The sequence below is a fragment of the Platichthys flesus genome, chromosome 8 (genome assembly GCF_949316205.1).
Source record: "Platichthys flesus chromosome 8, fPlaFle2.1, whole genome shotgun sequence".
In the NCBI taxonomy this organism is placed as follows: domain Eukaryota; kingdom Metazoa; phylum Chordata; class Actinopteri; order Pleuronectiformes; family Pleuronectidae; genus Platichthys; species Platichthys flesus.
In genome coordinates this window covers 24,093,051-24,165,139 of record NC_084952.1, presented here as the reverse complement: position 1 = coordinate 24,165,139, position 72,089 = coordinate 24,093,051, and the positions used below count along the sequence as shown (strand labels likewise).

General features: G+C 42.4%; 1 protein-coding gene and 1 pseudogene across 1 annotated transcript; one reads left to right on the top strand and one right to left on the bottom strand.

The window, feature by feature from the left end:
• Positions 1 to 36,014: 36,014 nt before the first annotated feature.
• Positions 36,015 to 48,112, top strand: hspa9 (heat shock protein 9). The gene is made up of 16 exons (XM_062393361.1): positions 36,015 to 36,322; positions 37,112 to 37,170; positions 37,421 to 37,508; positions 40,909 to 41,090; positions 41,282 to 41,406; positions 41,502 to 41,575; positions 42,250 to 42,356; positions 42,500 to 42,662; positions 42,753 to 42,845; positions 44,339 to 44,548; positions 44,752 to 44,979; positions 45,107 to 45,329; positions 45,499 to 45,593; positions 45,694 to 45,786; positions 45,978 to 46,118; positions 46,726 to 48,112. The coding sequence occupies exons 1-16, from the start codon at positions 36,242 to 36,244 to the stop codon at positions 46,804 to 46,806; spliced, it is 2,043 nt and encodes a 680-aa protein (XP_062249345.1). The 5' UTR covers positions 36,015 to 36,241; the 3' UTR covers positions 46,807 to 48,112.
• A 13,963-nt stretch (positions 48,113 to 62,075) lies between these two features.
• On the bottom strand, positions 62,076 to 63,043 carry LOC133958580 (dolichol-phosphate mannosyltransferase subunit 1-like; annotated as a pseudogene).
• Between the last annotated feature and the right edge of the window lie 9,046 nt (positions 63,044 to 72,089).

Genomic DNA, 72,089 nt, shown 5'->3' with positions numbered 1-72,089 from the left:
ATGAAACATCCAATCAGTGTCAGGCTTTGGGTCGGGTATCTCAACAGGCAGACTTACCTACTTGGAGGTCTGTAATCAGCCATATTAAAATAATGGGATTAAACAGTGGAGAATGCATAAACTCTACTATAACAGATCCAGTCAAAGGTCTTTATCTGCTTGTTTCTCTTTGCTCATAGGGAACTCAGAGGTTCATGGTTTTAGTCAAGTCTGCTTTCGTCGTTTCGTGCCCTCTAAACCATGACAGTGTGACCTCAGTTATTCTACTTAGCAGTTCACTTAGCTCTTTTTATTCGATTGTGTTCCCTTTGCATAGTGTTACTTTTGTGTTGAACATACCAGAACATTTTCCTCCTTTTGAGAACACTCATTAGGAGGAGGATGAAGAACCACTCTCTGTTTCCCTCGACGTCACCTTTTCATCGGCGTCTTGTAACAATCTGTGCAGTCTGTTTCTGTTTGTATTCACTTCCTGTTTTATTTGACAAGACTGAAGTACTTTTCATTCCAGGGAAAGACTCTCCCACCCAAGACCTGACGATTAACTTTGACAACTCCATGTTAACCCCCACTCAGACCACCAGGAACCTGGGCGTGACACTCAATAGCCAACTCTCCCTTTCTGCCAACATTACTGCAACAACACGGTCCTGTAGATTCATGCTGTACAACATCAGGAGAATACGTCCACTTCTCACTCAGAAGGCGGTGCAGGTTCTTGTCCAGGCTCCGGTCATCTCACGCCTAGACTACTGTAACTCCCTCCTGGCAGGTCTACCTGCTACTCACTGCCATCCGACCTTTGCAGCTCATCCATCTCGACTGTTTTTTAACCAACCTAAATTCACTCACACTACTCCGCTCCTCCGCTCCCTTCACCGGCTACCAGTGGTTGCCTGCATCCGGTTCAAAACACTAGTACTTGCCTACCATGCTATGAATGGATCAGGTCCAGTCTACATCCAGGACATGGTCAAACGTTACACCTCAGTCCGATCACTCCGCTCTGCTTCTGCTAATCGGCTCGTTGCTCCCTCACTGCAAGCGAAACACTCTGTTTAATGTCCTGGCTCCTAAATGGTGGAATGAGCTCCCAATTGACATCCGGACATCAGACCTCTTCCGACTTTACCTTGAATAAAAAAAAACAACAACTTTTTGAAACTAACACTTTAGTAGCACTTAAATGGCACTTACTTATAGCACTAGTTTTGCTTTATTTTAAAAGGAACTGTACTTTCTTGATTCTTGTTGTTCTTGGTTTGTAACCTCGGGGTTGAATGCACTTATTGTAACTCGCTTTGGATAAAAGCCTCAACTAAATGAAATGTAATGCAATATTTTGTTGTCTGGCTTCTTGGTTCTTGTGTCTAGTTCTACTTCCTGTTGGTTTCCCACACAGCTGTACCTGACTTTGGATGTTGTGCCTTTTCCCTGAATGGACTTTTAACCTCTGGACTTTGAAAGTTAAGTTTTATTTTATACTTTATGTGCTGTCTCCCGTGCTTCTTTCTGCAACTGAGTCCCTGCCTAGTACAGGATTGTCACACGTCTAGGATAAGGGCTAGCATGCATCTTGAAGAGTGGATCCATTCTGCTTCACCTTGGACCCTAAGAGCTGTTCTGGTTGTTACAGCACCTTTTCATCTTTATGAGATAGAGACACTTTTCCAGATTTGATTGATCTCCTACATGAAAGGGTGGAAGTAGTTAATTTGAAGATTTTGGCAGTCTGCTTGATATCTCTAAATTAAACAAGATCCTGTTTAATTTAGTTAGTTTTAAAAGTTTTTCACATATACCCATCAGTCAAAAGCAGTGTTTTTTTATAGGGTGTAAAAGATGCACAAGAGACAATCTGTGTGGCTACTATCAAACTAGTGCTCATCAGCATTTTGGTCAGTGTTTAGTTAATGTGACTTACATAATTCACCCTTGTTCTTAGTGTGGTTCTATCGATGTTGTTTCATGCAGTTATTTAATTAATGTGTAAGGCATAAGTATGACTGTGTCGGGATCGTGGTCCCTTTTAAATGCCCAAGACTTGCTGGGTAATGGGAAATCGCATTTTGTTTCAGTGTTTTGATATGTACAAATAAACGGGCACAGACTTGTGTGCCCAACTTGAGGAATTGCCTTTTGTGTTTAAATGCAATTTCCACAAGTGTTTCTTTATTGTGGATTTCATTCTCTCAACCTGACCTGAGCTATTTAAAGGTAAGGACTTCCGCTTCAATGACTTAACATTATTTGTTTAATTATGTCTCCTAGTTGAGAAAGTTTTAACCTACTTAAAATCTGGTCTACAATTACTAGCAAGTATTTGTAGCTCAAACAACCTTGCATATTTACAAAATCTATTTCCATACATAAAAGGACCCGATTAATGTAACAATTACTGATGCTACTCTGTTAGCGTTTGTAAGTTGTTCCAGCTTTAGGTCACCTTGATGCTTCAAGTCTACATTAAAACCTTTTGCAAAAGACTCAGGTAGTGCCTGAGTTCTCCTTTCACCAGCTTCCAGAAAACTTCCATAGCATGCACTGTATGAATGTGTGTGTGAATTGGAGTAAAATCACAGTGAAGAGCTTTGAGTGGTCATCGTGAGTAGAAAAGGGTTGTGGAATGTGTGACCAAAACATGCCCTTGTGGTGAATTTACAACCCTTAAAGTCAGTGGATGATTTGGTTTCATGCTAGTGTTGTGATGTTTGCAGCTGCTGTGCTTTCCCACAGATCTCAAATAAAGCTTACCATGCCTCATGACTCAATGAATGGACTGCACCTATGAATTAGTCATTCTGTGCTGCTTGGAGTCATAATGTGTCTGTAATACAGCTCTTATGTGACACAGTGGGCTGAGCAGTCTGGAATTAGACTATCTAGGCAGCAAGGACTGTGGTGACAGAATAGACAGGAGTGATTTTAAGATACCAAGCTCTCGCAAAATATATTTACTAAGGATAAATGTGCACGTAAACCTTTTCGTCAGTGATAAAAAGATAATTTTTCTCACTGCTCCGAGTTCACAAGGTAAAAGGTAAGTTAATACATTACATTTTTAGCTGTGCAAGGTTGTATGCCTTATTCAACTTCAACATTAAGCCTACTGTGCACCAGGTGCACAACTTCATATGTTGTAACCACAAGCTCATGAGTTCCCTTTGAAGGAAGCATCTTTCCTGCACAAAAATAATCAAGCTAAACTGAGATATCAGACATCTTCTAGTATGAAGTTTGAAGGAAAGATTTGCTTATTTAATGTCTTCACAGACCCTTTTCCATTGGTCAAAAACCTGGTAACACCTGCTTACATCTGGCTTTTGTCAAAAAGTCCTGTTGCGCTTCCAACAAATCAGAACCATTTCCAAAATCAAACCCATATTTTCACACCCAGACAAGTCAAAGTAATTCACAAACAAGTGTTCTTGCTTTTGGAATCGGGGGCCCCTCTGCTTTGGAACTCCTACTAGAGGAGATAAGGCGGTCAGATTTAGTGGCTTCTTTTTAAATCACTAACATTTTTATAGACTTGATTTAATGGGATTGTTGTTGTGTTTTTACTGTTTTATTGTTTTCTTCTCACCTTTTATTTTACTTTATTTTATTTTTGTCATCTTACTGCTTTTATGTGTTCAAGTTTTCATGTGACATACCTCTATATGTATTCATTTAATTTGAACACTTCCTTTTTTCCTTGTCACATTGCATCCTTCTTATTGTTATTTCTCTTGTATTTACTTTCTCAATTTGCTTTAAAAGTACTTTGTAAACTCTGTTTTTAAAAACTGCTTTATAAATAAAGTGTATTATTATTATTACCATGGAAATGTATTCAATTGGTTTCACTCCCGGCTCAAATTACTCTGCAGTAGACACAGGTTTTTATTGGCTTGATACTGTAACAAAACACATGTGCAAACAATAAATTAAGTCAGAATATCTGAAATACAAATAAATAGATGGATAAATTCTGGTTAAATATACTCTCTGATTTAATTGGGTCAGGCCCCAATGAATGGGGCTGCAGTTGAATCCGGCTCTGTAGAGTTGTAGTTAAACATTTTAAAACAGGCTCAATGGCATCAGTGGGAACTAAATATTTATTAGAAAGATGCTATTCACTCTCTAAATTAGAAAGTAAACAGATATTTTTTGCTGGAGCTTTTCAAATCTTAATCTGTACTGGTGACAGGGCCAAGCAGACTGATTGTGTTTGCTCCTCATCCATAGAGCCATGGGTTGTTCATTTTGCTCTTGCAGTCGCGGAGCTGTTACTGATTGAATTTTGGTATATTTTTTCAGGCGTAAACTCTAAACAACAGCCCAGGGCTTTGTAGATTAAGGTTGTGGATCACGAACTGCTGAACGCAGTAAGGCTAACGCACAACTGAAACAATATATCTTTACAGGCCTACGTGTGCAAATAATGAGCACTATATCATCGTATTTAAAATATGTATTCTATTTACACTGAGTCATGGACAGTCAGTGGCATATTTAGGCAGATTTAGTAGAGCATGAAGGTCCAGGTCAATGATACATTTCCACACACAGTTTTGGTTATGGTTCCATATTAAACTGTCAAAATGATCTCTGTTGCAGATTTAATTACACACCAGGACGACTGCAGGTTTCACACTTTGTCTGCAGTCATTACAGATGTCTTTAGGCAACTGCTTTGTACAAAACAGTGTTACATTTTATGCAACTAGTCTGTATAGAAATCCTGATAATCTTCATGCAAATTATGCTTATGTTAAATATTGACATTTGTGAGTCCTCCTCAAACAGTTCTATAATATAATGTCAATTTGTTATTCCTTTTATTAACAGTCTATGCTGCAGAGTGAAGTTAGAAAACTTGGTATTCATCCTACCCGGTTTATATGCAATGCCGCCATTGAGCATGCATGATTAATCAGATCGGTTCAGAGGTCTGTTAAACAACCGACACAATCAGACAAGTTACTTAATAAAGAAACATAACTTAATAAATGCTCTTGAATTCAGTTCTATAAAGCATTGCAGCACTTCATTGCTCTTGGTCTTTCGCAGCCCCGCCCCCACCAACTGCAATGTGCTGTTTGCTTGTTGTTTTCACAAACATGCCGAGATGTGTTTGACATAGGCAGAGATTTCTGGAATTAGTAGATAGATTGTTTTTAAAATGGTAACGATATCTCACTGCCCTGTATACTACCCTCACTCAGTCCTGCATACCACATGTATAGTAGTTATCACTTTTTAAATCCTGTATAGACACAGTGGATTCAGTGCAAAGTCAAAAGAAGAGTCTCACTTCTCACAAGAGAAGTACTCATTGTATTTTCTATGAATCTGGGAAACTTATACAAATTTCTTTCTACCAGATGAAACAAGAACATTCAACAGGCAGAACAAAGAACTTCAAAACTCTTCACACATTCAGCACTGCTAAACTGTTGACCTCATTGACCAACATGACTGCATACATTTCTTACTGGGAATTTGTCTATCGTCATTCGTTGGTGACCTTGTGCCAGAAGAGGAATAGAACTGAGTTTGAATCCAACAGGGTTTTTCTAATTGCAAAGAAAAATATGGAAGCTAAATGTCAAAGAATTTTCTATCCTAGTCACAAATTCAGCAGATTGATTCATTTCTTATTTCTTAACCTCATAGAAGTGGAACGTTTTTAGGACCAGGCACAGGATCAGATATTTCTCCTGGGACAAGAACTTAATGGAGATACCTGCAGGTTTGGTATTTTATTTGTAATCAAGTTTAGCGTGTAGAGAATTATAATATTAGCATGATTAGTAACACGTCATTGCAGGCACTATTAGGCTGGTATTATTCTATCGGTTAAGTTATGTTAGATATAATCAGTATCATAAACCTGTGTGACCTTCTTCTGGTTATGTGCAATCAAAGCAATCAAATCAAACAGTGCTTTACCTGTTAAAGGACTTCTGGTGCTGTTTCTTACTTTCAGAGGTAAATAATGTTACAATGTTGTATTCCCGTATTAAACGTGGTCAGAGTTTCTACAAATATATAACCACGCCCACCAAGTGGAGGTACACACCTCTAAAGGGTGGGGTGGCTGTGGTAGAGTGGTCCTCCTCCAACCTGAAGGTCGGCAGTTCGATCCCCAGTCTGACCCATCTGCATGTCGAAGTGTCCTTGGGCAAGATTCTGAACCCTGAATGGCCCCCCATAGAATAACAAAGTGCTGCGAATAGATGCACTGTATGAATGTGTGTGTGTGAATGGCTGTGTGATGGAAATTCATCTTGAGATTTGAAATAATGAAATTCTCAGACCGGAGTTGCTTTGAGTCTTTATAATAATAAGCTCTGCAGAGTTTACAAGAACGGGTGCTCAAAGTGGAATCACCACAACACAACTGGCTGCAGGTTCACATAAGCCAGAACTTATACAAAGATGCGTTACATGAGAGATGAGATAAAAGAAAGAAGACATGAAAGAAATGAGATCATCAGCTATGTCTTATCTGCTGTGTCCGTCCGTCCCTGGTACCAATTAAGAGAAAAACATCACCAAATGAGGGTTCCATTCTGTCAGGTAGACAATATCACAGCAGTATTGGGGATTTCCAATACCTTGGACACTGGTCAGTGAAATGTCCCATTACAGGTGAATGTTAAACTGTACTGTAAAGAGCTTTGAGTAGTCATCAAAGACTAGAAAAGCGCTATATAAATACAAAACCATTTAAAGGTTAAATCAGCTTGACTCTTTCAATTCATCAATTACAAACCGCTAAAATTAGCATAATAGGTCTCCTGTAACTGAACTATGTAAAATGTATTCTTTTTCCCCTCACTTATAACTAGTCAGTTAAAGATTTGGGAATTGTTTATATAATCAGGGTGTGACCAAATAGTTTGAAACCAAATCTGTTAAGTGTTTATCCATCTACGTACATTTACTGTCATCATCAAGTCAATCACAAACCTAGTCCTTCTGAGAAAAAGTTAATAATAAAAACTGGATAAATAGGATTTAAACTTGTAGACCAGTGTGCATGTGAGGTGATTTATTTATCTTACAAAAATAAAAAATAAATAGAAAGGGACTGTGTGACGTCTGTTAGCACACAGCGCTGAAGAGAAATTGCTCCGACAACTGAATTATGACCAATGAATTGAACAGCGTTTTCCTGAGCTGCCACCCACTGAAGCCAAACATTCAGCAATTGGACTTCTTCTATTTAGGACAGTGGTCAGGAGTTTTAATTGAACACTTGGCAGAGGCACAGTTTTCCAAGAGATGCAAATATGAAAAAAACTTTCTCGAGAGCAAACTCTTAGACCAGACAAACGTGCAAGCATATTGACTCCTGATAAGGCCACATGCAGAGAAGGAAACAGTTTAGTTTACCTGCTATAATAGAGTACAGCCACCAGTGTATTCAATTATGAATTGTCAAGACGCTGTTGTTGTAGTGTGTGTGTGTAGGTGTATGTGTGCGCATGCTTGCGTACACATGCGTGCGTGTGTCCACATGCACTTATATCTGTGTTAGGAACAGAACTCTTTGAGCTTACAAAGTGAGAACATGTTGGCTGCTCCTCACTGCCATCATAAGTGCTGTTTCAGGGTTAGGACTTGGTATTAGGGTCATGGTCTAACCTAGATGTAGATTAGGATTTGGGTCAGGTACTTAGGTGATTGTAGAGGGGAATTCCGTAATTTTTCCAACTGGATTCAATGTTTATAAATGTGGGTGTGTAATGAGTGATAACTTTTGGAGTTGGTCTACTAGCCTGCGGCATGGCTTCAGTTGCCACAATGTAATCTTAACTGTGACAGTTTTTCTTTTCACCAATAAAAACCTGAAACTAAAATGTAAAAAGTATATAGAAGTGTTTTCAAACCTGTTCCATAGTTCAGATTTCATATTTCTGCAAAATTTAGTTTCCCTGAAACATTGTTTTTTGTTAAATGCATTTTGTGAAATGTTGTTTTGTGCAATGTTTTTGTGTTTTGTGAAATGTTTTTGTGTTGTGTTACGGGCAATGTTTTGTTGTAAAATACATTCTGGAAAATATAGTTTTTTGTGGTCCAAAATGCCAGTGGCACCTCTGCTCTTAATTCAAACTAAAATGGTACATGTCTCTCTGTTGCACACCGGCTTCCACTGGCTCCCTCCATGGCTGCCAGAAACAAATTCAAATCCCAAATGGCTCCAAATCAGTTTGATTCCCCATCCATAATACAACGAAAAACATATTACGTGACCACTACTGCACAATTGGCTCGCATGTGCCAGGAAGACATGTGCGACACTCTGGAAAAGCTAATTCCGCAGATCGCTGTTGCATCAATTTAAAATGCAGAATTTAACTGCACTATAACTGTTAGCAAAGACAACAGGTCAGCAACACCTGACAATTATGTTATTGATAATCCATGTTCTACACTGGCAGCCAAAGCTAATGCTCATTGTTTTGTTCTAGAAAGAGCTCATGTGATAGAAGCTAGGCTACATTGTGACCGGAAAGACAAAAAAGACCCAATCAGCAAGCAGTTGCGAGGGGGTCTACGTAATTTTTCCAAACATTTTCTGCCTGTCCAGGCTTAAAAGCTGAGCCGAAATTTTAGCAAACAAAAATCAGGCTAGCAATTTATCTAAACTTGTCCATTTTAGCGGCTCATAAACTCAAAACTAACTGGTCTACATTTTTATCATGATTTAGTCTTGACCAACATATGTTTTCAGTGTGGGGCAAAAGTTTCTGTGGAAAGGACTTAAGTTACATTGAAATTACAGATGTAAACATTTTGACTGATGTGTCACTATTATACATTAATTTTGGTTGATAAACAGTTGTTAATATATTAACGTTAGTTGATATTGTTTGTCACTATAATAACGTTGGTTAGATGCTGATGACGTGGTGAGTGGTGTTCCTATTCCTAGGAATGTGCAAGGCTTAGCAACTGTGGAATAACAGTGAATTAATAAAGGAGCAGACAAAGTATTTTATCATTCACAGTAAGACTACCATATAAGTGAATATGCAGTATCAAGGAACTTGTAGAAATCCTACAGAAATCTAAAATGCACCAGAACAGGTCATTGTCAAGGTCATTGTAAGAGTAATTTGGCATTTTTCCATTGCCGTGTTTTACCTCAAACAACTGAGTCTCTGCCAGGAATCATCTCTGGGGAAATGGTGGAATAAAGAAAATATTTTTGCAACTTTCGTGGTACCATCCTCAAAGACAAGAAACATTTCAGCACTCAAAAGAGGAGGATAGTGAAGAACCCTTGTAAATTCTTTTCATGTTTATCTTTGAGTTATAAAAAAATGTATTGATCGTGACCTGTCAGAAATCTTCCGGCAAAGCACCAGCCCAGCCTCTCCCATGAATGTCACCTTCGACGGGTTGACTGGGGAGCTGCTCTGGTGCTACCACAGAATCACTGCACACTTTTTTTGAGCTGTAAAATAAATGAAGTCAAACATATCAATTGTGGTTTTAATATGGAAGTTATTACCAAATTATAAAAAAAATCTATATTTATGAGTTGAACTTGGCTAAATGCGCCACCTAGTCAATCAGACATCTCTGTGTCATGAGGTATATATATATACCTCATGACGAAACTGAAGTCCTAGACCACCAAATCATCTACAATTCAGAGAAGTTTCCCATCCTGCTCCTCCAGGTCATCAGACATGATGATCAACAATGGCTGTCTCTCACACACACACACCGGTTGAATCGTTTGCTAAGACCGCTACCTGCGCCTGGATTGGTCAGGACCACTGTGGTCTTGGCCATCGTGAAACTCCAGCAGCAAGAACTCTCTAATTTATGCAACATTTCTGTTGAGATTCAATGAAACTCACAGGCGTTGATTGTCCGAGGCAGTGATGGGCCAGTTACTTTACTTATTCCATTTTCGTTCCTTATGGGGAGGAATTCGTTTTTCGTAACATTTGGCATCTTAACATGGACTTAACCCATTAAAACCATATTTAATCCTTATTCTCCCAGCTCTTTTCTTGTCAAGTAAAAAATCTTCCTACAGTGACCATGTTTCTCCTACTAGGTGATGGCCGCCTAAAGGCAAATTTCAAAAAACTGCAATGAGAACCTACCCTGGTTATTTCCGTTGAAATGTTTAATCTCTAGCAACGCATCATCACTAACATGTCTGTCTGAGAATGTCTTTGGCCAGAAAATACCTAGGATATGTTCTCTAAGGCCGTCATCATCTTTTTTCTGTCTCTCCAATCAAGTTGTTGGCATGAAGATCACCACACCCATTTCAGCTTTTCTCAGCAAGGTCAAAATCAATGACAACCTAAAGACAACTGAGCCAATAAGAGTGTGTCTATATCTATATCTATATATTTTTGTCAGTCCCAGTTATTTAGCAATACAAATGTGGAGGAAATTGACACAACTATACAGATGGATGTAAATCAACATCCAATATACAGTTGCTGCTGTTGTTAAAAGAGTAGTTGAATGAACATGATTATTCAACATAATTTGTATTATTAAACATGTGCAGTGATGATGTGTTGATGTACAGGAGTCAATCATAATGGAGAGGTTTAATTATTTTTCAGTTGGTTTCGCTCCTCTAGTGTGTTATTTTTGGTGTAGGTAAAAGTTAAAAAGCCCTTCAAAGGTCTGCAAAGTAAAAAGCCTAATGTCTGCTACTGCCCCCCTAATTAACACCAGCAACACCTTGTCAGTAGTCTATATTATGAACCTGAAAATGACCATGATAGTAATGATAGTCTTTAATATCTTTGTTTTCCAAGCTTTTCACAGGACTTCAAACATCACGCTCAGCTTTGGACATCCAAAGGACCCAACAGATTCCCCTGTGGCAATACAATAAAATGCATTGTACTGTGTCAAGTCTGAGGAAGTCGATGTCTGTACTGTACTGAACTTAACAGCGACAACACTAAAGCTGATGACAATACAGCCTGGTAGTTAACAAAGACTCCTGAGCTTTTGGTCATAGCTTGTTTCCAAGGCCTTTCTCTCATATAATGGGGAAGCCATGCCACTCACCAGCACACAGTAAAGAGGACTGTGAAGCTTTGCTCCCTGCTATTAGCTCCAACTATTGCTGTATCCAATTTCACCTGCTCTGTTTCCCTGTTGCCCCCCCCCCCCCCCCCATACAGAAGAGTGGGAGGATTGAGGCAAAATAAAAAGGAACAACATGAAAACCCATTTGCAGAGGATCGTGGAAAGTGAAAAAAAGGTGAAAACATCATCTCTCTTGTATTTTCTAAAGCTAGAATTGTGGAAAGAGAACAACAGCACAGTAACAAACTTGTAAGAAGTTGTCTGTAGGAAGCTCTTTAGAAAGCCTGCTCTTTCTCGCTGTGTCTGCTTTCAATGAACACATTGTGAAAAATCTCTCTCTCCCCCGCTCTCTCTCTGTAAGCCACCCTGAAACATTTGCAGAATCAGGATTAAAGGATCCCTGTCGGCTCTACAGATCAACAAACAATACTGGACCATGGAAAAAAAGCCACATTAGGCTAACACACTAAGATGCTGTGGAAGACTGAAGTACCACACTTTTCTTCATATAAAAGTAATTTTATAATGGCTATTTACTTTCATTGAAACCGTTAGCATTCCATGAGACGACAATGAGGTGAAAAGTAAGGTAAGGATTGTGGAGTGGACATAAATGTGGTTGTGTTGGATAAGTGATCTACATCCAGTCTCATAGTGGAGATAGAGTGGATGTGTGTCAGCCTTGACCGTAGCCTAATCTCCACACAAAGGAACGAAAAACCCTTTATGTGTTCTTGTAGTGTGCAAAAGCAGAAAGAATAATAGTATTTGGGATTGCACATCTGTTTTCAAAATTATGTAACATCTCAAGTGGAGAACAATTTTGCTCTAATTATTTGGAGAGGGTTGTTATTCCAGATACGACATTGCAATATGAGAAGGGCTGTATGTCAAAAGCATCAGTCATCATTAAAGCAGGGTTTTGTAATCCAGGGAAAGCTAGCAAGAACATGCAACACTTTGAAAATACAGATACCTCCAACCCCCTCACATCACACGACTCGTTAAATCTCTACCCCATAACACATGAACGTGCACTGACTGACAACTGCTAGCAGCTGACTTTTTCGTGACTCCTTCACTTACTTCTGAGCATTGTCTCTGCTTCATGGCATATATCCAAGACTCATGTGCACTGAGTGCACAGGCTGGGTGCGCACAGGCAGCCATGTCCCTAACCCTAACCCCCTTAGTGACTCACAGGTCACTTCATTCAGTCCAACTGAAATGATTGATCTTGTTTATTACAAACCTGTGAGGACACTGGCTTTTTTCTTTTATTGATGGCTATCAGGACCTGTCGGATTTCCACAAATAAGATCAATCATGTTTCAGAAACAACTTACCAACCTTAACTTTGCGGTGGGATCTGTGCCTGCTATTTGGTTTGCTGGACTTATAGTACCGCAAGTGAACACAAACAATCCTGCGCCAGAAAAGGAAATTACTTCCTGATGGCAATCCCCTTTAAAAAAAAAAGTTTTTTCATAAATAACCTTATACACGCATTAATATTGGTGTAAATGGTAGTAGTGAAGATGTGTTGACCCTGCCCTGCCTTACATGTGTGACGCCTTTCTTCCACTCTTTATAATTATGTTCATATCAGCTCTTCAAACAACCACAGGAGCATAAGCGAAAGCTTCAGACAATTATTCCGGGCAGAAAACAAAGAGTAGCCTCCAGTGCATCCGTCCCCCAGCTCAAGAGCCATCTCTCATCTGAGCCTGCCTCACAGAGCCCATGATATGAGCGCTGAGGCATGCAAAGTCTGGACACTCTGAGACCTGTCAAGCATGAAACTGGATTATTAGCATCTTGTGTACACACTAGCTTGTTGGCCATATCAGCACTGAAGCAAAGAGGTTAACAACTCAGCCGGGGAGACAGGCTGAGAGCCAATGAAGCATCAACAACTCCCCCATTCACCGTGTCCATGTATCTGTCTACATATCCAACCATCTGTTTGCTCACTGCTCCATGTCACCGCTCAACATCCTCTATCTGCTCATTGTCATCAGCATCTCTGCATTCTTTCACTGGGCTTGGTGATTTTTGAATCAAGGCTTCCACCGTTTCCTTTCAGTTCATCCAATCATATTGTGTCCTGACTGGAGAAGGTACAGAGCAATGGAGCCTCAGTTATTCAAATAAGATTTCCAAATAACTCATTAGATATATAGATGATCATCACAGGGCCACAACCCATCACTGTTTCCACAGAAAATCAAGATGTTGACAAACCCTGTATATAATCATACAATCATTCACAGTCATTGATGCTCTCAGGGCTGTAATGAACAATTATTTGAATCAAAAATTAATCTCCTCTTTCTGTTTTTTTTTTTCCAAACCCAGATCCTTTACCTATGCAAAAATCGTGGTGAGAGGTAACAAACTTTCATTGGCAGTGTCCCACAATTCACACAGTCAGGACAAAAGTCACTTTAACAGAGCTTCAGAATCCTCTGAGAAGAGGAGAACCTGTTGTAATGATCAGATCAAAAGCAGAGGACGGTGCTCACTAACACTGTTGTGTTAAAATACATGTTCTTTATTACAGTAGATATGTGATATAGTTTTTTTATGAAAACAATAACAAGTTGAAGCACATTGCAGCATTTCTTAGTAATTTCTTTGAAATGAAGCACAATCTCTGCAATATTGAATTATGTTATCCATTTTGTCCTAATGGAATCTAGGTTTAATTAAATAAACATGCTCTGAATAAATAAATGAAAGCTGTGTCAAGCACGATAGTGATCCATATTGTAAAACAACTGTTTGTTACTGTGTTTTTTTTTTTTTTATCAGGGTCTAATGTGTATGAGTGACAACATTTTTCTTGTTGGAAGACAAATGTTGTCAGTGTTCTGGTGCCAGAGTTGATCCTGAAATATGGATGAAGTCTTTTTGGTTGTATACATCATGCATTATGTATGTGAGATGAACTGAGCTGCACGTCTGTTTAGACAGCTGTGTGAAGAGTTTGAAAATATATGGGAACATGAATCTATCTACACAGTCAAAAAGCAACTTACAAATCATTAAATTTAAGGGTGTAGCCCAATTCTAGCCTGGATTAGAGTGAGGTCAGGTTTAGGTTAAAGTCCAGGTTAGGCAAGTATTGGGATGTGTCACATTATACACACTGTGTGTTTAACACACATTTCATTTTAGAAAAACCACAAGGTCGATAAAACCTGGTTACAACTGTCTAGATATTCCTGGTATTTTTGGAGCTTTCACGTCTTTCCCTGTATCTTGCTTTGTGTGCCATCTGTTAAAGGCTTGTCAAATGTTCCTGAAACCCTTTTGATATTTATTAACAGATAATATATTTGAAAAGAAAAGATGGTGTCTGTGGCCCCAAAAGTACTGTAATAAACAAAAGCAATAATTAAATTTGGGCCGAGGGTTGATTGGCTGGTGTACCTGTCTGTTACTATTCGACCTGCCCGTGCTCTCACTGTGCATGACGGAGTCTTCAGCGAGCTTCTAGCAGGTGTCAGGCATTGCACATTCATATTTTTTGTTAGCCTAGTTTTGACAAGAGGGCTGATGGGACAGAGTGGGATGTTTCGGTTGAATTTTTTCAATGTGTAGCATGTCCTTGCTAGCTTTTCCAGGATTACCAACCCTAGCTTTAAGTGTACGCTATCTGGTCCTTCTTATACAATTGGAATAGTCCAGGCTGTTTAAGCTGACAAAGCTTAAGGTGAAACTGCAGATAGTCTTCTTTAATTTAAGTAGTAGTTTAGTAGTAGGTAGTCTTCTTCTTTGTTTAATGGAGGTTTTAACAACAGCTGAAAATGTCAGAAGTGATGTCCCAGAAAAGTAGAAGACCAAGAACATTAACCTGACAATTCATAATGATCTGTAATGTATCTAAGAAAAAAATAACACGATGGCTTAATTCAATTTAAAGTACCCCACCATCTCCATTATTCAGCGGAGAAACTTGGCCGAATTTCCACCCAACACTAAAGGCCAATGTATGCTTCACCGTTGTGACGGACACGGACAGATAGGACTTCTTTGACGTGAAACGCCCTCTCCGGGCCTCTCCGGGGCGCCTCGGAGAGCTTTTCGTGCAGCTCTGATTTTCTAACTAATGGTCGGCATGGCGGAGATCCCACGGGTAGCCCTTGGCTGTGATTGGTCCGCTAACGCCAGCATTTCGGGACGACATCATTTCCGGACCTCAAACTTCCTGTTTCATTCCCTAAATTCCAATAAACCTAAATCACAACTACGACTCTATGATTAATGTGACAAGTGTGTTAAGCCAGCGGCGTTGTCCGGCTGACGGTGGCTGCTTAGAGCACTTACGGCATGTGTGTACGGTCACATATGGTTATAACGAATTTTCATAACGGGGCTAGCGGGCTAACCACCATGCTATCTGCGGTGGGAACAGCGCAAAAACCCGCTGACTTTAATCCCACGGCTTTCATGACACTGTTTCTCAAACACCGTCAGGTAAGAAGCAAACACTTGGTAGTAGTTAGTATCGGGTGTCCGTGCTGACTGTGTGTGGAAGCTGGGGGGGAAGCTAGCTGCCTCCGTGTAGCTTCAAGCTGTTGCAGCTGTTGAATTAGCAACGCAGTTTGGAAACAAGACCGGGGTACCGCTGCGCTAAGACACGATAACATAAGCATTATGACCCGCTGGGTGTCACTTTATTTCAGCAAAAATTGTCACGTCATCAACAGCCTTTTTCTAGTTGTCATCGTTCAATGTGTGTGAGGAGCCGGGGGGACGTAAATAAACCAGCGTGGACTTCTTCTATATACCTCATGAGGTAGGCTTCTCTAAGCTCGACTTCCATTGCGCCAACTACTGTTCTGGTGGTGAATTGTATTCGGAACAAAAAGGCTCGTAGAACTATAAATCAAAAAGTGTCCGTCCGCTCCGTCCGTCCGTCTGTCCGCAACGGACTCTGAGAAGCATACAGAGGCCTTTACTAGGGATGAGCGAGTACAGCATTATCTGTATCTGTATCCGTATCTGTTAACCATATGAATTATCTGTATCCGTATCCGTACTCGGAGTGGGCACTGGCCTACCAGTTTACAGTGGGCACCAGTTAACCAGTGGCAAACTGGTTAGAGCCAACTGACGGTTTAAAAAAAAAAAAAAAAAAATTCCAACGACCGGCAGGGAGAGAGAGAGAGAGAGAGAGAGTAGCCAGACGCTAGAGAGTAGTCAGACACTCAATGCGTGAAGTAAAAAAAAAAAAAAAATCTCCGACAGGCAGAGACGCAACGCGAGTTGCTTTCTACCAGCACCACGTCTGAACGAACCCACGTTTAACAGACCTCTACTGGTTAATAAGTAAGTACAAACTGAAATAAAAACAAACTTAAAGACCCGCGAACCTGAGTGACTGAGAGACAGAGAGCTGTTCTGTGAGTGAGTGAGCAGAGCGGTGTGTGAAGGGGAGGAGCGCTGTGACGCTGTGTGAGGATTTTCATTCAGTCCGAGCACAGATATTGACTCGTATTACTCGTATAATACTCGTGCTCGGCAAAAGTGCTTTATCCGTACCGGATACTCGTTTCAGCCGAGTATCCGGCTCATCTCTAGCCTTTACCCTGGCTGTCCAAGGTGCAATTATAGTCCAGCCTCAATAGGACACATGTTTTGGTCGTGCCTACTCTTTAAATAGCTTCTGGTGACAGATATTTGACAGATTCTCGTATACCTGCAAAACGGCCATAACCCCTGACTTTCATATAGCTATCTTTGGTATATTACCCCCTAATTGCCAGATTACACTTCTGAAGGTGAATTCTATAGCTATTGCCATGCTGAGTGACCACAGTTTTCTTTTAACTTGAATCACAAAAAGTCCCATCATGCATGGAGCCTGCGAGCTAGTTCAGTGAGCCAACTCGGGCTGCGCTGCTCCAATCATGTGATATATATCATGGGACATACCTCACTCTCGACAACCATCTATAATACACACCCACCTTATCAGGTGGTCTATTTAAGCGGAAAGAAATTTCCCATCATCTTCTATTATTAAAATAGTAAGTAAGGTGTAATATGTTCCTGTCCATCTTTCCTTTACTCTGAAAGCCTTGGAAGGGTAGGTGGGTGGGGGGGTTGTATTTCCAAATTTTTGTGAAAGCTGAACTTTTGTAGGCTTGTTATTTGTGTATATGTATGTTTATGCATGTATTTCATGTGAAATGAAAAAATCTTCCAAAAAAAAATCAATCAATTATTGACAAAATAGAATCGAGTAGTGTAGCAACCAGCCCAAGTCTGAACTCATTTTAAAAGTTCAGGAATTTGACAGCATCATTAAGTTTCCAAAAATGTTCTATCTCTTATTCATTTGTGTAACTCCACGTTTTACCTCGTTTTGACAAGACCGACCTCACACTAATTCTCATTTATTCTCCCTGTCATGTTTTTCACTTCTCTCATGTTTTTCTGTCTTAAATGTGACAATTTTCTCTTTATTCTTCTCTCTGGGACCAATGACAAAGCAGCTCATCTAATCTTACTGCCAATGAAATTTCTACTTGGCTCCATGGAGCTTCACTGCCCCCTGCAGATAAATTATCAGACTGCCCTGCACTGCTTGCACAGCTTTCTGCTTGACACAGGAGGGGAGGCAGTACTTCTCCCAGCATCCTCTTGAATTCATGAGCCTCTTCTCTGTTTGCTTCTCTGCCTCCCACCGGCTTTAAAACTGTTTGCAGTTAAATTGTTTCAAACCTGAAATGCTTCACTGGATTTGAAAAGGCTATGTTTTAACAAAAGTACAGACATTAACCCAAAATAAACCAAAATTGCTGTTCAGTAACATGCGTTGATAAGAAAACAATAGTAATTCTGCATTGAGGTTTAATGAAAATTGAATTGAATTTGAATGGCATTTGATATCAGAGGAAAGTTGGGCATTCACTACTACTACATTTAACTTGTCAACTATTCTTACCCTGTTAAAAGTTAAAGGGCTTAGTCGTGTTTAGGGTTAAGGAAAGAGGATGTCACACCTTGTTAAAGCCCTAGTAAAACTTTAGTTTGAGTGACTTTCATATAGCACAATAAACTGTCCCAACAACACTATTCAGATTATTAACATGTGTACCCAATGGTTAGTGTAAAGAGAAATGTGTATGGTGGTAAGCGTTATTCTATATTACGTATGTATTGCATCTCGAGTACACATATATTTCTGATGTACCCAACGGATACAGGATACGCGAGGCAGTCATGATGCCTGTGCATGGTTTATAGCAAGTACAAATCCGGCCTTAAAGTTACACATGACATCAAGGCCTATGACCTGTCAACTACTTTTCAACAGCACTCCCTGCTGCATATCTGCTGCAGCTGCACTGTCACTAGTGTATTACTGTCAACATGATACTAGTAGAAATAAATATAATTAAAAAATCTTCAGAGTCCCTTTGCTCAACATTCAGGACATGAACTGCCCCCCCTACTTTTTGGTCGTTGAGGTACCTTGACTAGAGGTGTGAACTGCTGATGATCTGTTGGGAGTCGTTAAGTCTCTGTTTCAAATGCCAATCTGTAAAAGACTCGGAATTGAACCAACGACCTAAGAATGTCATCATATGTAACCTACAGTCCTCCGCTCTACCAATTCCGCTAAAGCTGGGGGAAAAAGTCTGTTTTGGTGGGGGAAGAAAGGAAAAGAAGGGGAAGAGGGGAAGACAAGAGAGAGGAAATTGAAAGAACAGGGAATTGAAACTGAACCTGGTGCATGTCAGATGTAGTAAGATGCATTTGTAAGAGTAATATGACCAAAATTACACTTTGCTGGAGTATGGCATAAGCAGCTGTGGATCCAAGGGTCGATGGATCAATTCCCGTCAGCAACATGTGTCTATTTACCCAAACTGTTACCTAGTGCTATGAATCTCTCACTTAGTTACTATTTGTAATGCTTGCATAGAGCATTCGGAAAAATAAACAAGATTGTGTTGTATAAAAAGTGTATACATTTATCATAAAAAAATACTGGATATCTTGATTGAGAGAACCACAAACAACAGTAATAACGATTGAATGAATGAAATAAATGGACCAACGTACAGACAAGGGTGAAAATGCCGTCTTTGTTGGAGGTAATAAAAAACAATGAAAAAAGAAAGAATGAAAGAGATCCTCATGTATTGGCCGATAAACATACAAAAAACTAAAAACAACAAGCATTAGAGGACACAAAATACTGAACTATCACAAAACACTTTTTTATAAAACTATATACTAGTGCTGTCAAACAATTAAAATATTTAATCAGGATTTATCGCATTTATGTCATAGTTAACTCACAATAAATCGCAAATTTGTTTCTATTCTATATGTCTCTCATTAATTTCTTTTCCATAATTTTTTTTTTCATTTTAATGCTCTTATCAACATGGAAAAGTGGATTGATGATAAAAAACATTGCCAAACAGAGCGCTACAATTTAAAATTATAATGTGCACATTTCATGTAAACAAGGAATCAGCCTATAGTGCAGTTAAACCATGGATCAATATTGTATTTTTTTCAAGTTTGCTGTGAACATAGCAGTCAGGCCTCTTATTTCAGAAACAAAACAAGGAACCGTAACAGTTAGGTTACCAATAAAAGGTAAGCCTACTACTTCTTTGCTTTCAGCCAGCTACTCAAACAGACAAGCCTCTTGACATTTTCAGACAACAGTGAAGCTAGCTACTTTTGCGTGGGCCATTTGCCCATTCATGTGTGGACCACCATTCCTGGGGACAGTCATCCATGCCAGTAAGAGGCTCTGCCTTGTAGCGCTCCAGTCACTCATCACTCATCGTCATCCGCTTATCCGGGGTCGGGTCGCGGGGGGAGCAGCTCAAGCAGGGGGCCCCAGACTTCCCTTTCCCGGGCCACATTGACCAGCTCTGACGGGGGGATCCCGAGGCGTTCCCAGGCCAGTGTTGAGATATAATCTCTCCACCTAGTCCTGGGTCTTCCCCGAGGTCTCCTCCCCACTGGACGTGCCTGAAAAACCTCCCAAGGGAGGCGCCCAGTGGGCATCCTTACCAGATGCCCGAACCACCTCAGCTGACTCCTTTCTAAGTAAAGGAGCAGCGGCTCTAATCCGAGTTCCTCACGGATGACTGAGCTTCTCACCCTATCCCTAAGGGAGACGCCAGCCACCCTTCTGAGAAAACTCATCTCGGCCGCTTGTACCCGCGATCTCGCCCTTTCCGTCATCACCCAGCCCTCATGACCATAGGTGAGGATAGGAACGAAGATCGACCGGTAGATCGAGAGCTTTGCCTTGCGGCTCAGCTCTCTTTTCGTTACAACGGTGCGGTAAAGCGAACGCAATACCGCCCCCGCTGCTCCGATTCTCCGGCCAATCTCACGCTCCATAGTACCCTCACTCGCGAACAAGACCCCGAGGTACTTGAACTCCTTCACTTGGGCTAAGGACTCATTTCCTACCCTGAGTAAGCAATCCATCGGTTTCCTGCTAAGAGTCATGGCCTCAGATTTAGCGGTGCTGATCCTCATCCCAGCCGCTTCACACTCGGCCGCCAGCCGATCCAGTGAGTGCTGAAGGTCACAAGCCGATGATCCAATGAGGACCACATCATCCGCAAAAAGCAGTGACGAGATCCTCAGACCACCGAACTGCAACCCCTCCCCACCACGACTACGCCTCGATATCCTGTCCATGTATATCACAAACAGGATTGGTGACAAGGCGCAGCCCTGGCGGAGACCAGCACCCACTGAGAACGAAACTGACTGGCTGCCGAGGACCCGAACACAGCTCTCGCTTTGGGAGTACAGAGATTGGATGGCCCTGAGGAGAGACCCCCTTACCCCATACTCCCGCAGCACCTCCCACAGTTTCTCCCGGGGGACCCAGTCATACGCCTTCTCCAGATCCACAAAACACAAGTGGACCGGATGGGCATACTCCCAGGCCCCCTCCAGGATCCTTGCGAGAGTGAAGAGCTGGTCCGTAGTTCCACGTCCGGGGCGAAAACCGCATTGTTCCTCTTCAATCTGAGGTTCGACGATCGGCCGAACCCTCCTTTCCAGCACCTTGTAGCGCTCCAGACATTGCTAAATACTGTCCTCCTCTTCATCAGATGAGGACTTATGTGCAAGCATGAGAGTTGGTTTCTTCATAGGAGGCTCAGGCGTTACTTGGTTATCCGGCTGTGCAGGCTTCTCCCTCTCCATCTCCTGGAGCAGGGCACTTGTACTTTAACACAAGTACAAGGTTGGGTTTAACAAAATTGCGACAAAATACCCCTATCTTTACAGGGCTAATTTCAAAAATACAAAGTAAAGAGGCAAGTAACCTAACAATACAAATACACTGAGAAAAAGATAAATGAGGATGAGTATAAGAAAGAATAAAGCATAGTAATCTGACCTTGGGTCAAGTGCTGTTGCAACTCTCAGCCATGTGATTGGCTGAGGTTTCCTTGAACTGGATCATGTAAGCTGGGTCGTCCTCAGTGACCTCCATCACTCGTGACTAGGGGTGTAACGATTCATTTTAACAACGATTCGATTCGAATCCTGATTCATGGTTGCTGATTCAATTCAAGGACGATCTTAGTTAATTTAGAACAATTCGATTCAGTGACTTGAAATCCTTTCAGTAACTCTACTGGACAGTGCAGGCAAAGTTTCCGAGATCCGTGTTGTTTTTTTGTAAGGAAATCAGGTTTAAATTAATTATGGATATTATAAACAAGCAAACATAATTAATGGCAAATGTATTAACCTTTTATTTGAATCAAGTGCAACCATTTTCAATGTAAACATTACACAATAAAGTGCAACCACCTGCTACTTCTGCTGTTGTTTTCAACATAAAAATAATACAGCATCAAAAATAAAGTGCAACCAACATTTCTTAAGTTTGAATTAACAGTAGGTTTACCTTAGCCTGACGTTGTCATACTCACAATTCTAGTCAGAATGTGAGTCTGAAACCGCTCCATTGGGCTGTGATTATGGGGCGTGTTTCAACCGAACCAGTAAATAAAATTCCTCTTCGCTCAATTGGATAGACCTACAACCAATCAGAGCAACGTAGTATGTGACGTATGTAAAGCGACGCATAGTTGTTGTCAACAGAACTCAGCTGCACGCAAGCTGGAAGATGTAGAAGAAGATCAGTAAAAACGATTTTTGCCTGGGTTGTAAAAATAATTTAAGGATACACGGAGAGCTTACCAACACGATCAGCATTTTTGAGAGAAACAGTTAATGTAACAGCCCCCCCCACTAGATATCTAATATCTAGTGTTGCACCGAAGTATCGGTGTTGTAATGGTACTATCTCCTCTATGCGCGCAAGGATACTCCTGAGTGACGTCATCGGTAAGCGCCAGGAGTGGACCCGCAGAATCAGAGCGGTCGCATAAACACTATGGAGTTTGTCGAACTAGAGCAACACTGAATAAACGTTACATACACAGTGACTAAAATATATTGGTAATGGATTTGTATTTATATAGCGCTTTTCTAGTCTTGATGACCACTCAAAGCACTTTACACTACAGTTTCACATTCACCCAATCACACACACATTCATACAGTGCATCTATCCCAGCACTTTGTTATTCTATGGGGGCCATTCAGGGTTCAGCATCTTGCCCAAGGACACTTCGGCATGCAGATTGTTCAGACTGGGGATCGAACCACCGACATTCAGGTTGGAGGCCGACCACTCTACCCTTCAGCCACAGCAACCTATAGATTCACTCGGAGACATATTATGTCTTCGAGTGAATCTATAGCATTTCTCTACAACTAGGGCTGCTCGATTATGGAAAAAATCATAATCAGGATTATTTGGGACAATATCAAAATCACAATTATTTAAAGGATTATTAATATGTGTCCTTATTCTGAAGTCTATGCTTTATTTTTGTAATCACTTCCAGTTCCGGTTAACACAGGATGACGAGTGCGTGTCTTATTCCTCCGGGAAACCAGGATATCTGTGCCCAGTTATTCAAACCCTTAATGATGGCAACCCTAACACTCTATGACAGACTGACCGGCGCGGACAAATGCGGGTCGGTCTGACCGGTCTGAACAGCCAGGCGGGAGCGCTTGAGAATAGCGGTGAGCGGCGCGGCCGCTACATGGTCTACCGCTGCCCTCCCTGCTTTTCCACACGCGCTGTTTTCTTCACCGCCGGTCACCACACACACAACTCGCCTCCTTACTTTACGGCTGCTTGAGAGTGAGTGACAGTCAGCTGGGCCGCTGAATGCTTTGGGGGAAGGACTGAATTGCGCATTTTTCGAAAAAAAAATGCCAAATAATCGTTTCAACCCGATTATAGTAGTTTGGAGATCATTTGATCCCATAATCGTAATCACGATTAAATTTTGATTAATCGAGCAGCCCTATCTACAACACAGACCTATATTTATTATTAAACAAATAGATTTACAAACAACACAGATACACAATAAATTACCTGCAAGGTTCCAGCACAGCCTCGAGCTTCTTCAGTTTCTCCAGCTCAGCAGCTGTTCGCAAGGCGACGTTGGCTGTGTGCAGGGCCAGTGCATCTCTCAGAGGTTCAGCATTCCGCTGAACACGCTTGATCATTTCCAGGGTACTATTCCATCTAATTGACACTTCCTGTGCGAGTGACTCTTTCTTTTGATGTGTGACTTGTTGCTGCTCGAGCTACGCTTGGTTTGCTGGGCTATGCTTAAAATGACCCACAACTCTTCTGCATTTTGCCAATGCACTGTCAAACGGGCTGGGGTGCACACTGTGTGCGATGCACGGCATGTGCTCAAAGGGGAGCTGCCTGGCCGCTGCAATCATATTACGTGCACTATCCGTTGTCAGTGAGACAACTTTGTGTTCGCTGTCCCACTCTCCAGCTACTTTCATAAAGTACTCTGCAACAGAGTTAGCGAAGTGCCTCTCTTCTGTCTTCATAACAGACAAAGCATATGACTCAAGTTTCCACTGTGGATCAAAGAAATGGGCTGTGACCCCGAGGTAGTTATTATTACTGAGAGACGTCCAGTAATCACCTGTGAGCGCGACTATTGTCTTCTCCAATGCCTGCTGTACCTTAGCCTTCTCAGTTTCGTGCAATTTCTGAACGTGGCTTGTAATGGTGGCTTCGAAGGCAATTCATAGGTCCAGTCGTTAGATGCGATGCGTATGATATCAGCTAGACAAGACATGGGCTTTTTAATCCAGCCCGCCGAACTTTTCCATTTAAGTGCTAACTAACAATTTAGTAGCACTTAAATGACACTTACTTATAGCACTTTGTAGTTTTGCTTTATTTTTTAATAAATTGTACTTTCTTGCTTCTTGTTGTTCTGGGTTTGTACCCTCGGGGTTGAATGCACTTATTGTAAGTCGCTTTGGATAAAACCGTCAGCTAAATTAAATTTGACCGGGAGTTTGCTGTATAGGGCTTGAAAGGGCACATGATCTCCCTTCACTTTTTCGCTTTGCCCTGTGAGCCCTTCTGTAAACTGAGCGGATCAAGGAAATGAAACATGGACAATGAGTGCCGAGTGTTTAACACGAAGTGGACAACAAAATATTTTTTCACTGAAATCCAATCGAAGGCTGTATGCCTGATATGCCGAGAAACTGTCAAAGTTTTCAAGGAGTACAACATCAGCTGTCACTTTGCTACGAAGCATGCTAGCAAGCAGTCAACACAAGAACGGGCGGCTACAGCTCAGAGGTTGGCAGAGTATTTGTTAAATTGCCTTGCATATAAATGCTTTGCTACTTGTTAAAGGCCAAATCCTTTCATGCAATGATTTTTTTTTTCCATTTATATTAGTTCACAAAAACACCCCACCCATCTGGTCGTGGCCCGGCCCCTCTGTCAAATTTTAGAACCCATTGTGGCCCGCGAGTCAAAAAGTTTTCCCACCCCTGAGCTAGACCCTCGTTCTCCACAACGTTAACAGGCCTACAGGCAATACCCACCCATTTAGCTATGGCTGCAATAAGTTTGTTCTTAGTTGTGGTATCCATGTGTTTCTGTCGGAAGTCATCCATTCTTGTCTGGCTATGACGAGGGGGCGGAGAGTTTGCATCAGCTGTGTGCTTGGCCATCAAGTGGTATATCAGACAATGATTGCTCAGTTCACAACGACAAGACACATACCAATTTGGTCTTGTCAAGGGACCATCTGACAACTTTTCTAAAGTAAACTTTCCATTCAAATGCTTTGTATCATCCATTTCGCATTAGCGCTCTCACCATTCACTCAAACCGTAACGTTAGCCTACTACTATTGGCCGTCTTCCAAGCCTAAACAGCGTGCCTATTGTTTGGTTCCGGTCTAGCTAGATCCGGCATGGTGCTGTCGTTTTTCTAAGGTTACTAGTTGTTGCATCAGCATGTGAAATAAACTATACAATTTGCGAGGCCAAAAAGAACGTTAATCTAGCTGGAAAAAAAATGATGTCGTTAAAATGGGTTTGCGTTAACGTTGTTAATAAAGCGTTTAACTGACAGCACTACCATAAACATACATTAATTACACTATTTATAGAATGGAATCATTTCTTTTCTGCCCTATTCCTCCGCATGTCCTCCAGCCGCTGGTCATGTGGCATGTCAGTCTTAAAAGGACAGTATATTTAGCCCGGTTTTCCCTCAGGTCTTTCCGGTGTGTGCACGCTGGCGCGTCTTGCTGCCGCTACTCACCGGCTGTTCTTATTGTTCTATTGTGTTTAGTAAGCTCATCTGGCTTCTCGGTTAAAAATGTTGTCCGCCAAGTTTATACTTTCGTCGGCACTCGCCCTGGAATACATTGTCGATATTCCACCGACCTGTGGCTGGTCTTCTCCAGTACTCGGCTGCCGAGCTCCTCCGGCTCCGTTCCCACCTGTTTGAGCCTCCGCCTGCGGTGCTGCGCCCTCGGGATGTCATTCTCCTGCACCGCCGAAAATACATTCACCGTGGCTCCTGCCGGAACTTCCATACGGACAACTCCAAACCAATAAAATCCTTCTGGTCCTCCACTCGTCGCCCTCCGAGAAACACCAGCTGCCGCCGGGTTGATCCCAGCTTGCTAGCCAGCCTACCCAGGTCGGCTAGCACTACTGTCCATAATGACAACTCCACCATCAACTTCGGGCTTCTGAACATCCGCTCACTCACGAGCAAAGGCCATATTGTCCAGGACTACTTCACCGACCGCAAGTATGACTTTTTCTGTTTGACAGAGACGTGGCAGCAGCCAAATGACTTTTCGCAGCTCAACGACGCTACCCCTCCTGGGTTTGTTTACATCTCGCAACCCCGTGGCTCAGGTCGCGGCGGAGGACTCGCGATAATTCACCGCGAGATTTGGAAAGTGATTCCCGTCTCTGTCCCTGCATCCAGCTCATTTGAGTGCATTGCCTGTAAACTACCTGGCCCTACTCCCACCATTGTGGCCACCGTTTACCGTCCACCTAGGCCCCACTCTGAGTTTTTAAATGACATTGCTGCTCTACTCGCCCATCTCTCCACTCTCTCCCCTAATGTGATTATGCTTGGCGATTTCAACATCCACCTGGACAACACCACTCTCCCCCTCACCTGTGACTTCTCATCCTGCCTCGAGAGCTCTGGTTACCGCATTTTCACTGATTTCCCTACCCACATCAAAGGTCACACACTGGACTTAATATGTTGCGCTGGTCTCACTCCCTCCAACTGCACAGCTGATCCACTCCCCATCACTGACCACTTCCTCCTTTCATTCAATGTCACACTCCGCCTCTCCATGACCAAGCCACCACGTCTCATCTCATTCCGTAATATCAAGGCCATAAATCTTCAAACCCTATCCTCCACCATCGCATCTATACCGGACCGGTCCCCTCCTTTTCATTACTTACCTCCTTCCCCTTGGCCTTATTTTCCGTAAATTCAATATTCTTTTTCACTGCTACGCGGATGACACCCAGCTCTACCTCTCCACTAAGCCCAACTCCATTCTTCCTCCCTCATCCTTGACAGATTGCCTTTCTGCACTTCATACCTGGTTCACCTCAAACTTCCTCAAACTTAACAGTGATAAAACCGAAATCCTCTTAGTCGGTACTAAATCCACTCTACTCAAAGTTGACAGTTTTTCCCTCTCAATTGACAGCTCCATAGTTTCCCCCTCCCCCCAGGTAAAGAGTCTGGGTGTCATCGTCGACGGCTCACTCTCCTTCAAATCTCATATCAACATCACCACCCGCACCGCCTACTTCCATCTCCGTAACATCAATCGCCTCCGTCCCTCCCTCACCCCCCATACCACCTCTATTCTTGTACATAGCCTTGTCACCTCCCGTATCGACTACTGTAATTCTCTCCTCTTTGGTCTCCCCCAGAAATCCCTCCATAAGCTCCAACTGGTCCAGAACTCAGCTGCCCGTATCATCTCCCTCACCCCCACTTTCCACCACATCACCCCCATCCTACAGCAACTCCACTGGCTTCCAATTCACTTCCGTATCAACTTTAAAATTCTTCTTCATACTTTTAAAGCCATCCACAACCTTGCCCCTCCTTACCTGTCTGACCTCCTTCACACTGCCACCTCCACCCGCTCCCTCAGATCCTCCTCTTCCATCCATCTAACTGTCCCCTCTGCCCGGCTTACCACCATGGGGAGCAGAGCTTTCAGCCGCTCTGCTCCCAAACTCTGGAACTCACTCCCACCTGACATCCGAAACATTGACTCCTTCCCTCAGTTCAAATCCTCTCTCAAAACCCACTTTTTCAGGATTGCATTCACACTGTAGTTGCCATGCTGTTTTTACTTGCACTTTTAATTTTAATTGTTTTGTTATTTGTTTGCTCCTGTTTTAAATTGTAAAGTGTCCTTGAGTGACTTGAAAGGCACTGTGAAATAAAATGTATTATTATTATTATTATTATTATTATTATAATATTGACGATGGCCATTTTCCTGATCGCGGGGCTGATGACACTGACCGCATTTGATTTTGTCTGTTGTCCGAATGTACTGTCTTCGGGCAGGAGATCGGGGCGGGAGGGGGCAGGTAGGAGCAAGCAACCTGAGTGCATGGACTTGTAGGGGCAAAAAAACAAATGGACCAAAGAGAGGGATGGGTGGGGGGGACAACGGGCATAGGGGCAGAACTATGTGGACGTGTCTGCTGTGTGACCAACAGCCTAAGAGAAGGCAATCCTGGGCATACAGCCTTTGGTGGCTGAGGGTGTTCGAGTGGAAGAGCAGATTTCCTTGTTTCCACTGCCTTTCCTACTATACTCTGTGGCAAGTGGTATTGATGTTGGGGGCCAAGATGTGGGGCTTGACCGCATTGGTGGGAGAGGCACCGGAGCAACGGGAATAGTGGGAGGCAAGTTGAATGCCCTTGCAGCAGAATACGACATTCCTGCCTCTTCAGGCGCTTGTTGTGCCACTGGATGAGGGTTGTTTGATTGACCTCAAACAATTGTAGTGTCGTATCCTGCATAACCACACCATTACCCAGGACCAGCTGCCTGATTTTGATGTAATCGTTGATGATGAGTGTCCATCTTGTCAGAGCATTAGAGCCCTGTTTTTTAGGGCTCATATAGAGGCTGCACAATTTGACAAAGATGGACTCTATCAGGCAACAATAGTCTGGCCACTGTGCAGGGGATCCTGTTGACCCTAAGACACAGCGTGTCGTGCTCTCCACACCTGGTGTGAATTCAGCTCTCTGTTTGGAGCACCGGTAGTGCCTATTATCAGGCGACTCTTGTGCCGTGCAGCATATTCACCCCGCTGGCGATCATATGGCAGGAGGTTCTGCCACAGGGCTATAATTGTACTCGCCTGCAGGTTGGTGAGGGTTAGGCCAGTTTCAATTCTTAGCCCAACCAAGTACTAAGCCAGGCAGTCCACGCGGTCCATTCCAGGAACACTACGCTCATCCACTGCCTAGTAAATATAAGAGTACATCAAAATTAACACAAACAAAATTCACAGTAGCAAATACAAGTAAAAGTAGTATTACTCTCCCAGTGTAATTCTTCACCAAAAGACTCACCAGATGTTGCCCAGGTGCTGCTGGGGTGGTGGTCTGTGATGCAGAGGAAACTGTGGCTGTAGGGACAGTGGTCGAGAGGGTGATGGGGAGAGGAAGCATGGAGGCTGAGCTGGTGGTGACTGCTGATGGGCCAGGCATCACCCTGGTCAGAAAATCCAAAGCCTAAGAAACAAAAAGAAATCTCAAAAAATAAAAATCCATAGCATACCACAAGTATAACGGGTTCTGTGGTAAATCGTACCAAAGAAACACTCACCCGTCGCGCTACAGCAGTAGTGACTTGTGGGTATGCTGATGGACCAGCTCTTGCAGCAGGAAAAATAGTTGCTGAAAGGCTGGTGGAACTTAAAAGTAGATAACCAGCAGGAGGGGCTGATGGGACAGGGGGCATGTCTGTGTCCTCATACTCAATCTAGACATAAAATGGTATTTCAGAGTGTATTATGCTTTTATAAATTTGTTCATTCTCCAGATTTGTATTTATTGCATGTTATTTTTGTTGGTTTCTTGATAGCACTGCTACATATTTTACTGTAAGTGTAATCATAACACAGTAACAATTATCAACTGACATTGTACGGTGAAAGAAATGTGATGAGAATATTACCAGATGATGATCAGATGTTGCTGCAGCGGAGCTACATCCAGGCCTAGGAAAAGAAGCAGTAGTGTGGAGAGAAGAGGGAGTTGAAGAGCTGGTAGGTGACGGATCTGAGGACAGGTCCAGCCGCTCAATGGTTGGGTCATAGACAGCATCCTCAAAGCCCTCATCTCCCTGTTCCTCAGTGCAGACGTCCTCCAGCATTTGGTCGGTCTCCTCTGAGGATGCACATCCTGCAGGATGTACATCCTGGAAATGTAATCAAAGAGGTTATTATATTTCATGGATATGAAATATCATCTCATCCTGGTGGAAAGGTCAAACTCACCAGTGTAAACAGCAGGGGGCTGAAAAGAGGGCACAACTTTCCTTCCAAGCACCTTGAGACTCAGGGTGTTGGCACAGTGAACAAGGTCCCCTGAGTTACTGAGCAGGCTTGGAGGCTTGCCTGCCAGGGATGCATTTTGACGATCCTGGTTCCACCGATTAAGCCCTTCCAAGAGGTACAGCTGGGATTTAAGGCTGTTGGCACTCGTCCCTTAAGAGAGAGACAATGTGACAAATAATGTTAAGTAGAGTTTTGTCAGTGTTAGTACTGAACAGGATAGTAGTAGTAGTAATAATAATAATAATAATAATAATAATAATAATAATATTAATAAAACATTGAACACTATATATTTAATCTCAAATTTACCATTATCCAGTACGTTACTTGGTCACTATTACAACATTTAGTCAATAATCAACTATCATAACAAAAACCGAATTAACATACATGTGTTGCATATAGAGATAATATAAGCTCAGATAACATTTTGCTAAAGACGAATATCAAATCTCACGCAGAGCCCACCAAACAAACTTGCAACGTTGAATCATAGCCTAGCTACTTAAAGTGATGCTGACACAATGTGGTGAAAAGAGGATTTACTTTTTAACCCTTGTGTTGTCCTTGCTTCCCCCGGCATATTGTGACACACACGTAGGGCAATAGACACGTGAGCAGCCCTTGCAGATGTATTTGTTAGACCGGCAGCACAAGGTGCAAGTTTTACAGTCTTTTTTCCTGGGACATATCTGACACCTCTTCCTCTTATTCGCCCTGAGCGGGGCTGCTGCTACAGCCGTGGAAGAGGCCACACGCTCGAGTCGAGCTATGTGAACTATAGCTCTCGGTGTGGCGGGGGCTTTTTGCGGCTTTCACAACCACGACAGATGCTCCGTGCGGGGGATACGCTCCCTTCGCTTAATGAACGGAGAAATGAGAGCCTTTCCCAGTTGCCCAGCATCCAGTCTGGGTTGACATCTCTCCACATCATGAAGGCGTTGATGGAGGAGACGTCGATAATGTTGTGAAAGACAACCAGTGGCCAGCGTGCAATGTACATGACATAATTACATAACATAATAATAATATAATATAAAGACTAACCTCTGAACGGAACCAGTCGCTCACCCACGGTCACTTCGCGCCCCGGGTTGTAGAGACACGGAAGCCGCGCACCCTACATGTCCCAGACTTCTTGCATGGCCGCCAATTTGTTCGTGGCTCGTCTCCAGCGTCTCGTCTTGCGGTTGTCGAAGCGCAGCAGTCTTGAGTATGTGTGGAATATTTTAAGGGGCATCGTAGCACGAAATATTGCCCGACCGGTGCCAAAGGCTGGCGGCAGCCTCGCCCCAGCAGCCCTACGTAGGCGCGCAGGTCGGTCTCATCCATCCCTTTCCAATCGTCACCGTATTTTCGATGACCCTCCCGGTTGGTCATCGCCATGATGAACAGGCGGAACGTCGAAGCTATGTACCTGCACTTTGCGTGCATCATGGGGCCCTCCCTGACCCCGCTTGGAGCCGCATCAACGCCGTTGGAGGAGCAGCTGCTCCCATCTCGGCCGTTGACCCGCGATGCCCATATTATTTCCCCCGTTTCTTGACTTGAAGGTCTTTCTTTCCACGAGTCCGGTGGGGGTGGTGGTGCAGCCCTGGTCTTGTCCCTCATCTTCTTCTTCCAAGAATGACAAATCTGCAGAAGCATCACCCACTGGGTCGTAGTCCTTGTCGTCTCCGTTGTCTTCTACCTGATCATCCAAGTTGTCCTCCACGTTGTCCTCAAAGTCGTCTCTGTCTTCTTCCTGGTCTGCTACTCAATCTGGTTGTCCGTCCCTCCTCTTCGGGCTCAGAGGAGGGATCTTCGGAGAATAGCTGCAAACGCACCGACGTGATATCATGGCATGGTCAGAGAGGGTGGCACACAGTGAATGGGACACCGGCTTCTCTATATTCCTCTCTAGATTACAATTGGAATCAGGTGTGGGTCTGACTGACCCCACATTGCAGCACCCCAGCGCCCTCCCTGGGGGTCTAATTGGCCCCCCCAGAAGAATAAAAAATGACCATCCATTTGTCTCAACTACACCCAGGAGAATTGGATATTAACAATCCTTGGGTTACCTTAACCCTCTACCTGAACAGCCAGGGCTTGCGGATGATCACACGCATGCAAACAGACAACCACTCTGAGTCAATTTGACCCAAGAACAACACGAGGGTTTAAAATGTATGATTTATTTATTCCGAATGACAATGCTAGCGGGCCACATTCCAGTGTATTTTTAGAATTTGCCGCGGGCCAATAAAAAGTGGTTCCCGGGCCGCATTTGTCCCGAGGGCCAGAATTTGGACACCCCTGGTCTAAGGAATGCATTAATGCAGGGGTGTCCAAACTACAGCCCGCGGGCCATTTGCAGCCCGCCATCCATTTTAAATTGGACCGCTCAAAAAAATTATAATTATTATTAGTTTTTTTTTAAACTAACAATTTAGTAGCACTTAAATAGCACTTACTTATAGCACTTTGTAGTTCTGCTCTATTTTTGAAGACATTATGATTTCTTGATTCTTGTTGTTTTCCGGGGTTTGTACCCTCGGGTACCCTTGAATGCACTGATTGGCTGACGCTTTTTGGACAAAAGCTTAATGAATTCTAATGTAATGGACTATAGCCCACTATATTATACTTCTCAGTTTAGACACTAGGTGGCGCCCAACTCACCCCCTGACCTGCCAGCTGTCCCTCAGAATGCCGCCACGCCCCCCCGCCCTGAGCGACGTGATTGAGGCGCACTGTCAACAGTCCACTCCAGGGCAGGGGGGCATTGGTGGCGTGAGAGGCCCAGGCCTTGGACATTTTTTCTGTATGTGGCCCTCGGTATAAAAAGATTGGACACCCCTGCCTTAATGAGTGTCCTCACAGCTATAGAGAGCAGGGTTAATATACATTTTGACCAATAGTTTTCCATGACTTTTCAATAACTTTAAACCGAATTTCCATGACCAACATTTTGTGAAATCTCTGTGTATACGTCAAAAAGTGAAAAAAATTGTATTTAAGCTAAAAATGAGAATTCCAAAGCATATAGTATACCTTAAATGACACAAAAGAATGAGAGACGATAGTTTGATTGAGGTCTTTGTCTCGTTAAATCTACACTTCCCTGGCATAGTGCATTATCCCGCCTGCTTCCCCACCGAACTTTTCAAATAGTATGAGAGCGTATGCCTGCCTGTATTTTGAGCGTATTTCTTTTGAAAGCATATGTATTATTTAAAACTCAGCGTAAATGAACAACATGAAAATATGAATGTAACAAATGTACATGACTTCTCCAAAACTTTTGGGATTTGTTTTTTTCAAGCACTATTCCAGGCCTGGAAATACAATTTTTACAATTCCATGAGTTTTCCAGGTTTTTCATGGCCGTATGAACCCTGAGTGAGACTTAATCTAACCTAATTCCTTTCAGGCGTGTGTGTGTGTGTGTTTTTGAGAGAGAAAAGGTGTTATCATAATTTATAGTGCTGTGTATCTATACAGTCATACCAACAAACTAATTTTGATACTAAAAAATATGTACAAAAAATTCAGTTTTACACAAGGATTTAATTTACTGAGGGAAAGGAAGGTTTAAACCTTTCAAACTATCTGGACCAATATGAAAACACAAATTATCGTAAATAAATTAACCAACAGTAAGTACACCTGCCAAAATGTATTGTTTATTTATTTAGCAGAATTATGCAAAAAACTCCTCGACAGGTTACCACAAAACCTGGTGGAAGGATGTGGTACGGGTCAGGGAAGAACTCACTACACTTTGGTGGGGATCTGCATCTGGGTGCAGCTACAAACTGATCTGATCAGTTCACTCAAAATTGTGAGTGTGTTAAATGAACTGCGCTTTTTTAGTGCGTTCATGGACAACACTCCTGACCACTGTCATACTCACTGTTTAATTTGTTTCAATAACCTTTTACTCTGTTTTGAATTGCGATGCGCTCTGTTAAACTGCATGATGTGTAAACACATGAGGTGGATAGCTGTAGCCTGTGATGTACAGAAAGGCCGATTCAGAATACAAAACATTAATGGTTTCCAGCAACTCACTGCAAACACCCTAAGTGTTTCAATGTAAAACATTGTTCCCAAATCCCAGAGGTTTTAAGGATTACACATGAGGCCCCCTTGTGGAATGTTAAACTGGGCTGAGACTACAGGAGTTAAAAAAATATTTTTATTGAGTTGAATAACGAAATAGTTACTGATAGGAATTGTATGGATTGATATTTTTTGTATTAATCCATGCGTTCATTAATTTAATATTTCCTCTTCCAAGGGTTTTTTTGTCAGCGTTTGTTGTCTGTAAAAAGGATTTAACAAAAACTATTGGATGGATTACCAGGATGGGCTTTGGGTCAGGAAAGAAATAACCCATTAAAATGTGTTGCAGATCCAGATCAGGGGTGTATCCAGTAACCTTTTTCACTTTCTTTAACATTGTGAGAGGCATATAAGCCTCAGAGAGAGAGAGACACACATGTGAGGGATCCCTCTCCCAGGACGGACAGAAGTGCAATATATGTCAAGTGTAAAGGAGAACATCATTAAGATAATGGTTCTAGCAGCATTGATAAGAATTAACATTTTGAAACATAACTGAAGGTCAATGACTTGATGGATATTGTCAGTAATGGTTGAGTATCTGAGGAGAAATACCATATATCAAGCAGTCCTGCTGCAATCATAGTCTATTTGATGCAGAACCAAATTTAGATATGGATCTAGTGAATTTGTGGTTTCCTAAAGGGATTGTTGGGCCTTGGAGGAGGTATGTAGTCTCTGACAGCCATTGTATTATTGTGAACCTTCCTAGACGTGGCAAGTCCACTCAAATTCATCCAGGAGGTTACAAAAGTACCCGGATAAAAATGGACAAAAACTGCTGACCCCAGTTAAAGTCAGTAATCAAGATTACATTATAACATTGGGCAAAAAATGGCATCCATGTGAGAGTTGCAAGGTACAAAATACCACTGATCCCCTCAATTCGGCGGATGACCTCAGGAGTTCATGTTTGAAAACCGCTATTCCAACTTCTGTCATTACTCATCTCTACTTCCCATTGGTTAATATTAAACTCACATCCCTGGTTTATTTCTTGTCAGTGAACTGTACTCCTACGGGTATCATAGTGGGAACTGCTGTACTAGCTCATAGTTTATCGTGTTTTATATTTTTTCCCTGATGATAATTCCCATCGACTACAAGCTGAGATGTTGAAATCAAAATATTTGTCAATTACATATTTTACAGATTTACTTTAAGGCAAGGCTTCATAATCATAACTTCTGAAAATAATACATAAACTTTAGAGTACGTAAAAATAATTCAACCTTAACATAATCAGTTTGACCTCCAGACAACAAGCTGGGTTACACAAACAGAGTCATCACATGTTCCATAAGAAAATCATCACAGCTTCAATTTTAACCCTGTAGGAAAATGGTTAGACAATGATGATACACTGTCTGTATATTATCATTACAGTTCACACAGAGAACTATGTGTGAGTACACGTCCCTGCATTAATAACAAGATGACTTTGTCTCTAAACAGTCTATGAATGGTATAGAAAGTACATTGGTACAAGTTTTTCTGATGTAACACACGTGAAAACCGCTGCGTACCCCTCCTTACATCATGACCTTCACATGCCCACTATGTGTTTCTGCCCTTTACTGTGCCTAATCGCAACCAGGTCAAAAAAAAATAAATGAATGTCCCAAATTCTTATAAAGAGAAAAAACATTATTTCACTTATATCACTCTATAGTCAAATCACGAATCATAAGTTCGTAGTTATTAAAGAGCATTTTAATAAACGGTTAGAATCATCCAGGCAGTAAATGGGCATTCCGTTTTGGGGTCCTTCAGCTTTACATGGTGCAACATGTGTTGGATAATTCCAGAAGAAGGTCCCTAGCTTTTTAAGTCTAAAGACGAGCGGCGTGTTCCGGACCTGATCTCTGTGTCTCTCCCCCTGGACGTCTGAAGACACCCCGACATTTTGACTTCTTCTCGCTGCCCTTCTCCTCCTCTCCTCGGCAGTTTGTGGACTCTGCTTAGACGTAAAACGCTGCGGACGTTTATTAAAATATTGTTAGCCTGTTACCCGAGTTGTCAAAATGTTGGGTGTCGCTAGCAGCGTTTCAAGGACTCTCCCGACAAGGAGCTGTACAAGAAACGTGTCATCTTTAATCAAGAAGGTTAGTGTAACAAATCCTCATATTTGTTATTACATACTCTTGTAATGTCGCACATTAATACGAGATGGGAAAACGCCGGTCTTGTGACCACGTCCGGTTGGCTTAGCATGCTAACAGCTAGCGTGAGGCTAGCTTACTCAATCGTTACAACCTTCACAGCTGTCATTTAATTGACTTGATGAAAGCGCACATTAAGTCGTGTTTAACGTCAAAATAAGTCACTTCTCCGTGTGGACGTCGTTACTTTTCTTGTTTGGAGAAACTGAATGTGGTTTGGTCCATGCTAACCTGTGCTAGCTCACTTTTGACGTCTGACCTGTCGCACGTCTGGCAAGACCCATCCTGTGTCGTGCGTGAGTGCTAATGAGTCTATTGACATTATAATGTATAAAGAAGCGTTTGTGATGTGACAATGGTTCACCTCCTCGATGGCTGTAGCGGATGAGCCGATCAGTGACCTTCGGTGCGGTGTCCCTACCCCCTGCTCTGCAGCATTTCTCCATAGCTTAATATGTCCATCACCTAATGATCAGCGATTAATAGCTTTTTAATGTTAACTTATATTAATGAACAACATTTTCACCACTTTTCTGACTGTGGTCGAATTATGGTGTTTGTGTTCCACATTGGCTTCTCCTATTTCCACACTTCATAATTTCACTCTTAAATCCAAGTTACTTTAGCCTGTAACAGAAAAATGTGTTGGGTTTTTTTTTTTTTTTTAATTTATATTCTACATGGTATAAAATCTGGTAACAGCTGTGTAACAGTCTTCTGATGTGTCCACAGGCCTGCTGGAGTGGCTTCCAACCAAACGCCCTCAGAGCCCTGTCCAGGAGAGACTATGCGTGAGTATCAACATTAGAGGGCCTCAAATAACTCAAAATAGTAATTGATAGAAGATTTACATTGAAACCTGTGCATGATGCTTTTGCAATATTCCATGTCACATTCCACATTGAAAAATGGTGTCTCTCCCAAGGCAAGGTCTTTGATACAATGGCAAATGTAAATACAATGATATGAGGATTTTCTTGTACAATGTCGTTGATATATTTAGTTGTTGAAATAACAGTGCTGTTTGATTATGTGATGCAGGTCAGAAGCCATCAAAGGTTCAGTCATCGGCATTGACTTGGGAACGACCAACTCCTGTGTTGCTGTTATGGACGGGAAACAGGCGAAGGTGAGGATGAACAGTCACTGCCTGTCATGTGGTCAGTTAATTGTGGAATATGAAATGGGGATGGGCGTTCGATTAAATAGTCTTCATCGATGGTCGGGAGAATTAATTTCGATTTTCGATTTAATCATTCATATTTTCAAGTCCAAAAATTCACTATTTAGAGGCTATATTAAAATGAAGTGAAAAAACAAAGGGTGTTTCCTCAGTGAGATCTTTATTACATGATGAACAGAATATGCACTGCCGTAATCTTAAGCAGCAGAGCCGACAGCTAGAAGCCGGTGCTACTAGGCGTTTTACCAGATGTGTCTAAAAACAAGGCACCGAGTCGAGAAAGCTTCATGAAAATAACACGTAACTCACATTCAACTTCAGCACCAGCCTACGGGTTTGTGTTGAGAAAGATGAGCATGTTAACATTCCCAGAGGGCAGACGCGATCGCAGCCTGGTGACCATCAGTCCAGCTGTAGAAAAAACTCGCTCTGAGGGGACTGACGTCCCAGTGATAGCCAGGTAGCTCCGTGCTAACTTGGCTAGCCTGGCCGCGGCTCCGGTGTTTCCCTCGTCCGTGTCAGACAACGCGCAGGCTCCTCGTCTCCCCAGTCTCGGGGATAGCTTCGCAGTTTTGGCAGTGAACCAAGTCATTTTTTAACTCAAAATCGTCCCACTATACACTTCGCCATGACCTCTTCCTGTTTCCTTTGGAAATGGAAATACATGGTAACTGCAGCCAGTCGCTGGTAACTGAGTAAACCTTTGGTGTTTTTTTTCAAACGCCGCGGCTCCGGTGTTTCCCTCGTCCGTGTCAGACAACGCGCAGGCTCCTCGTCTCCCCAGTCTCGGGGATGGCTTCGCAGTTTTGGCAGTGAACCAAGTCATTTTTTAACTCAAAATCGTCCCACTATACACTTCGCCATGACCTCTTCCTGTTTCCTTTGGAAATGGAAATACATGGTAACTGCAGCCAGTCGCTGGTAACTGAGTAAACCTATGGTGTTTTTTTCAAACGCTGCCCCCCGTGGTCAAATGTGTAATTAGCGAATTTCTCGATGAAAAAATAATTTCATCGAGGAAGTTCTTAATGATCAATTAATCGATCGTCGATTAGTTATGCCCATCCCTTATATGAACACAACCCTTAGGTCCTCGATACTTCAGCGTGTCAACATTTTATGAAGTTGATCAGTAAGTTGGATTGGACTATACCTGTAGTGTCCTTGTGACAACATAACTCAAGTGTGGTGTGTCATGTCATTTGTTTTTCAGCTGTTTATTTGAATTAAAGTTTCATCATGTAGAATTGAGTGGTGAAGTTGCACGTTGCTGCTGAATACCTGTCAGCTCACCCCGCATCCCAAACATGAAAGAGAACCTGTGGCAGCCTTTCGTTGTCATAAAAACTCAAAAGTTGTGTAGTTTGGGCTACTGTAAAAAAACAAACAAACACGGTGGCTTCCCTAGAGAGGACCCCCTCCAGATATAAATATAAAGTATTTAAATACAAATGCCCAGTCTATGATAAAGAAAACAACAAATTGATGATCACATATGATGTTTTGTAGTCTAATTCTGCCAATAGATCCCTTTTCACCTACATCTTACACACTTAACCTTTAAACCTGTAATGGCACTTATTATTGTGCCCACCTCGGCCCAACAGTCTCTAATTAAATCCCATGTACATTTAGATCTAAACTAAATAGTAATAATCCTGCTAACTAATTGATAGAACAAATGCAGATAAAAACATAACCTCCTTCGTGAAGGTAATAACACACTCCTTTTGTTGTGCATATTGGATTAAATACACATTTATTTTAAACAGGAGCTTTTGGTCACATTTATCATTTCTAGGAAGGAAAGGTTGGCAATTATGGAGGAAGTACAGGAAGGGAAAACAAGCTTGCATGTAAAACCCGAATTTCAATAAATTTAACACTTGAGGTTTGTCATTTGGGACTGATCAAATTAAGGTCCTTTGACACGGGTTTGATAGGTGCATCTAATTTCAACATAATGGAATGAAACTGAGTATAAATGTATAATTTTCCCTCAGACTCAGTTAAAACAAAACAGAACAAAATCCCTCTTTCTGCTTTGCTTTCACTGCTAACGTAGATACAGTAGGTCGTCTATGCAGACACTGAAAATAAATTAAAAGCATTTCTGGTAGGTAGCCTGTGTTTATCCCTCCTACCCATCGTGGCAAATGAGAACTTTCTTGTGTGGTCGTGAGGTTTATGTTAAGGATATGTGATGAAAACAAGTTGTATGTTCAAGTCTATGAAGCTTTATTGGCAGACATGAAAAACGAACTAATAATAATGCAACAACAATGGTAGCTGTTTATATTCAGAATAGTTGGGACATCTTAAGGAGGCTTGTGTTTGCTCATCACAAACATTTGTGCTTGAATGTGTTTTAGATTGTTTTCTTTTCTCCAGGATTAATAGATAGTTGACTCACTGATGCGTTTCAATTTTCCCTGAGATTCTTGTCCACTTAATAGTTAATGGTGGTGTTGTACTCGACTGCAATACATTGAAATGTGTTCTTAAAAGAATAATTCACCCAAAATGTATCTACTCACACCTATGCCGACGGAGGGGTGGGTGAAGTGTGTTAGTCCACAAAACACTGCTAGAGGTTCAGGGGTAAACCGTGTCAGCTGATATCTTCCAACATGGTGCATTCAGGGACCGTTAGAAATGCTGACGTCCGCTTACTTAGCCACTTCTGGTGGACATCTAGTCTTGTGTGGTGTCATCCAAGTATCTGCAAGACCCGACTTTCACATTTGACTCGAATCAAGGTAACTTTCACCGTGTCTTATGCCTAAAAGTCCACCAGAAGGGGCCAAGCTAGCGGCCGTTTGCATTTCTGACGGCCCCTGTATGCACCTCGTCGGAAGATATCAGGACTTTCATGCTAAAATCACGGTGTAAATGAACTCGTTTAGAGTCGAATATGAATATCGGGGCTTGTGTACACTTGGATGACAGCACAGGAGCAATATGGAGGCATTTATGCATTTATTTTAAAGCTAAAATTACATCTGAAGATAAGTCCCTAATATTTTCTGTTGTATTGGATTCGGCTGCTACCTGGCTGATGCACTATTTACCCATAAAAGTCCAGATGTGTTTTGTGGACTCAAAAAACGGAATAGAGTTGAGTAGATAAGGATTGAATTATGATTTTTTTTGGGGGTGAACTATTCTTTTAATGCCCCCAAATGTTGCCAACAAAATTGTGACACTCTTTAGAAAAGGGTCTCAAGTAATTTTAGTGTAGTTGAATGGAAATAAAGATGTCCTAACCACTTACCCCAACGTGAATGGCAATGCTCTCTGGTCTGAAGTTTGACAAAGCAAACATGGATTTCTGTCTGTCTCTCAGGTGTTGGAGAATGCAGAGGGAGCCAGGACGACTCCATCAGTCATTGCCTTCGCTGCGGATGGGGAACGTCTAGTGGGCATGCCTGCTAAACGCCAATCTGTTACCAACCCTGAGAACACTCTGTACGCCACCAAGAGACTAATTGGTCGTCGCTTTGACGATGCAGAGGTCCAGAAAGATCTGTGAGTTCACACTTGACGTTTGCTACCTCATTGCATTCTAGTATCTGAAGTAATGTTCGTTAAATGCGTTAAACATATACCTCAAAGATGTAACTGTCTGTGTTAAGGGGCAGTGTTTTTTATTTATTTGGATATGGAGAAATTAACATTGTGTGAATTAAACAATCTGAACACACTGTTTTCATCAACAGGAAGAACGTACCCTACAAGATAGTACGTGCATCTAATGGTGATGCTTGGGTCGAGGCTCATGGGAAAATGTATTCCCCCAGCCAGGCTGGAGCTTTTGTTCTCATGAAAATGAAGGAGACTGCAGGTATGACTTCATCTGCACTAAACAAGTATTGTTTTGCTCTCTGTCGTCAACATGCAAGCATCAGTTTAGATTATAATTTGATTTTTGTGTTGCAGAGAACTACCTGGGAACCAAAGTAAAGAACGCCGTCGTGACTGTACCAGCCTACTTCAATGATTCTCAGAGACAGGTACACAGGCACACACACAAAAGGGCTACATAACATTAGGAAAACGTGTGATATGCGTTAACCTTGAATATTTGGGTGACTATATGACTTGAGAGCACGAAAAGCTGTTCACACTGTTGTATCCATGTTAATTCTGTTGTGGAATAAACTGAACAATGTCCCAGTTACTTCCCAAACAAGGCTATACTAAACTTCCGACAGGCAGAGATCTCAGATGGGTCGAAAGTTTGTTAGCAGACCTCTGAAATAGCTGACATTCAATGCTGTTATATTAGCATATAGGATTTATCCTGATCAAGCAATTATCCAGACACAGCTCCTGTAGGAGACAGTGATAGTGCCCAAGATGTGTTCTCTTCTTGGTGGTCTCGGGAACTTTGACAGCTTCTCTGGTATTTCCACAACACGTACAATACAGCAACGTTAGTCACTTCAGCTGGTATCATCCTCGTCTCTTTTTTGAATTTGAGCAAATTAACACAACAATGCAAACCGTTCAAGGCCAAAATAACATGTTACTCGGTGAACCCTGACAGCCATGTCTTATCTGATTTGTTTGGTAAAGGCAAGGTCACACATGCGAAAGTCAAGCAAATATTGTGGGTCAGAGTTGAACTCTGCACAATCAAATGTATTACCCCCAACACTCTCTGATGCATTTATTTGAACTTTAGGCCACCAAAGATGCCGGTCAGATCGCAGGTCTGAACGTCCTGCGTGTCATCAATGAGCCAACAGCTGCTGCTCTGGCCTATGGACTGGAAAAAACCCAGGACAAGATGTGAGTAGAGCAGAATCTTCACTACAGTCCATCAGTAATAACAGTTCTTACTGAAACATGAAAACAAATGAACAAGTAGACAAGTTAATATGTAGGATTTATCCTCGTAGAGCTGCAATAAACCCACTCATGTCTGTTTCCAGTATTGCAGTGTATGATCTTGGTGGAGGTACGTTTGATATTTCTGTCCTGGAGATCCAGAAGGGAGTATTTGAGGTGAAGTCTACAAACGGTGACACTTTCCTGGGAGGAGAGGACTTTGACCAACACCTCCTCACACACATCGTCAAGGAGTTCAAGAGAGAGGTGCATAGATTAACACTCTTTATATAAGCCTCATCTGCAGTTCACGGTGTGTTAGTTTCTCACATGCGCTGTCATTTCGCATCTTTCCAGTCTGGTGTGGATCTGATGAAAGACAACATGGCTCTTCAGAGAGTCAGAGAGGCTGCAGAGAAGGCCAAGTGTGAGCTGTCGTCTTCACTGCAGGTAAAGGATTATTGATGCTGGTCATATACAGTTTCTACAAATGTTTCTGTCCAACCTTACACCAATTAAGATAGAAAAATAAATTACTCTTAAGACACTTTAGAACAGTCACTTACCTTTTTTGGCCACTTGAGTCAATATATTCCGAGGTTATCGTTGGCATTAATATCACAGTCCATCTCTAAGTCTGCTGTTCTGTCCCGTCTGTGTGTGTGTGTAGCTCAGTATTATGGTGAGCTACACACAGCGCTATATTGTGCTTTACTGCAGCAGTTTGAGGGTTTTGTGACCTTTGCTGATCATGACAGCAGAGCAGGCAAAGAGGCAAGGTTTGTACAGACTGTTCAACTTTTATGTAGAATTCTATATTTTTTTTTTATAGCTTTTTGAGGGTTTAAGTTTAGGATATGGTTATGGTAAGAAAAGGAATATTTACCTATGCATTGATTAAAAATCTGAAGGGCCGCAGAAATGCCAAAATTTACAAAAACTCTCAGCCTCTTAAGCAGAGGGAGAAATTAAATTAAAACATTTCAATGCAGTTTCCCTGAACATTTTTACTTTACTTTTTAAACATCAAAGCCGGCAAACTCGTGAGATACATCCTACTCTTCCTCAAACTTATCACTTACTGACGCCGGGTTCACACTGGACGCGGAAGCGACGCTGAAGCGGAAAAAATAGACTCGACGCCGAAATTATCGCTTCACAGCACGAGGCACCCTTGGCGCCGCACGGCGCTTCAGCGTCCGGTGTGAGCCTGATTGCTCAGCTAGTCAGCAGGAACGTTGTCTGGGTCTGAATCTTCTTCACTGTAATTACATTTTTTTATTTTTATGAAATTGCTTAAGGATTGTTTTTTGTTAACTTAATCAGCCATTGCCTGAAAGGCTACTTTAAAGGTTAATGCCTAAAAAAAAACTACATTTATATAACGTTTCACTCGTCCTGAGAGTATTTCAGCGAATTGCTGTATTTATTCAGTCACATGTCTTGAAAATGATGACATCGTACATGAGACGCACACAACGCAACCGGTTCTAAAAGGAGAAGCAGGCATCTGGTCTTATTGGGTTAAAATCTTTTGTAATCATCAATTGTTAAGAGTGAAATTCTAAGCAAAAAAGCAACCGTATACTTTTTTGACCTGAGCCCATCAAATCAGAGTTTAAGTTAAAGTGTTATTTGTCATATATAATATAACGGGGTCAATGGCCGAGAACATTTCATCTCAGCAATAGGTCACAATGTAATTTCACATGATGGTCATACAGATAGACCATAATAATATAATCCCTCAATACATGGAAAGTTTGTGTACTAATATGTCTACTATGTTGGAGTGAACCCCTATATCACACTCAGATTAACACAAAGCAACACTGATTGTTAAATAATGAACCAAGCAGAAAACGCATGGAACAACATTGTCATCTGTGACCTTGTCAAACCTTTTAGTTGTAATACTTCTTTTTGTGTTTCTTTTGTCACAGACGGATATCAACCTTCCTTACCTGACCATGGATGCCTCAGGTCCCAAACATCTCAACATCAAGCTGACGCGTTCACAATTTGAGGGTATCGTGTCCGACCTGATCCGCCGCACCGTGGCTCCCTGTCAGAAGGCCATGCAGGATGCAGAGGTTTCAAAGGGGGACATTGGAGAGGTGCTGCTGGTTGGCGGCATGAGCCGCATGCCCAAGGTACACAACATACTGTACACACTCACATGGATTTACTGGTGTCCAATAAACAGTTAAACTCACTGAACAAATGCGTAGTTTGAGTTGTAGTAATGGTCATTTCTGGTTCTGAGTCAGTGACATGAAGTCATCCAAATGAGGATTGTACAGACTCACTTGTATAAGTTAACATTTAGCCAAGCTAACACTTTCGTTTCCCGTAGGTTCAGCAGACAGTTCAGGATCTGTTTGGCCGCGCTCCCAGCAAGTCTGTCAACCCAGATGAAGCTGTTGCCATAGGAGCAGCCATCCAGGGAGGCGTATTGGCTGGTGATGTCACTGACGTGCTCCTGTTGGATGTGACACCGTTGTCACTGGGTATTGAGACTCTTGGCGGAGTCTTCACCAAACTTATCAACAGGAACACTACAATTCCTACCAAGAAGAGCCAGGTACTGAGACTAAGACTGCACTGCTCCTCCAGAGCAATACTGAAAAAGTGCTTCCCAGGTTAAAAAAAAAAAAAAAAGTAAACTGTCACCCTAAATTTCCACTTTGTCCTCACCCCTCTGCTTCCAGGTGTTCTCCACGGCAGCGGACGGACAGACACAGGTGGAGATCAAGGTATGTCAGGGCGAGAGAGAGATGGCGGCAGACAACAAGGTGCTGGGTCAGTTCACTCTGGTGGGAATCCCCCCAGCCCCCCGCGGAGTTCCCCAGGTTGAAGTCACCTTCGACATTGACGCCAACGGTATCGTCCACGTCTCCGCCAAGGACAAGGGCACCGGCCGCGAGCAGCAGAGTAAGTTTTTGTAGTTAGTCTGAGGTTTAAATATTTCACAGTAAATTACAATTTTTTTGGATTTTTTAATTATTAAGAGATGCGTGTCCTTTATGAGTAGCTTTAATTAGTACATTACAAACACGACAGTGCAATGCGTTTCGTAAACATCATCTCATCTCTTCCTCAGTTGTCATCCAGTCATCAGGAGGTCTCAGTAAAGATGACATTGAGAACATGGTCAGGAATGCGGAGAAGTACGCAGAGGAGGACAGGAGAAGGAAGGTGAGGGGTTCAGAACTTATGGCTAAAATGTATTTATACAGACACTATTCCATACCGTTACAGAAGGTAAATTATCTTCTCACTTTGTTATTGTCTGTAGGAAAGCGTGGAGGCCGTCAACATGGCCGAGGGAATTGTTCACGACACAGAATCCAAGATGGAGGAGTTCAAAGACCAGCTTCCTGCTGATGAGGTAAAACATGAGGGAGGGAGTGAAGGAGTGTTCTACGGTAACCCGGCCATCACATTTATATAAATATTAAATCTTACCCATTTAAAAAAAAAAACTAATCAACAATTGGTGATCAGTGTTTTGCTGCTAGTGTCACAACAAATGAAACAGCTTTGTTTATTAATTTGTCCTCGCTGATCTTCCACTCATAGTGCACTAAGCTGAAGGAGGAGATCTCTAAAGTCAGAAATCTTCTGGCCAACAAGGACTCAGAAACAGGAGAAAACATCAAACAGGCAGCCACCAACCTGCAGCAGGCATCGCTGAAACTCTTTGAAATGGCCTACAAGAAGGTAAGGATCTTATTCACACTGATGCTGTATATCAACCTGTTGAAGACACTGTTGCATGCTCCTACCACACACTTGACTTCTGTTCCCCTCTGTCTCTGTTGCTACACAATTTCAAATGAACTCTGCTCTTTTTCGATAAACGACAAACAAAAAATATCCAGCCCCCCCTTTTAAATCAACTTTTAACTCAGCCCAGAGTGAAATATAAACTGATCGTAGATAAAATGCATGAATATTAAATTACATTTCCTCATCAAAGACGTCTCTTGGAAATGTCAGGGTTTCCACTGAGTCTCAACATTCAATAATCTTAACTTATTAAGAGCACAAATCATCATAATTTAGAGTCAATAACATGGTAATGTTTGGCTCTTTAACATTTCTCATTTGAAATATTGCAGGTTTTTCTATTCCTGACTCAATTATTAATCAACTGTTAAAAGATTAGATATTTGGAATGTACAAATTAAACACTGACTATAATAGTGTTTATTGAAATGATGATGCCTGCAAATTACATATTTTCTGATTTAAAGAAAATATGTTTTTAATTAAAAGCTGCAGTTGAAACAAACATTTTACCTCTAATTCTCATCTCTTCCTGCAGATGGCAGCAGAGCGGGAAGGCAGCGGCGGCAGCAGCAGCTCGAGCTCATCGGAGGGAGACAAGAAAGAAGGGCAGCAGTAAATCGTAGCACTTGGTTGTCACATGGTTTCCATGACAACAGAGGACTGTTGGGTAAAGGGGTGGGGCTGGGGGGGCGGCGGCAGTCCAGAGCATCAAGCTGAATCTACTTCATTCTCACCATAATATATTCTGTTGTGTTTCTGGCTGAAAAATACTCTATAGTCAGTGAACGCTCCTCCAGGTCCTGTTATGTTCTGTCTGTAATTTAATTGTTTCAAAATATGTCTTGTATGTTTTTTTTTTTTTTTAAGCTATTAATTGACATTCTGAGCTAGTAAAAGTTGTACTTTTTTGTCTAAGATGTCATATCTTTCATCTTTTGTTTAGTTGTGTTTGTGCACGTTCAGTTAGATTGAAAGCTTGGTGCAGAGGACAACCCTGCTTCACCACGTCTACTTCATAATCTTGTACAGTGCTCGACGACCGGCATAGCTTCTCTTGTTTTAATAGTGCACTTATGTCAACTCTGAGGTGGGATGCTCCTGCACTAAATTAAGTACATTTTATTTTTTTTGTCAGAAACTTGCCACCTCTCACGGGTCCTGAATGCACTCTATACTTGCAGAACTGTGGTCATAAGGTGGTTTTCATTTCATTATTTATTCTTGAAATTGAGAACTGCATCAACACAACTCGGCAGAAACTAGGTCCTATTTGATCCGTCTCCTCTGACAGTTAAACATGCTTGTTTGACCCTGTCTACAGTCAAATCTCAGACTTAATAATTGGAGCACAATAGTAATGTACAAGTTATATCTATCTGTGTGAGGATAAGATCATGTTAATTGTCTCATATTTCCAAAAGGAAAAAAAGACTTGATCTGTCATATCCTTAAGTCCTCTGCATCCTCACATTAAACACAGCAGAGTTTATCCTCTGATAGTCTGCGTCTGAAGGAATCACTGATCCAACAGTTAAACTATAAATAAATTTGTAGGATCTGGATATTATTGCACAGCAGAGGATGAGGCCTTAGCTTACCTTCCCAACCAGACACATGCCAAGAAGTGGGGTCCATGAAAACCAGCGGAGGTGTCGAGAAATGAGCCCGGTTGAGTCAGTCCCCTCTGGTACAAAGTTATGTTGATGCCATAAATTGCTCTTTTTGATGTGATTCTTGCTGTATACCTGCCGGATAGTGATCTATGGGGTGTCTATATAGGAGGTAGTCAGGAAGCAGTATATTGATTGACCGAGGGGAAGGTTCTTCTTTCTTTTTTCATTTTTTGGGGTGGATAATGTGATTATATTATTGGAGAGTAAAAATTATGTAATGTTTTTTTCTAATAAAAATCTGAAATGTAATGTTTCCTCTTGGCACTAGACACATGCTTCCACTGGATTTACATAAATTCAGATCGAAGTAAGATGACAAACAAACCAAAAGTTTAGCAACAAAGAGCCTGAAGCAATTAAAGGCAACACTACACAGCTCAGACCTAACATGTGGAAGGAATTTGTCAATTGAGTTGATAAAAACTAAAGGAAACGATAGCCTCTGTGTTTTAATCTTAAAATTAATTTCTATCTGAATAAGTAATTTATTTAATTGGAACGTTAGAATGCCTGAACGGTCCGGTCGTCCAGAAAAAAACACAATACAGGTGCAGTTCAGGCTTGAAGCTATTTAATTCTCACTGGTGTACAAGTGATACAGCATCCACATATTCACCCACATCCTCAGACTGGCTGTGTTATATACAGATGGCTGTCAACCAATCCAGCCGGCACATGCCAAACATAATCCAAAGTGTAAATATACAATACATATTTACATATACAATTACTATTTTCCCACCTAACCACCCTGAATAAATAATATTGAATATCCTACTAGTTTCAATGAACTTCCCCTTGCCCACTTCCTTATTAGTTTAACCCCACTGAACTATTAAAAAGACATTCGTGCCCCCGGGGAAGTCTTTTCACAACCAAGCTCAAGTGGCCAGGACAAAAAGGGAGACACCAGTATACCAATCAAAGAATCTTTTATTTGTTGACCAAATCGCACCAAATTAACATGCCAAATCAAGGGTTAATATATGAGAGGTGGAGGTCAGTAAAGTCAGTGTAGTAGGGGATGCATGAGTGAAGGGGGTAGTTGCCAAGCTTTGAAAGGTGTTAAGAAAACAAAGATAATCTACAGGAACAGAACCAAACCAGAACTTGAAGTGCCTTTGGAGAGGAGCAGAGAGAAACTGATATAACCTTATGATGTTACTGATGTAACCTTCACACAATGGGCCTCAGTTCACAACAATCAGCCACCTACATAACAGAAAGACAGTTCACTCACAGATCATACCCCAAGACGGCACCCTGGGAGGAAGGAGAGCAGACAGAGGTAAGTCAACAGCTGCTGACAACACATCTCAATTTTCCAATACCCGTCACTTTATAAACAGTCTCCTATACTTAGGAGTTACTCGTTACTAAATACTGCTCAATTGCTAAGAGTACAGTACCTCAATTTCCATGGACCTGAGAGATACAGTCTGCCACCATATTGGCTTTCCCTGACCGATACTGAACTGTGAAGTCATAGGGTTGCAGGGACAGGTACCACCCCGAAATAAATTTTCGTAAAGAAAAATACGAATTTCTAGCGCTAAAGTTTTGTACAGAATCCTACGAAATGCGCCTGCGCAGACCTCCGCTGATAAAGCAGGCCGGCAGAGATTGCTGTATTCCTGGTGGAAAACGTTTAATTTAAGCAATGTTTCTTAATGAAAATGTGTTTTGAGACATGTCGAGATATGTGTGTTTCAGTTTCAATACTTTCAATACAAAAAAAAAACAACCGCTAATATGTTTTCTAAACCTTATTTTCAGAAACACTAATCTCAACCAGGAAGAACCATACAGAGAACTACAAATTGAATGGCGTTCCTGGATGTATGTGTGTGTTGTTCCCATCTTTTGTAGTTCTAATGTGTTTTCACTATTATGTGAGATTGTGACCGGGAACCTTGCATGCCTCTTTATAGTTTGTTGGTGTGCATATCTAGTTTCCATCCTGTAAGATATCAAAACTGACTCAGATGCAAGGTTCAAAGGTCATCCCTGAGGAGCAGGAGTCATCCACAATTTTCACAGTGACATTATGTAACTCCCGAGGTCAAGACCTTTACGAGGATGTCTTTGCTTTTGTTCTACGACAAAGTTTACATTTCATCTTGCTCCAAGCACTGGCCATCTCAGGTGAACTTTCTCAGACCCCTTTGAGGTCCAAGCTGGATCAGATCTGTTAAATCTATTTTAAGTGGTATTTAATGGCCAGATATGGTCAAAATATGTATGTTTGCTCATACACAATCAAATTTTTCACTGTGGACCAAGTTAGAGACACCTTTGTTCATTGACAACCCAATTTCTCACAACCCAGTCTCAGACTGTTTGCCCTCCTCCCCTCTGGGAGGCGCAACAGGGATCTCCTTTCCCGGACCAGCAGGTTCAGGAACAGCTTATTCCTGCAGCTGTCACTCTGCTGAATCACCGTGGTGCAGACCTCATCTGTATTTTTTAGTGCTGTCAGTTAAATGTGTTATTAACTGCGTTAACGCAAATCCATTTTAACGCCATAAAAAAAATTTCTCGCAAGGTTAACGCAGACCTGCAAACTCTCACGCTTTTGCCGTGTGACACACGCTTTTGCATGTTGGTGGTTGACTAAGTCACAATATTTTTTTAAACATCATCGTATCAAGCTGTCATGAAGTACCAGGAGCGGGCGAGTGTGTGTGTGTGTGTCTGTGTGTGTGTATGCTCCCATATAGCGCACCGGTCCCGGGGCTCCAACCCCCGGCCCCGCTCATTCGCTTAGAGAGACACTGTGAGATCAGAGCTCGTTCACGTGAAGCAGCTGCTCAGTGACTGTGTTTTCACTGTTTCCTTAGTTAAGAAGTAGTCAGAGTTTCTCTGGAATCAGCTGATCAGAGATCAGCGCAGCAGCTTCTTGATCACAGCAGAAGCTGCAGTTGGTTTCTATCGAGCTTCAGTTTCTGTGTTCGCCTCCAGTCTGACTTGCTCTCACTTTTTGTTTTAATATTTCGCCAACTAAAATATATATTTTTAAGCTATTACGCTGCAGCTATATGTTTTTATTTATTTCAAAATAGGGTACTTCTTATTTCATACATTTTCCAAAATATGGGGAGGAATCAAATAGCCCTACAAAGTTCTGTGTTTAATTTGTTTCAAAGTAGGCCGACACTTGTCTCCGTATTTTAGGCTTACCTTTTTTTGGTAACCTAACTGTTACGGTACATTGTTTCTGAAATAAGAGGCCTGACTGCTATGTTCACAGCAAACTTGAATAAAAGAAAATATTAATTAAATATTACGCCATGGAGTTCTTGTTTACCTGAAATGTGCACTCTATAATTTTATTTTGTACCGCCCTGTTTGGCAATGTTGTTTTTCAATAATATATAACATTTCGATAAAGCAAGCCAATCCACTTTTCTATGTTGATAGAGCATTAAAACGAAAAAAAAAAAATAATGGAGAAAAAATAAATGAAGGGACATTTAGAATTGATAAAAATTTGCAATTAATGAGGATTCATTTTGAGTTAACTATGACATAAATGCGATTAATCGCGATCAAATATTTTAAACTTTGACAGCACTAGTATTTTTCATATTAGGGTTAGGGTTAGATGAATGTCCGCCATGTTTTTGGTTTTCACGAAGAGAGAGAAGCGCATAGGTCACGTGTCCCCAGCCTCCTGACTCACAATTTAGTGGAATTCATACAAATTCTAGTGCATTACTTTTAGTAGCATTTCCTACGAAATTGTGATGATACCAGCTTGAACTGGTTCAGACACTGCAAAGCATGAGGATCTCTCTCCAGTACAAAGTGACGTCCCAGCAAGTAGTACCTCAGTGACTCAATGGCCCACTTCATGGCCAGGCACTCCTTCTCAACGGTAGAGTACCTTGCCTCCCGGCCAGGAGCTTGCAACTCAGGAACAGCAGAAGCAGAAGCACTGCCCCAATGCTGACCCCAGAAGCATCTGTCTGCAGTTTGAATGGTCGAGAGAAGTTAGGAGTGTGGAGCACAGACTCACTTGTGATGGCAAGTTTGAGATCCTTGGAGGCTCTGTCACAATCTTCACTCCAAACTCTGTTTGGGGCTGAAGCCTTGATGAGGTCAGTGAGCACAGCTGCCCTCTCAGAAAAGTGGGGCATACACTTTCTGTACTATCCCATCAGCCCAAGAAAGATCTGTACCTTCTTCTTGGTGGTGTGAACAAGATAGGCATAGATACCTACACCTTCCTCACTAGAGGCATGACCACCCCTTGGCCAACAATATGGCCCAGGTACTCGATCTGCTGCTTTGCATGAACGCACATGCCCGGATTGATGGTGACCTACCGGTCTTGATCAGGTGAAGGACATGTCGAAGGTTAGCCAAATGTTCCTCCCTTGTCTTGCTTAAGATTACGACATCATCAAAGTAAGCCGCTGCAAAGTGTGGCACCTTCCTCAAGACTTGGTCCATGAGGCTTTGAAATATTGTGTTTTGAATGCTGTCAGCTCATTGATGTGGGGTCTCACAATGATTAAAGTCCAGTGAATGAACTTTTCTCCTGTAGGTGTCGACTTTGATTTCCTATTTAGCCAGGATGCCTTCTTTGACCTTTTCATAATCTTCAGCCTTAGAAATACCCATGAGAACAAAGGCACTGCGTGCCTTATCTGTGAGCAGAGGGACGAAATGAATAGCCCACTCATCTTTTGGCCAACGAGAGACAGTGGCCAATCTTTCAAATGTGGTCAGATAGTGTTTGATGTCATTAACAGGCATGAGATGTTCTCCATGAATGCCATATAGTGTTGTTGCATCTCAGGTTTTCTTTTTGGGGTTCTCTGCAGGGATGTGAACCGATTGATTGCCTACGCTTTATTGTGCGGCAAAGGTTGGCGTGGTTCTCTGAAAGGAAGTTGTGCAACCCAACTGTTCTTTATCCTGAATGTAGCTTGAGGGAGGGTTTATAAAAGGTTCGTACTATACCATGGGGCAAGAGACGGTTTTAATGGGTAAATAGAGCAGAATTTTATTAAACTAAAAAAATGCACATTCAACAATAGCAAAACAAAACAATCAACCACCAGAATGACAAGTATAAGATAAATATAATACACATACAAGAGTGAAGGAAAGGGCTAGGTCAGCGGTCGGCAACCTGCGGCTCTTCAGCCCCTCTGCAGTGGCTCCCTGTGCAGTGCATGTTGTGCATATTTTTCGCGAACGGTGAACTTAACGAATCAGTTCTTTCATATGATGAACGTGAGTGAACGTCACGTTCACGTTAATTTTTTTAATAATCATCGTATCAGGCCATCATGAAATACCAGGAGCGGGTGAATGTGTGTGTGTGCAGGGGCGCCGCTAGGGATTTTGGGCCCCATGAAAAGAATCTTTACAGGGCCCCCAACACAGCGGCAAAATCTTTTGATGCTATTTTACATACAATTATGCATTTTAATGGTATTTTTGACTATCATTACCATATTTGTGAAAGAAGAACAGCATGACAGTTGACATGTACAGTAGGGGAAGAACTGAGCACTCTGAATACAATGGAATTCATTTTGAGTCATTTATTTGCTGCACCACTGATTCTTAAATTGGAAATAAACTCTTCCATGAAAGAATAGCAATTATAATCAGTGGAGAGAAAAAAATCTCAGCAAAAACAAAAACGCCATCAGAATACAAAATGGCCATATATGATTTCTCATCATTTAAGTAGAACTTAATATATGAAAGAATGGCAAATATATATATAATATAACGTTGCCGACTGAGTCAAGCTTCCTTTTGCAACCTTTCAATCACTGGTCCTTGCTCAACTCTTCTCACCAAAAGCCCAACGCCGAGCCTTCTCATGTGCAAAATCACTTATCAGGTCTTTGAAGTCCAGCTTTCTAGCCAACTGACTCTCAATTGACAGCATGGCAAGACTGCAAAGTCTTTCCTGAGACATTGTGGACCTCAAATAGTTTTTTATCATTTTTAGTTTACTGAACGCTCTCTCACCACCAGCAACAGTAACTGGCAGGGTGCAAAATATGCGCAAGGCGATGCACACTTCTCCAAAGATGCTTTGCAGCTGCAGCTTACAAATTGCATTCAGGAGTTCAAGAGGGGACAGGTTAGGGGGGAAGTTGGCTGCATATACACTGTTTGGTTGTCTTACTTGATTTTCAAAATCAGGAGTAAGATCACTAGAATACTTTGTGATCAGTGGTTGGCACACAGAAGAGATTTTGCCCTCACTAATCTGCCCAACTTTCAGAACAGCAGAAAACAAGTCACTGATGATACTGTCCATGGCTGTATAAAACACAGTGTTCCGAAACACTGTTTCTGAACTCTCCTGAGTTGTCTCCTCTTCAGCGGTTTCATCATGGAATCTCCGCCTTTTCTTCTGGCGGCTGGACTCCTTGCTTAACTGAGGTGTAACATTAATTTCCCCAGCTATCAACTTTGCCTCAGCTAGGAGAGTGTCCCATGCATCTCTTAGAGACTGCATCTCTTCTGTCAAGTCTCTGATATTGGCTGCTTCTATGTCAAGTGATATTTTTCCTGACTGGAGAATAACATTCCTGTTGTCAATACTTTGCAGTACCTTCAGCCAGACAGTGAGAAGAGCAACAGCATCAAATGACATGAAGTATTTCCTCAAACCATTAGCTTCTGATCTTGCTTCACTGGTGAGACTGCATGTCATAACTATGCTATCAAGGGATTTGAGGACAGAAGGTAGGTGCTTTGCCACAGGGTTAACAGCCTCAATCCTTGCACTCCAGCGGGTATCAGATAGGCGATGCAATGAGCAACCTGTTTGCTCTTTATAGATGGCCCAACGCTCTGGGCTGCCACTTACAAATGTGTACAGGCGATTTATGCAGCCGAAAAATGTGGATACCTCTGGGCTTGACTGTGCAGCATGCACACCAACAAGATTTAATGTGTGGGAGGCACATGGTGAATAAGTAGCCAGCTTGTTTTTCTTCAGTATTTGAGCTTGGACTCCCTTTATTTTCCCTGACATGTTAGCCCTGTTGTCATAGCCCTGCCCTCTGCAATCACCGATGTCTATCCCATGGTCACGAAGAACTGCATCAATCATCTCTGCGATCTCACTCCCCGTCTTTTTGAGAAAATCCCTGAATTCAAGGAACCTCTCCGTAATTTCCCACTCATCTTTTTCTTGTCATATTTAACATACCGTAGTAGCACCACATTTTGCTCCGTATGGGAAATGTCTGGTGTGGCATCACAGATGACAACATAATATTTGGCATCCTCCCGTTCCTGCAGAATTCTTTTCAGAACTCGTCGTCCACATAAGTTGATAAACTCATTCTGACTGTCAGAGCTAAGATAATGTGTTAGCCTGGTTCCTTTTCCTTCTTTTTGTTTTTGTTTGTTGTCCCTGATTTTTTGAAAGTGCTCTTTCAGCAGAGGATCATAATGTGACAAGAGCTCCAGTGTGCCTAGGAAATTGCCATTATGAATGTCATCTAGGTCTTTGGTTTTGCCCCTGAAAGGCAGGTTTCTTGAGGCCAAGTGTAGGGTTACGTCTAAGAGTCTCTCCAAGATGGCTCTATTTTTCTCTATTTCTGTTTGCAACTCCTTATTTAACAGAGAATCCACACCTCTATCTTTCATTACAGATCCTTGCAGATTTTTCCATCTTAAGTAGCAATCTCTATGTGCCTCACTCCTCTCATGGACTGGGAATTTATTGTACATTCGACGGCACCTCACATCACACATTTTATACCCATTTTGACTGGTCAGTGCACTAGTGGAAGGCTTTTTCTGTACATGGGAGAAAAGCACACATGGTATGCAATAAAGTGAATTATTACTTTGACTAAAAGTCAGCCAGTCTCTGTTTACCTTTCCTCTTTTATTTGCTGCCTTTGTATAATTCAGGTAGTCAGGGAATGGCTTCCCCTTTGAATCACATGGCATTTCTACTTCTTTCTCTCTCATGGCCAATATCCTTACTATCTTCTCCCTATCCTGATCAGTTAAAGCTGCTGGCCAGAAACCAGGGTCATCAGTCAAATGATCTTCTTCCCTTTCAAAGACCTGAACATCAGCTTGTTGTTCTTCCTGCCTCTCTGTTGTCTTTCTGGCTCTTTCTGTATTCAGTCCATCCTCCTCTGAATTCCTTTCAACTTCTTCGCCCTCACTCTCTGTCGCCTGTGTTTCTGCACTCTCACTGTCATCTGTACCCTCTTCCATCTCTTCCTCCACTTCCTCCACATCCCTCCCTGACAAACCAGAAGAGGGTCCTGGACCTGGCTCTGTAGAGTGTACATGACATACATTAATTATATAGGATTTCCTATAATATAACTATTTGTAATAGCATAGTCACCAACATGTAAACTTCTCTGATTGGACTGAGAGCAGTCACCCCAGTCTGCTGCACACACCACAGATGTTCTCCTCTGTTCTTACTGCACGTCTTCTATTTCATTTTTTAAAAGGGTTTATGCTTTTTAAACCATTAAAATTGTTCAAAATGCCTTTTATTTAATTCATTTTAATTAATGAATTACCTTCATCTTTGTATTGTTTTGAGACTGTAGTAAAATGTATTATATTTTGTATTATATTATGTATTATTATTATTATTATTATTTCAACACACACAGCTGCTCACCTCCTTCCTCATGTGGGGGCACTGGGGCTGATTCAGGGGCAGGGGGAGTTGGGGGCTGACAGACAGCTGCTGCAGCTTCTGGTGCACTTGACTCTGTTCAGAATGAGGCATCATTTTGACAGAGGGGAGATCAACTATTATTGAATAAGAACAGCTTGATAAATGTTTGACTGGATTGATTATTTAACTAATATAGCAGTAAAATGTAAAAATCCAGAGTTTTCTTGAGCTAACATGGTGAGAAAAGTGAGCTAGCTTATAGACCACAGACAGGGACAAAGTTAATATCCATAACTTTCCACCACAGCAAACCCACCTTTTTTTTGGAAATACTGGGTGACATATTGTCGACCCTTCAACTCCTTCTCCTCTCTTAATTTATTTTCCTTTCTTTTTTGGCTGCCTGATTTTTGAGGCATACTGCTGTCTCCTCCGCTTTGCCCGCTGTGGCGCGCTGTCTGTGACAAATCGCCGGTGCGCTACCGGCTGCAACTGATCCAGTCGGACTGAACCATTTTACGTAAATAGAGGGGGGGAAGGGGGGGCTCTGCAGGGGTTGATGCTTCCAAAACAAATAAAGGAATTGTAACCAGGACATGGAAAATAAAACATGTGTGATTATATGTTAGTTAATAACTTAGTGTCATTATTTTTTCTGTATTATAATTTCATCATCATTAGGCGCCTCTCTGGGCCCCCCTCCATCATGGGCCCCTAGAATCCGTCTCCTTTACCCCCCCTTTTCGGTGCCCCTGTGTGTGTGTGTGTGTGTGTGTGTATGTGTGTGTACGCGCTCCCAGATAGCCGACACACACACAGAGCCTGGGCTCCGCCCCCCGCCATGAGCCCCGCTCACTCGCTCAGAGAGACACAGAGCAGCTTCTCAGTGACTGACCGGCTGCTTCTCAACAGTGGAAACAGTGAAAACAACGAGTCTCAGCTGAACAGAGATCAGCGCCTAAGCTTCTTGATCAGACCAGAAGCTGCAGGTGGTTTGTACCGATCTGCAGTTTCTGTGTCGGCCTCCAGTCTGACCTGCTCTCACGTTTTGTTTTAATATTTCAGCAACTAAAATACGCGTCACATCCTATAACGTCCCGGCGCTCTTCCCTGCAGGTCGCTAATCTATAGTCAATACCCCCGGCCTCGGTAAACTAATCATGGATAAATCCCAGCAAAGAAAAGTCTGGGAGGGAAATATAGTTTAATTCTGCATGGACAGATTACTTTGCTTTCACTGCCACCAATGCTGTCTTATATGTATGTTTGATATGTGACGAAGAATTAGCAAACAATAAGAAACGTAATGTTGTAAGATATTTCCAGAGCAAGCACACAGCATCTGCTGAAAAGTACCAAGCTGGAGATGAGCAAAAAAAGCTGAGTTCTGTGTTTAATTTATTCCAAAGTAGGCCCACACATGTATTTTGTTCTCCAATTCATAAGAGTTTGGTGATTTTGTAACAGGTAAAAATAGCAGTTAAATGTCAACAGTTTTTTTTATTGTCGTTCTATTATTTAATAAATGCAACAAACTATAGTTTTTATATATATTATATAACTATATATATATATATATATATATAACTTTATAACCTGTGTTATCAAATATGTTGTGCGGCTCCAGACAGATTTAATTTGGGGGAAGAGGGGGCGAAAATGGCTCTTTCGATAGTAAAGGTTGCCTACCCCTGGGCTAGGTCCACGGCGACAAATAACCAAAAGAAAAGGGAAGGGTTAATAAATGAATCACCAGTGACACTGCACACAAACAAAAACGGGTCATGAAAAACGCCACCATCGGGGATTGGGTCGCAATCACAGACGCGCACAGCACATGTCCTACAACAAAAGATGATTTAAACATGTCTCAAATGTTAAACCATACGGCCGAAAGACAAGAAATTGAAAATAAAATAGCAAAATAAACCAAGGAAAAACAAAACAATATCTAAACAAAATGAGCATTAATAAAATCAGGAAACTAATACAAAGGTAAGTTTAAAACAATACTGATTAAGAGCAGGCATCCGTCTGAGGTGGGCAACTCTGAGTTTTTAATCAATTAGCCACAGAGCAACGGGCCCCAGCGATGCTCCAAAGTTCTGGCTCACTTTAGTATCACCAGAGGGCAGAAGGTGGTGGCCAATGATGGCCAACAAATAACCAGGCCTCTAAGAAAGTCAAAGAAATAAATTTAGGAAATATAACATGAAATATATATATTTACAATTCCAGAGATAACGGAACCATATGTGCCACCCTGTCAAAGCACAGCGCAGCCCCTCAGCGACCCGGAGGTTCAGAGCCTCAATGGCCGCAGCAGAATCATGCAACCAGAAACCAACGCGCCGGAAAAGGCCAGCACAGCACCCCACAGTGACCTTTCTCCTTGAGTAAGGCATTTCTATCACCGAGGAGTTATTTTATGAACGTCATGCCTTTTCTGGAAGGGTGGGGGCTGTTTTACAATGGGCAGTTCTTGTTAGGGTTGTCGTTAGTTATAAAAACATCAGTTTTGTGCAACGAGATGGGCTTGTTGGTGTCAAAAGTGTTATTGGTTTTGCTTTGATAAATTAACTTTGTTTTTGCTATAAAGTAGCAAACATACTCGCCCATAGTTCCCTTATTTGCACAATGACCCACAAGACATCCACTTATCTTAAAGCCCAAATTGATTTTATAAAATCTTTTGGCGATAAAAACTGTTTAATTTTATGGACACAACGACAAGTTTAGTGGTTCACTACACAACGTGGAGTCAGCTGTCTTGACTTGAAATGATGAGAAACCCTGCTTTGTTCACGATTCATTAAAGCGGATGATGGGAATTAAAAGCATTATGTTCCTTAAGTACTCTGGACAGCTTCTGGCAAGGAATTATTATTATATTATTATAACAGATGTCTCCATGTTGTTTAGCATCAATCCATCACATTGTATTTGTATAGCCCATATTCACAAATCATAATTTGTTTCCTAGGGCTTTAACAAGGTGTGACATCCTCTGCCCATAACCCTCAACAAGAGAAAAACTAAAAAAATGAAATAAAATGACAAATTAAAATCCACTTTGGTTAACAGATAAAATGTCATCCATCAGTACCTTTGAATATGAAGAGACCTGTTTTGCCATTGATAAAATAAGTGAGCCATCAGATAACATTTTATTTAAGGTTCAGCAAATCAAGAACATTTATTTTGTTGCTAGCTTTGTTGTTATTGAACAAAGAAATTAATGTTGGCAACTAATTCTATTTACTAGCAGTGCAGATTAAAAAGTATCCACTAGATGGCAACAAAAGACAAGGATTGTTCCTTAAGCCTGAAACATGCTTCTGCGACCGCGTCTGCGTCTTTTCATGCCGCTGTGGCGCAAGACTCGTTTTCATTCATGCTTCCCCAACCGTTGCGCGTCTTACAAAGCAATTCCGCGCCACAACACTAGGCGGAGTAATGCTTTTTGTCGAAGACGACCTTAGAGACGCCTTCTTTCTTCTTCGTCGATTGTTTATTTACATAGCCACTGCGGCTCCTCGTAGCCTTTTTCTGGCGGACAAATCCGCCAGTCAGTGACAGGTTATACAAGTGATCATACTATCGGATATCTTCTGCCAAGTGCTCTTCTATTTGGTCCATATTCGTTCTTCTAAATCTTCCGTGATTTCTGCCGGTATTATGGGGGCATGAAACCGGAAATGCAGCTCCAGAAGGGATGTAGAGCAGACCAATCACAGCCTTGCGGGCTGAGTGAGCTTGCGGAGCTTTGCCGTAAATTTTAGAAAAGGGGGTCGACACCCGTCAGCACGTAAGGAGGGATACATAAGCACGTAAGGGACCCGGAAGGGCTCTTGCGCTTACGGGCCCGTGAAAACGCAGAAGCATGTTTCAGGCTTCCGGCTACATACTTTCAGTGTGTGTGGACAATTACAAGTACTGTACTTCAATCAATCAATCAATCAAATTTTATTTGTATAGCCCATATTCACAAATTACAATTCATCTCATAGGGCTTTAACAGGTATGTGACATCCTCTGTCCTGCCACGTGCAGGACAACATCATCAATAATCAAAGTCTCTAGCAGCATTGATGAGGGTAGACATCCCGAAGGACAACCCCAACATGACATGCCAAGCAGTCCCGCTGCAAGCACAGTCCATGCTCAGCAACCATCCAGACTAGACACCACTCCAGTCCTCAGTCACCGTCCATCGCCGCCCACCAGGAGGACCCATCACAAGCCACCACCGCGGTCCTGGTCCACCGCCCGTGCCCAATGCCAACGCGACACAGGGTCCGCCACCAGCACCACGATCAGCCCACATGACTCAGAATCCGCCACACTGGATCCAACACCGCGACCCCCGGTGCGCGATCCACAAACCGTAATCCATGGTGCGGCCACAGAGGCCCTGGATCTGCGGGTGATAAAGCAAAGGGATTCCGGGGAAGGGGGATAGGGATGGAGAAGAGGAAGGAGAAGCTGGAAAGAGAAGCTCCGTGTGTCATGTGTCACAAAATAGAACAAGTAACGTTCTGGCGCACTAATTAGCTCTAACTATAAACTTTATCAAAAAGGAAGGTTTTGAGCCTACCTTTAAACGAAAAGATGGTGACTGCCTCCCGAACTGAAGGTGGTAGATTATTCCACAGCCGAGGGGCTTGATGGCTAATTGCTCAATTACCTAAAAACTGTACTTCAGAACAGTTTTTAGGTATTTGTACTGTACCTGATCATTTCATTTTCATGCCATCAGATAACATTTTATATAAGGTTCGGCAAATAAAATAAAGAAATGAATGTTGGCATCGCCTTCTACTTACCACAGCTAGCAGCGCAGACCACAAAATATTATACCTAATAATATAAAACTCACAGGGGATATTTTCTGCATTATGATTAATTCAATTTTTTATGTTTTTACCTTTGTGCATTCTAATGAAGAACTTTGCTCTGTTGTCCTTGGAAGAAAAAAGGGTCCCTAATAACTAATACTACTTCTGTACTTTAACCTGAGTACAATTTTGATTGCAGCACTTTTCCCTATAACAGAGTTTTTATATTTTGTGGTTGTTCTACTTTTACTTAAGTGAATAATCTGAATACTTCTTTGATCTCTGGCCATTTATTGGTTCAGCCTCAGGACAACATTGGATGTAAAGACAACTTCTAATCAAAGCAGAATAAGGAGCAGTAGAACTGGGCCTGACAATGTGGAATGAATCAAACTATTTACAACTCAACTTATGGAAAGATATGAGTGCAGGCACATCACAAAGAATCACTGTCCATATGCATTTTTCATGTTTCGTACTTTTTCACCTTCTCTGACAGATGATGCATGTCAGTGACACCCGTAGTTGTCCACGCTGTGTCGAAGCTGTCATCGGGTGAAATAGAATACAGAGCTAACAAAATAACCTTGATCGTGTTCCACCACCACATCATGTCAATATCTGAACATTAGGCATGTGGAGCTTTTTTTACAATTTTGATGCACACTACTGTGCACAGTATGTAAGACAGCACTGCTGGATATCCACATATCACCCGGTAGGTCACTGATCATGTTGTGGCAAAGAGTGTGAGCAGTCCTTTCACGAATGACACATTCGTATTCCCTCCCGGTTTGGATTCTCCATAAACCTCATCCACTAAGGAAATGGGCACCTCTCCGACTGTGTATTTAAGCCTTCTGGCACGGACGATAATCTCCATCTGAAAGACGTAACCTTTGGACACGCACCTCTCAACCAGGTTCTCCAGCCCTTTCTTCTTGTACAGCCTGAAGCTGTCTGTGAGGTCTGAAGTATGGGGTCTCAGCAACACGAGTGTCAAAAAGTTGGCTCCTCGACTGATAAGTTTCCTGCACAAATCCCAGTCTTAAATGCCACCATTGCCTTGGTAACGAGTAGCAGAAACCAGGTCGTAATTACCCTCCATTACCCTCCAATAAATTCTGGAATAAAGTTGGGATGGTGGGAGAGATCTGCATCAATTATAAAGACGAAGATCCCGGTTACATGCTTCATGCAGTGGATGCAGGCAGTGCTGAGGCCTAATTTCTTTGCTTGAGGTCGTAGAAGTATCCTGTCCTCTCCAAACATCTTTTGCAGCTGCTCTGCCACCTCCAGTGTTCCATCTGGGCTTCCGTCGTCAATCACTATGATCTCGTAGTCATATCCACTCTGAGTGAAACACTTCACAAGCAGCCACATGGTCACAGGAAGGTTCTCCCGCTCGTTGTAGGTCGGTAGTAACACTGAGAATCTTTCTTCTCTGTCCTTTCTTGGATGTGAAGTGCGTCTGTTCGCAATAGTGACGTGAGTCCACTTCCTGTGTAGAGCAGCTCAGTGTGGGACGCGCAACAGGGACGGAAATAAATCACATGGCGCTGGACCACGCCCACTAATCTTGCATTAGGGTCCATACCATAAAGTCTAGACCACCCTCTTTACATTGTATGTGAATAGTATAAAAGTAGTAAAACTAGGCTTACCTCCTTTTGGCAGTAGGTGGTGGTACCACTCCATACAGACTTAAAGATCTGTTCAAGTCAAAAACACTCTTGTTTCTTTTCAAATCAAATAAGACATCGAGGAATCTATGACCACTGACACTGGGACATTAAAGCAAACTGATAAGAAGGTTAATGAATCCTTTGATGTGTTATTTTATATAAAGTCTGGGTGGAGTTAAATATCCAACTCCACCCAGGCTTTATATCAAATTTCTCAGAAACGCGTGTTATTCTTTCAACTTAAACCTTGGATACACAACATGGGTGAAAAGTGACCCAGCTTGGACGGAATAAAGCCTACCCGTTGAGGAAAGCTCTCAACCAGCAGAGGCCCAGGCTCGAATCCGATCCACAGACACTTATGCATGTCCTCCCCCACTCTCTTTTTGACCATTTTGTGCATTAGAAGGGGCTTGCATCAAAGGGTTAAATATTAAGTTACAAGTGTTATTTTTTATGACCATATCAACCGTAAGTCTGAAATGAGTCGTTCACCTGAACAAGTCATTTCAGACTTATTTCCGCCCCCTTATCATGGTGAATCAGTAGGTGGCGCCCTGACACTAAGTTAATATTGACATATGGAGCTGTTCAGGCCGGGAGTGTGATGTGTAAAGTGGTTTATGGCTGATCGGACAAAGCACAGAGGAGTAATAACAAATCCCCCTTTTTGGCGATTCATCATACTTGGACGCCAGGCCACAGTCACACCATGTGACATACACTAACACTTTGAGTTAGTTTGAATCTCCATGGAGTTGAGATAACACTCACTGAGTATAAAGTTGATCTGGTGAAATCATTCAGAAGAGTCGCATTAATAAAATTGGTGCCGGTCATGATAGTCTACTTGTAAACACAATAAACACATGCCTGCATGAAGTCACCATCTAACCATTGTTTGTTCTCCATCAGCTGCTCTGACTCGACCAGACAAACCCTGCCTATCCCCTAAAACCTCAAACAATTCACATGCTTATCAAAAACTCCTTATATGATGTTCAGACAGTTCAATCCAGCCATCCATTCATCCCTCTAATCTGTGTTTACTGCATATTTCATATTTTGTGTTATCACCACTGTGACCTAATCCATCATGAAGCCTTGTGGCGTTTGGGAAAGCTTCATACAGTAATCGGACTGAGGTGTGGATAGCAATTTAATGTATCTTTCTAAAATCTCCATATAAATATTTTATTGATGTCATGGTACCAAAAATTCAGAAAAAAATAATTTCATTGAAAACAATGTTCAAGTCTTCCTCACACAATTGCTGCAATCCCAATGAACACAGTGGCAAGGAAATAATTTAACATTACATTACATTACATTACATTTCATTTAGCTGACGCTTTTATCCAAAGCGACTTACAATAAGTGCATTCAAACCCGAGGGTACATACCAAGGACGACAAGAATCAAGAAAATACAATTTCTTCAAATAAAGCAAAACTACAAAGTGCTATAAGTTAGTGCCATTTAAGTGCTACTAAAGTGTTAGTTTCAAAAAGTTGTTAGTGTTTTTTTTTTTTATTTATTCAAGGTAAAGTCGGAAGAGGTATGTTTTTAGTTTTCGGCGGAAGATGTGTAGACTTTCTGATGTCCGGATGTCAATGGGGAGCTCATTCCACCATTTAGGAGCCTGGACGGAAAACAGTCGTGTTTTTGATGATTGTTTAGCTTGCAGTGAGGGAGCAACGAGCTGATTGGCCGAAGCAGAGCGGAGTGAACGCGGTGGGGTGTAACGTTTGACCATGTCCTGGATGTAGACTGGGCCGGATCCGTTCACAGCATGGTACGCAAGTACTAGTGTTTTGAACCGGATGCGAGCAGCCACTGGTAACCAGTGAAGGGAGCGGAGGAGAGGAGTAGTGTGAGTGAATTTAGGTTGGTTAAAAACCAATCGAGCTGCTGCATTCTGGATGAGCTGCAAAGGTCGGATGGCAGTAGCAGGTAGACCTGCCAGGAGCGAGTTACAGTAATCTAGACGTGAGATGACCAAAGCCTGGACCAGAAACTGCACCGCCTTCTGAGTGAGAAGGGGGCGTATTCTCCTGATGTTGTACAGCATGAGTCTACAGGACCGTGTTGTTGCAGAAATGTTGGCAGTAAGTGAGAGTTGGCTGTCGAGTGTTACGCCCAGGTTCCTAGCCGTCTGAGTGGGGGTTAACACAGAGTTGTCAAAGTTAATAGTCAGGTCTTGGATGGGAGAGTCTTTCCCTGGAAGGAAAAGAAGTTCAGTTTTGTCAAGGTTAATCTTCAGGTGGTGTTGAGACATCCACTGAGAGATGTCGGTCAGACAGGCAGTGATTCGTGCTGCTACCTGTGTTTCTGATCGGGGAAAAGACAGGATTAGTTGGGTGTCATCAGCATAGCTATGGTAGGAAAAGCCGTGCGATTGAATGACAGAGCCGAGGGAGTTGGTGTACAAAGAGAAGAGGAGAGGACCTAGGACAGAACCTTGAGGGACCCCAGTAGTGAGGGGACAAGGTTCAGACACAGACCCTCTCCAAGTTACCCTATAAGTGCGTTCATTGAGGTAGGAAGAGAGCAGGGAGAGAGCAGAGCCTGAGACACCGAGGTCCTGAAGGGAGGAAATAAGGATCTGGTGGTTCACTGTGTTGAATGCAGCAGAGAGGTCTAGAAGGATGAGGACAGAGGAGAGAGAGGCTGCTCTAGCAGTGTGAAGCTGCTGAGAGACAGCAAGGAGGGCAGTCTCAGTTGAGTGACCTGCCTTGAAACCAGACTGGTGAGGGTCAAGAAGATTATTGTGGTTAAGATAGGAGGAAAGTTGATTAAAGATAGCACGCTCAAGAATTTTGGAAACAAAGGAAAGGAGAGAGACAGGTCTGTAGTTATTTACTTCAGACGGGTCCAGGGTGGGTTTCTTCAGGAGAGGATTTACTCTTGCCTCCTTCAGAGAATTAGGAAAACAGCCAGTTGACAGGGATTAGGGTTGATTAGATGGGTAAGAAAAGGAAGAAGGTCAGGGGCAATTGACTGGAGAATGTGAGAAGGGATGGGGTCAAGGGGGCAGGTGGTCGGGCGGGCGGAGGTTACCAAGGTCAGAACTTGATTGGGAGACAGGGGGGTGAAAGAGGAGAGCGAAGGGGACGAAGATGAAGTTGTTGGAAGTGTGGTTATAGAAGGAGGATCAGATAAAGAAGAGCGTATGTCATCTATCTTTTTGGTAAAGTAGTTGACAAAGTGGCTTGGTAGAAGAGAGGAAGGAGGAGGGGGACTGGGAGGGTTGAGGAGGTTGGAAAAGATGGAGAAGAGTTTTTTGGGATTAGAAAATGAGGCTTGAATTGCAGTTTGGTAAAAATTGCTTTTGGCTGTGGAAATGGAGGCAGAAAAAAAAACAATGAAAGCCTCTGACTCCCTATAAAACCTGTGTGCAGGCTGATTTCAAAGCAAACCTGTATCTGCATGTTTCTATAGCTTTACAGTTCATTGTCATATTTGTTAAAACATAATTCAAACCAATGCAATGATGCATAGCTGACTTCACACTTTTCATTTTAGCTCCTCTTCAACTTCAAACTGCATCAAAATGCTCTGCGTGTAAAATCACTGAATCACTCATCATTTCTCTGCATGTATATGCATGTTATGATCCAGCTCAAGGTTACTTTGACTTGTAATGCTTTGTCAGCTCGTCCATGAATGAAATGTAAAAGCTGCAGTGCTTTACTTTTTAGTGCTGACTTTGAAAAACTGCAGAAACAGAAATGGGGTCAGTTCAATGAAATGTAAAAGGAAGCAGAGGGTTTACATAAAACTATTTTGACAGACCAAGAACAACATAAAATATCAACAACTCTACAAGCAGGACTTTTTCACCACCTCTTTACATCCTGTGTGTTTTTCTCTTTTCAGACCTAGAGGGTCTTTACAAGTAAATGCATCAGAAGAAAGAGAACAAGAGGAAGATGATTTAGTCTGATTAAGTGATAGATGTCTGAATCATTAGAGTAATATTAAACAATATTTGACAAACCTTAGTAAGCATAAATATTATCAGTTGCTGGGGCTTAATTGATGGAGCGAGTGCGATTTTGTTTCTTTATTTTTGTTGACATAGCACATTAGAGTCACAGTAGTTTGTTTTCTGGTGGTTTGGGTCTTTTTCTGGGTGTCTTTCCCCTCACCAGCGTCTGGCTGGTGGCATGGCAGCCGCCATGGCCAGTGGGAATTTTAAATCACTGTAGCATAGAGAGCATCAGGCTTGCTCTGGGGGAGAAGGTCGGTCACAGCTGCGTGGTGTCGGCCGCTCGGATGAACAGCGCAGTGGTAGTGTTCCTGGACCACATGGAGAAGGTGAACTCAGTGGTCGAGACAGGGATCACCGTGAACAGCTGTTTTGTACAGGTACTGCCTTTGTCCCAACCCGCTACCAAGGTGGTCCTGTCCAATGTCCCTCCGTTCATCACCGATGAGTTCCTCAGTAGAGAGCTCTCCAGGCACGGGAAGGTAGCGTCCCCTATACGAAAGTTGTTGTCTGGATGTAAGTCTCCGTTACTGAAACACGTAGTGTCCCACCGCAGACAACTGTACATGATACTTAACAACCAGAACGAGAAGCTCAAACTCCGCTTCCATGTCAAAGTAGATAATTACGACTGTGATTTTCGCCACTTCATTGGTGATGCAGTGTTTCGGGTTCGGAGAGGAGGGACACACGGTGATCCTGATGCTGCTACGGGCGCTGGGGCAGGGGCCCCCGCTGCTCCTCCTAAGCCCTCACGATCGGGGAGTGGCCTGGTGGTCTCCCAGTTCTCCCCCAAAACCGGAAATGGAAGAGGGAGGGAATAAAATACCTCAGGGTGTTTTTAGGAAATAATGACATATGTAAGAAGAACATCACTGAAAGAATAGAAAACAGGCTTTTAAAATGGAAATGGCCGCTCCTAAAAATGTCTCTTAGAGGGAGGGTACTGGTTTTAAATAACCTTGTGGCATCCCAACTGTGGCACCGTTTTTAGCCAGCGAGGAGGGGGGACAGGGCCTCGTCCACCTGGCCAGCCGGACTGCAACTTTTAGACTCCAACTTATTCAAAAATACCTCACAGGTCCAGCAGATCTGGTGTGGAGAGATGTGGCAAGCAGCATCCTTATGCTTCCCAATAACCTGGGGTTGGATGATAAATTCTTAAAATTAAGTGGGTTGCCTCCTTTTTATCGAGGGGTTTTTAATTCATAGGCTCTTTTTTGTTTTAAAAGGTATCAAAAAGCAGACTCTCTGTACTGACTGTTGAGATGCTGCATGGGTGACCTTGAAGCATCTGGTGGATGCAGTGGGGCCGGCACTCAACAACACCCAGGCCATGGGCTCCCTGCTGGGGGCTGCAGTCTTCCCAGGAGGCCCAGAGGATCCAGGAGCTCTGGACCCAGAGGCTCTCGAAAACTGAAAAGGACCTCCTGAGGGCCTACCAGACAGGGGAGACCGAAGCAGATGCTGCAGACCCCTATCCGGATATTATCCTGAGCCCAGGCCTGGGAGAAAAGACCGGCCCCCTACTAACTGAAATTAACAAACAAAAACTAACAATACACAGAGCTGACAAAGAGACACTATACAGGAACTGTGTAAAAAGCATCCACCAGACCGGACTGAGCAACAGACCCCCCAGGATTTAATACAAATCTCCCCTCAAGAAACGAACAGGCGACCTTGAATGGGGAATTTTACATGGCACTGTTGCTTCCAACGCTTTTATTTCTATTCTTAATCCCACCGTTCTTAACAAGAGTCCATATTGAGACTTGCGTGAGACTATTTATCACGTTTTTACTGAGTGCAAGAGACTGAAAAGTTTATTTGGTCTTTTAACTGCGTTTTTTAGTGACTTTAACGTCATTTTTACTGAGAAGGTTTTATCATGGGAGCTGCCTACAACAAAACAGATGAAGATAAATGGCAGCTCCTGAACCACCTCTCAGGTGAGGCCAAGATGGCCATTTACATTAGTGGGAAGAACAGGGTAGAGAACAGAGACAGGCAGGAAGCAGGGGCGGTGTGGGTGGTAAACCTCCGGGCCACACTCCGACTCGAGTTCAGCTATTACACTATGTTATCTGATCTCGAGTTTCTTTTTTTTAAATTGGTGTTTCAACGACATACTCTGCACCGTCACCAACAATGAGCTGTCCTTTCCAAACTTTTTAACAGACTGAGTTTTTTACATTAGCACTTTTTTTTGTTTATTGAATACTATAAGCAACTTTTTATAAAATTAAAAATATGTAATTAAAGTGTTTGTGAAACATTTAAAATTAAATCTCTCTCTCTCTCTCTCTCTCTGTTGTGGGAATGAGTGTGGTGAGTGAGCTGGAGCCAGTTTATTCAAACTGTTTGATCGTTCTACCTGTTTTCTTTGCTCTTTTTCCCTCTTTACTTATAGTAGAGGTGTTTTTTGTTTCTGTGTGAGTGACAGTGTCATGGGCAGCAGTTTTTGGTTGTTAGTTGTCGGTGTGTTTGTGCAGCATGGCTGCTGCAGGTGGAGACTTCGGCCTCCACAAGCTAACACGCTGACACGGCATCAAACTGTGTCCAGCAGTGGACTGCTCGGTGGAGGAGGTCAGTCTGGCTGTAGGTGAAGTTGTTGTGTATGACAGTGTGAAGTCTGCAAAACGTATGAACAGTGCCTTTTTTTAGATAGCAGAGAAAAAGCTAACCAGCTACTTGAGAGGGGAGTGGTGATTCAGGGCTCGTTCACACCAGTGTTGTCCCAGGCTAATCTGGTCAAGAAGGTTCTCATATCTAATGTGCCCCAGTTTCTGAAAAATGAGTTATTAGAGAAAGAACTTGCAAGACATGGACAATTAATGTCCCCTATAAAAATGATCCCCATATATTGTGCAAAAGGCAAGAGCCTTTTAAACATCTTATCTTTCTGTAGTCATGCGTTTGTCTTTGTTCATTTCTTTTCTTCTACAGTATATCTGTCTTTACTTTACACTTTCCATATTGTGTATACTTGTACATTTGTCTTTGTGTTATTAACTGTTACTCTACATGTATTGTCTTTCTTTGTTCATTTCTTGTTTGTAGTGAACTTTTTATTTTCACTCGTTGAGACACAAGTGGGTATCTCCTCGGTTTGACTTGGGCGACCCGGTCAATGACTTCACCATGGTCTAAGCCACAAAGCACATCCTTCTCCACTGCCATAATAGCCAAATGATGTAGCCTCTCCTGGCCCATGGTTCTCCTCAGCCAGGTGTGGACACGGCGCAGTACACTGAACGACCGCTCACACGTGCAACTGCTGACAGGTATTGTCAAGGCTGCTTGGACAACTGAGCTCAAGGTTGGGAACATGTCTGGGTGAAGTAGCTTGTAAACACTGCCCATGTCAGAAACGGCACCTTCTCTCTTTCTTCTAGAAAGGAACTGCTTTGTCACCAGGATCTCCTCTTTTTTCAATGACATTTTATAATGTGTTGCAATCAGCTCTAGGGAATCCTCACAGCAGAAATCGACGGCCGCTGGGTTGCAAGCTTGAATGCCTCGCATTAGCTCTGCCCCCACATCAGAAAATCTGCTGTTTATTTCAGTAACCATACGGTCAAGACATGGGTACAACAGAGTTTGTTTCAGCTGGTCTTCTGTGCCAAGATGAGCCCTTGTACCCAAGGTGGACTCTATTGTAAAGTCCTCCATCACCCTCTGCTTGTGCCTGCGACCACTGTGACTCTCTCATATGTTGTTGGCATCATAGATGTGTTTTGCTTCATTGTAAAGCTTGTCTGCAATTTCATTGGTTCGGATGGATTTCAGTGTGTCAAGGACTGCATCTTTAAAGAGTGTTGCTTGGGCCAAGTCCACAGAATCCTTCTGAAGGTACAGGTGCAGCCCCTCTGTAGTTGACAGCATGCTCCGGAACATGACCAGCAGGTAGACATTTGAAAACCTGGACAGCTTTGACAGTAATCCGACTGCCAGAGGTGTTGCACTCTCTTCCAGGCACTTTAAAACAGCTGGCAGATTGTTGAGCATTGCTCTCACAGACTTCACCTGACATGCCCATCGGGTTTTTGACAGCTGGACAAGCTCACTCTTCTTCAAGCCCAGGAGCATCTGGACATCAGAGAATCTCTGATGGTTTACGATTGATACACTGAAGAAACAGTAGACACTCTCCAATGTCTCAAACAGGTCACTGGCTTCTGGAACAGCCCTGCACGTATGGCAGAGAACCAGGTTCAGCTCATGAGCATAGCAGTGTATGTACACTGCTTCTGGGTGTTTCTCACGAAAGCGAGCTTGAACTCCACTTACTGAACCACTCATAACGGAAGCTCCATCATAAGCCTGAGCGACACACAGGAGATCATTAAGGCCATTCGACTCCAATACATTTTCAATTGCGTCAGTGATGCACTGTGCATTCAATCCCTTAAGGGTGACAAGTTCAAGGAGACGCTCTTTGACTCTGCCGTCAGCTGTAACATAGCGCACACAAACAGCAAGCTGTTCAACGTGGCCATCTCTTGCCTCATCAGCCATCACTGCATACATTTCCGATGCCTTGATCTCTTCTACGATGGTTGCAGTCACTTCATCAGCACAACATTCGATCATGCTGTTCTGCGAGGCAGGAGATAGATATGTTGTATGAGAAGGGGCCTGGTAGTTCTGGAGGAAGGGGTCAAAGGTTTCAAGGAGCTTCATTACTTCTAAAAAGTTTCCCTGATTCAGGGAGGAGCTGGTTTCATCATGACCACAGAAAGCAATGCCTTGTTTCCCTAAAAGGCTAGTGACGGCCACAATGCGCCGCAGGTATTCTCTCCTTTCACTAATCTGACTGGAATTTCCAACAGTCATTTGGTCGACAACATCGCCTTCTGTTAGCGTAGCTCTGTAATTCTTCCAGGCCAGGATAGATGACTTGTGGACAGCACTTGCCTCATGCTCTCGGTAGCTATCCAAGGCCCTTTTCCAGTTATTAAAGCCCTCAGTGCTGAGGAGGGCATCTTTGCTGGCTCTAGGGTTGTGTTTCCCAAAGAGCTTGCATGAGAAACAGTGTGAAGAGTTTCTGCTCAAAGAATACTCC

Excerpts from the sequence above, each read along its gene's own strand:
- hspa9 (XM_062393361.1), top strand. The coding sequence starts at position 36,242 with ATGTTGGGTGTCGCTAGCAGCGTTTCAAGGACTCTCCCGACAAGGAGC. Across the intron at positions 37,509-40,908 it reads TGGACGGGAAACAGGCGAAG|GTGTTGGAGAATGCAGAGGG; the intron begins GTGAGGATGAAC and ends TCTGTCTCTCAG. Across the intron at positions 44,980-45,106 it reads TTCCTACCAAGAAGAGCCAG|GTGTTCTCCACGGCAGCGGA; the intron begins GTACTGAGACTA and ends CTCTGCTTCCAG.